This window comes from Magnolia sinica, chromosome 8 (genome assembly GCF_029962835.1).
Source record: "Magnolia sinica isolate HGM2019 chromosome 8, MsV1, whole genome shotgun sequence".
NCBI classification, from domain to species: Eukaryota; Viridiplantae; Streptophyta; class Magnoliopsida; order Magnoliales; family Magnoliaceae; genus Magnolia; species Magnolia sinica.
The window spans coordinates 11,197,478-11,269,566 of record NC_080580.1 but is presented as its reverse complement, the minus strand read 5'-3'; the positions used below and the strand labels follow the sequence as shown (position 1 = coordinate 11,269,566).

Sequence of the window (72,089 nt, the reverse complement as noted above, 5' to 3'; positions counted from 1 at the left end):
AGACAAGAAAATCGCGAAAGGAGGTGCGTGGTATGCACAAGTGGTCACTCCTAAACAAATATCTGTCCAAAATCAAATGCTCACTGTTAGCTCATGACGGACTCTTTAATAAAGACATATACACAACCTCAAAATCTGGACACTCAGAATACTCTTCTTTAATGCGCTCAAGGTCCGTAACTTCAATGTTTATGGAGTTGAGTAATGCGACTCGACAACTTAACGCGTCGGCAGGCTTATTCTCTACACCGGCCTTGTGCTTAAGCACAAAAGTGTACTCTTGAAGGAATTGAACCCACTTAGCGTGCCTGGGGCTTAATTTCTTTTGAGAGTTCAAGTATCTTAAGGCCTCGTGATTTGAGAACAAGACAAATTCTTGCGGTAACAGGTAATGTCGCCAATGGCGTAGTGATTGCACTACCGCGTAGAATTCCTTATCATAGGTGGAATATCTTTGCTTCGCCTCATTCAGTTTCTCACTTAAAAAGTGACTGGGTGCCCTTCCTGGCTAAGTACTCCTATGCCGACTCCTGACGCGTCACATGCGACTTCAAAAGCTTTTAAAAAATCTGGAAGTCGCGTGACTGGAGCTTCGGTCATCTTGACCTTTATCTCCTTAAAGGCTTTCGAGGTGGCCTTTGTCCATTGAAACTCTCCCTTTTTTATGCAGTCCGTGATGGGAGCCACAATGGAATTGAAGCTTCGAATGAACCGCCTATAAAAAGTGGCTAAGCCATGAAAGCTGTGCACCTCATGAATATTGCGGGGTTTAGCCAAATTAACGATGGCCTTGACCTTCTCGGGATCCGCCGATACGCTCTCAGCTGACACAATAAAACCTAAGAAGATCACACTACTAGACAAGAACGCGCACTTCTTTAGGTTGGTTTACAACTTCTCGGCCTTAAGGATCCCACAAACCTGCCTCAAATGGTTGAGGTGTCGCTCCTTAGTCATGCTATAAATCAAGATATCATCAAAGTATACGACCAAGAACTTCCCCATGAAGGATCTCAACACTTGGGTCATCACACGCATGAAAGTGCTTGGGGTATTAGTTAACCCAAAAGGCATAACTAGCCACTCATATAGCCCATCCTTCGTCTTGAAGGCCGTCTTCCACTCATCACTAGGGCGTATACGGATTTGGTGATACCCACTTTTGAGGTCGATTTTTGAGAAGATAGTAGCATTAGCCATCATATCTAGCATGTCATCAAGATGCGGTATGAAAAATCGATACTTGATTGTGATTTTGTTGATGGCCCTACTATCAACACACATCCTCTATGTGCCATCCTTCTTAGGTGTAAGAAGGGCGGGCACGACACACGGACTCATGCTCTCTCGAATGAAACCCTTCTCTAGGAGTTCATCAATCTACCTCTTCAACTCAGCGTGCTCCTTCGGGTTCATTCTGTAATGTGGAAGGTTTGGTAGAGTTGTCACAGGGATCAAATCAATGGCATGTTGTATATCTCTCATAGGGGGAAGCTCATTCGGTAAATCATCAGGAAAAACATCACGAAAACCATGTACTACCTGAATGGCCTCAGTGGGTAACTCTACGCTAGTCTCTGGTACACTCTCCCTAGCCACAAGGGCGTATATCATCGAGTCCTCCTCCGCCTCTCGCTCAAAGTCTTTGGCATTCAAAATATGGAGCGGTTTGGACTTGGACTTCGACTCCTTCACTTCTTTTAGGCCGCTCACATCATTCTGTGTGGTGAACTCTTTTTCAGTTGTATTCTTGGGTGGCAGAGGATTTAGCTTGACCTTCTTGCCCTCAAACTAGAATGTACACATATTTGAATGACCAAATATGGTAACATCCCTGTCATAGAACCACGGCTTACCCAGAATGACATGACCCACATCCATAGGAACAACATCACACCAAATTGTGTTTTTATAAGATCCAAATTGAATAGGGACAAGACAGCGGTGCGAGACTGGAATGGATGTTTCATCAACCCAGGAGACTCTATAGGGCTGAGGATGGGCTTCCAGCTTCAAGCCCAAACGACTCACAGTGCTAGTCGATGCCACGTTAGCACAACTACCACTATCCACGATCATCTTACAGCTTTTTTTTTTTCCACATTTTGCATAAGTGTAGAAGATCGTGTTGCGGCGCCAGTCATCAGTGTTCTTGGCTTGAGCCAGGGCGTAACGCACAATTGCGAGGGTCACATACTCTTGTGCTCCCTCTTCCTCATCACTAGGGGTTCCGACTGGCTCATATTCCTGCTCCTCACTGTCACTTTCTGGGGGCACTACTTTTACTTGCCCATCAATAAAGAGTACTTTGGTGCCCTCTCTCGTGCCGCACTGGTGAGCAAAGTGACCAAACCCCTGACACCTAAAACACCTAGTGGCCCCACTTCCACGTGAACTAGACCCGACAATCTCTTTACCCTTATCATCTTTAGGTCTGGGCTGAACATTAGGGGAAGGTTTGTTTTGGAATCCCGTGTTAGCTCTAGCCCCAGAGGGGTTGACCTTAGTACCGGATTCGCAAAAGTCAAACCGCCTTCCCACAGATGCTTTAAGGTATTGCTCGACATATAACACTACTTGGTACAACTGTTCGATAGTGTCTATGTCTTTGGCGAGCAATTCTCTCCTAATGTCAGGACGGAAGCCCATTTTAAAACGAGCAAGGGTGAGTACGGGGTCCTCATCAACCTCACAGCGGGTCGAGTACTCTTCGAATTTCTCAATATAGTTAGCAACACTCATGGAACCCCGTCGAAGAGACTGCCACTCCTCAATCAATCGCATGCGATAAGAGAAAGGGATGTACTTCTCTTTTAGCGTTTCTTTCATTTCTCCCCAATGGACTATTGGGAGTTCCCTCGCTCTTTTTTTTTTCTTCGCTCAACCGTCGCTCAAAACCTCTTTGCTTGACCCACAAGCTTCATCTTGGCGAATCGGACTCGTCGAACATCCGACATATCATACCACTCAAAATAGTGGTCCATATCTGCCAACCAATCTAAAAAAGCTTTAGGGTCTAAGTGACCATCAAAAGTAGAGGCATCTATCCTAACTCCCTTTAGGAGTTGTGCATCTGGGTCATATTGATCATGATGTCCCTCACGGGTTGGGTGCACAGGTATGCGCCTATGACCAGCTCCTTGGCCGCCTCCATTCCTTGGTCTAACTTCCTGACCAATTGCTTGAGATTGGGCATCCTCCCCAGTGGTGGGGTTTGCCCTGGAGGAGGCCTCTATTTCTTCGAGGCATTTATCTATGTGTTGTTCCAAATGCTTATTCAAGGACTCAACTTGTTGGGCTAACTTAGCCACTGTTTCTTGTAGTTGCTCCATGTTTAGTGTGGGGTGCAAACCGAAACCACGACCCGTACGTGTGGGCATACACTGACTTGCTCAACCTAAGGACCTTCTATGACAACTATATACGTCTAAAAAACTAAATGACCCTACGAGACTCTATATGAAGGAGACTACACACAGTTACTAAAATTCAGCTATATATGATGGACTGAATGTATGAAGGACTCGAACAAACTAAACCCTAAATATGTGGTGAATTCCCCTACAAGAATCCTAGGCTCTGATACCAAATTTGATGCAGGACGTGAATTTAAATATGATATGCAAGATTTCAGGCTTAGATCACACCAATTCAGAAACAATCACAAAAATTCTACATCCCACATGAAAATCCAAACATTCAATTAAAGGGGAATCTATGCGGGTCCAAGCCGACACAGGCTAGGACTGGACCAATAAAAATTATAATGTTAAAGGGAAATAAAATCAACTACTCATGCATAAAAATCAGTCCCTAATCCAAGAGATTCCCTAATTTCAATTCAAGGAACCCTAAGGTGAAAAAAAGGGATAAATCAATTAGGGATCATTTAATCTAGGGTTAGGATTCATGAAAAAACGACTATGAGAAGATAAAAGAGGATAAAAACCTAAGCCAAAAGATGATCCCGCGTGTGGACAGCAACAATGGCCCAGATGGACGTGCGTGTGATCCCGGCCGCACGTGTGTGGGACCCACTATTTAGAAAAAGGCCACCTTAGCCCTGGTCGGCCAGGGATGGACTCCAAAACTCCCAAATCTTAGCTCGATCCGATGTACGATTTGTGCATGGTGCTCCGCCGAAGTTTCAGCTCGCCTGCGAGCCGAAATCTGGAAACCTGCTGTAATGAAGAAATCTGATGCAACAAAAGGGCAAATTCGAAGTACGGATGGTGAGGGAAAATGGAAAAAAAAGATGATGGAAGATGGGGGTGAATTAGGATCAATGTGGCTTCGCACCACGGTAGTTAGCCATTCGAAAAGGGAGGGCTTCGCACCCACTTTTGAATTTTTCCACAACTCACGAAGAGAGTAGAAAAATAAAGCAGGAATTTTTTATTAACTTTAATGAATCAAAAGAACTACAAGGGGTGCCTATTTATAAGGAAAATTCTATACCCCAAAACTCGCACCATATGCGCAACCTATTACTTGGCGATGAAGTAAACTAAAATAAAAACCAAACAGAAAAATCTAAAGCATTCACAATGTTCTAAATAATAACAATAAGCAAAACCTAAAATATGAAATCAATCCGACGAGTGTGCCACAATCATGAGATCCCATGATGGGCTTTTCTTGACTATCGGGCCCACTTTTCTGAACAAAAACTTGTCTTCTAGTTAGGAGGCCCTCCCTGGACGTCGCCATCGAGCCAGATTGATGGTGGGGTCCTCCTTCTGCGTACGTACGTACGTAGGGGTGGTGGTGTGCGGGCGTGCGTGTGCATGATGTCCTCATCAAAGTGGAACCCATGTGAAGTGGGGCCCACGAGGGGAGTTCGGCCGAGGCCCTAATCCATGGGATGTGGGGCCTGAGTTATGAGATAAAGGGATTGATTCGCCATGCTCTGTCAGTTTGAGCTTTTAGAGCAAGTGGTTAATTGTCCCGCATCAATTCATCTATCCAAAGATGACAAATATAGAGACCATAATGCAAAAAAAAGAGTATCACACATCTCTCTAATACCAACTAGTTTGTACTCTGTATTACACAAAATATAAACCAAACCCTAGGTCTAGATGGCAATGTACTTTTGCATGGAGCTATTCTCAAGCAAACCCTAATTTTTCAATGAAGCATTAGACCATAGTGCACCATTACCAACAACCAAAAGATTGTGAACTACATACTAGAGTCTAGAGAGAGCCTTTAACATTCTCATTTAACTCCTAGAGGCTTAACAAAGAATGAGAGTTTCATCCACAGATTGAGGATCAGAAATCCTCATCTCTGGTCTTCCTATACCAAAACCTGTCAACAAATGACGATCCAAGGATTTAGCCATAAGCAAGCTGAGGCCTTCCGCTACAATGCTGAAGAGAAGCGGGGATAGAGAATCACCCTACTGTAATCCTCTTGAACTTCTAAAAATGCCCACCGGGGATACAAAAGGGAAACCATAGCAGACTGTAAAGTAAAATATAAAAACTCTGCAATAAACAAGCCATGTCATCTCTGAATAGCTTAAAGATTGATCCCAAATAGCTCTAGCACCCTGGCAGTGAAGGAAGAGATGATCGACAGATTCCTCACATCTCTTGCACATGATGTACATATTGGCCATTGCAATATTCCTCTTTTTGAGATTGCCAATGGTAAGGATCTTATTGAGAGTGGCTATCCACGGATTCCGCATGAACGCTTGCCCCCGATGCGGAATAGGGGCTTTCCAAATTTTAGTGCATGGAAGGGCAGGTTGGTCAGATTCATTAAACTTCATGAAAACATATTTGGAAGAGAATTGCCCATTGGATGCCCACTTCCGATAATTGGCATCCTCACTTGATTTGTCAATGGTAACCTCATAGAAGATACACATAAGAGCGGCAAAATCTCTAGATCCATCCTCATTCAAATTACTTTGGAGAGCAATATTGCAAAACCTTGAAACCCCCCAAAACTTCATAGCATTCCTCCACTTTCAACTCCTTGTCCAGTGCAAGGAAGAATAGAGAGGGAAAAGAATCGGCTAGTGGCAATTCCCCAATCTACACATCCTTCCAAAACCTTATTCAAGAGCCTCTGCCCGCAACAAATCTACGGCCCTCTCCAATCAGCATGCCCACACTTCCTGGGATACACCTATTGGCTTGACCTGATCTTCGACCAATGGGACTAATTGCTCTCCAAACAAATGACCCAACAGGATTTATCACTCTATTGGGAAACCAGCCACTACCCCCTGCATGACCATATTTTCTGAGAATAACCTCTCCATAATGCCTGTCTCATCTCCAAAATTCCACCACCATTTTGCAAGGAGTGTCCAATATTTTTCCTTCAACCTCCCCATCACAGGGCCCTCTTCTTCGGTCTTTGAACCACCTCCCAAATTATGAGATGCTGGCCCACTTCAAGACCTTTTGGTGGGAAGTCTCTATGGATTTTATTGATCTTTTACCCTCCTCGGCTGGCATCTCAAAAACAGAGAGATAGTAAACCAGAATATAGGAAAGAGCTGCCTTAATAAGACATATTCTCTCTCCCAATGAAAGGGAATTTTTTTTTTTCCCCACCTAGCTAATCTTCTGACAATGCGTTCAATAACTGGATCTCAAAAAGATACTGCCTTGGCATTTCCCTCAATCAGGAGGCCAAGGTATTTCATGGGGACCTGAGAAGACTTGCAACGCAACCTCTTGGCAAAGAGGTTCGCCTCCCTTTCATCCATGGCCACCCTTGCAAGGACACTTTTACCCAAATTAATCCTCAGGCAACATCACTTCAAAGCAATGCAACACCCCTTTAACATCCTCATTTGACTCCTAGAGGCTTCACAAAGAATGAGAGTTTCATCCGCAAACTGAAGATCAGAAATCCCCATCGCCGGTCTTCCAACACCAAAACCTGGCAACAACTAACGATCCAAGGATTTAGCCATAAGCAAGCTTAGGCCTTCTGCTACAGTGGTGAAGTGAAGCGGGGATAGAGAATCACCTTGCTGTAATCCTCTTGAACTTCTAAAAACGCCCACCAAGGATCCATTGATTAAAATTGAAGAGGCGGAACTAATGCATTCTTTTATCAAAGACATCCATTTGCTTCCAAACCCCATTCTATTAAGAGCATGAAGGAGAAATTCACAACCTATGTGGCCATATGCCTTTTCCATATCCACCTTGCAAAGAATCCCCTTCTCCATGATACTCTTTCAAGAATCAATAGCTTCATTGGCTACCAAAATGCCAGCAAGGATCTTTCCTTCTTCTTCTTCTTCTTCTTTATGTTTTCACAAAAGTCCCTTGGAATGAGGAGATCACTGACCCAAAGATCTCCCTCAATCTCCTAGCGAGAGTCTTGGCAATAATCTTCTACACTCAGCCTATCAAACTTATAGGTCTAAGATCGCATTCTCAATTTTAGAATTAAGGTAATGAAACTAGAGTTTAGGCCCATGCTTAAAATGGAGTGCTAGTGGAATTCCTTCATAAAGCACATGATATCTTCTTTTATGATCTCCCAACACTCTTGGAAGAAGGCGAAGGAGAACCCATCTAGCCCGGGGCCTTATCTTTGTCTATTTTCCACACCACCTTTCAATAACAGTAACAGCGGCGATGGCTGTTACAATAAACAATCATGAAACTTCTGCTTACTTATCCACCTAAAGGATAAACAATCAAGCTTCAGCCAAGGTATTCAATAACAGTAACAGCGGCGATGGCTGTTACAATATGGGCCACAATGGCCGGCTTTATGGCTGTTTATGGCCCTCATAATGGTCATTACAGCCCTATAACGGTCTTTTTTTAAAAGAAAGAAAATGTATCGGCCCATTACGGGTCCATAATGGCTACTACGGCTTTTACAAGGCCATTACCAGCCTTTATTTATTTATTTTATTTTTATTATAAATTTTATAACAAGCGTTACTGCCCCGTACCCCATAATAGCTCCCACCATTACCCTTACATAATGAAAATACCATGGCTTTGGCCTCAAGAAATCTTCTTTAGATTATAGTCTTCAATAAAAGTCAACAATTGCCCCTATAACAATGGGTAAGTCCTCAAATAGGGAGTCTTGGACCTTGATCTTGTGAATATGATTTACCGGTCTTCTATCGTTTGACACCCTATGAAAGAATGCAATGTTTCCATCCCCTTTTTTGAGCCAAATAGCTCTCGATTTCTATCACTGACTTGCCTCCTCTCTAACTTGGGTCCTTACTCTTACCCGGGTGGTAGACTCCCAGGAGTTTCAACACCGGGTCAAGGGTTCGAGTACCCACCTGTGGTGAAGTCCCATGGCGTGCGTGTGTGGGGTGTATGTGCGTTTGTAAGCATGTGTGTGTGGGTGTGTGTGTGTTAAAAAATAAAAAATAAAAATTGCCTCCTCTCTTTAAAATCTCTTGATACTCAAATTTTAGTGGTTCTCTAAGAAACTCTCTATCATCTTCGACAGGGGTTCCTCCTTTCTCCTCTTATCATTCCTGAATGAGGCCTTGCTCCATGCCTTCAACTTCGACTTGACGAATTGGAGCTTCTTTAAGTCTCAAAACCAGTCCAATCCTCAGCCACGCATTTGCTCCACCACCTTGCAACCGTCTCCAAAAGCACATCCTGCCTCACCCATCAATTCTGGAAGTGGAATGGAGATGGACCCTAGGAAATTCTTGATGGTTTGAGGTAAACCGGATTATTGTCTGAAGCCAGCCTTGGAAGAGTCAATTGAAAACCCTTGGAAAATGTCTTTCCCACAGGGAGGACACAAGAAACCTGTCAAGCTTACACATGACAAGCCTTCCTTGGTTGCTCGACCAAGAAGTATCCCATGCAAAGAGGGAGATTGCTGAGACCATTGTTGTTCACAAATCTTGCGAATTTCCTCATATACATTGTGACTCTACTCTCCCCCCAGCTTCTCATAGCTGAACCAAATTGTATTGAAGTCCCCACCTACACATTAGGGGAGATTCCACCTATTGTGACTCGTAGCAAGATGAAACAGTCATAGTTAATTGCAACTCCACCTTATACGTAGATGTACAGTTTGTGATTTGGACCATCAATCTAGTGGGTCAAAGTGAGCAATCCACGGTTGAAAAATCAAACCCAACATGCGATCCTAGTCATTGACTTGTGGTCATCAGGCATGTGAAACTGAAAAAAAGTGCCGAAAGGTCCAGATAAAAAAGATGAGTTCTGTTAATCAAATGCTAGTATTACTCAGAGTGGTTTCCACACCAATGGGCCATTCATAGTAGGTCTGCCAGTTGGATGGTCCAGGTCCGTTGACTTTACAATGTACATTCATGTGAACTATAGAGTGGCAACAAACCATGACTGGCTCATTGCCCAATATAGAGATTCTCATCGTTCTAGTTGAGAAACTTTAGATAATGTAAATATGGAAAGTTGCACACCCTCCCTTGGAAAGGTTTGCACAGTAAGGGATGCGGATAAATTCCTAGCTATGCTACCCATGGTGCAACTCTAGCTACTACTGGATATCGATCTGCTCAGAACGTGGATCATTTTAGAATCAATGAGGGGTACAACTGTGGAGAAATTGACAGTACAAATGACTTCCTTCGAACATATACATACACGGATGGCCAGCCTTCCATTGCTGTGACTGGCCATTCAGCAGTTTTTAACCCAAAAACAAACACTATCCTTCCCTTGGGAAGAGAAACAGAACCCACACAGAACAAACTGAAAATCTCTTTAACTCACCGCCAGTCCAATGAAAAGCAACATACACTTCAGACTGACATTTTAATTTATACTTTCACATGCTAAACATAAAAGATCAAGCACAAACACAGAATACTGTGAATTGGCAAGAAAAAACAACCCAAAAATTGCAAAGTTACCACTTCCAGAATTCAGTTCAGATGAAAAACAGCAAGAGATGAGATCTTTGTTGTAGAAACAAACTAATATACAAGAGGAATGAACTTATACCGAACCTTACTCATGTAAGCGGTATAGCTTTCCCTGAAAGTCTTCACCATCAGATCCTCCTCGAATTTTGCCTTGCGGCTGTAATACGCCAAACAAATCCCAACAACAAACAACAAGCTAAGCGGGGCCCGCAGAGCAACAAAGTACACTGCAAATAGCAGCATTGTTGATGCGTAAATCGGGTGCCGGACCCACCGGTATGGCCCGAACTGCACAACTGAAGTCGGCACGACCACTTTCTCTGAGTATTTCGCGAGGTACAGCGTCGAATGGTACTTCATAAACTGGGCTACTGCAATCAAAACCCAGATGCCGAAATTCGCCCACCCGCCTGGTATGAGGTGCAGCTCGGGCCCCTCTGCTGCAGCCAGCCAGTGAGCAACCATGACGGCTGCTGCAAATAGCAGGCGGGCCGAATTGGGTAAGCTAATGTCCCATCTGGAGTCGTGTGGGCGGGGGTACAAATCACCATAGAGTCGCTTTCTGATGCTAGCATCGAAGAAGAAGAAGTAGTGGTAGGCGAAGAAGAAGACAACAGGCCATCCTTCTAGATACCCATTGAAATGGGCGGGTGGGACGAGGGTCAGCCATGTGATCGCCGATGTTACGATTGCAAGCTGTTCGACAACATTAGCTTTTTGCAGCGAGTGCTTTCGAAGGCAGTAGACACCGTAGATTGCAAGGACGACGGCGAAAATCCAAGGCCAGAAAAGCCACGTCCAGCTGAAATACATCCAGAAAAAGGGGTTTACGAGGAGATTGAGAGTCTTCTTGGTGGCTGCAATAGAGATGGAGAGGATTGCAGCCCATTTGCAGATGTCTAGAGGGGTGATTGGGAGGGAGAGATAGAAGGAGGGTTTAAAGAGGGTTTTGAGGGAAATAGGATTTGGAGGGTTGGGTTGGGAAGGGTCGGAATATGAGGAATTGAGAGCAGAGGAGAAAAGAGGGTTGATTCTTCTTGGTAATTTTTGTGTGGAACGCGACGTGGACGGAAGTTGTTTGTGGAAATGCCTGAGAGAGATTTTTGTAGTATTTGGGAATGAGAGAGAGGGTTTGAAAGAGGAGAGAGAGGGAGGGACTGTTGTCGAGTGGAGAAAGAGCGTTGTGATTCCCATCTTTTTGTTTTTTGAGCATGGAAAGCTAAGGTTTTGTCGTCCGTTCTGAGCAATCGAGATAAAAGAGGAGAATTGAAGGGTCGTGGACCCAAGCGTTTGATGACTAGATACTCGGGTTTTTTAGTCCTGACAACTGGACCCATATTTCGGTAATCTGGACCGTTGATCTGTTGCATCCACCATTTTTTTGGACAACGTCAAAAAATCTCCAAGATTGGCAGATCGTAGGATGTTTCTTTTCGTTGAATGTGGACTGCACTTTCTCTTCAACCGTCTGTTTAGAGACCACAAATGAAAAGGTTATCTTTCATCACATTAAGAGATTTTTGGGGCATTGTCAGTCATTGGTGGATGAAACAGATCAACGGTCTAGATTATCGAACCATGGGCCCCAATTTTCAGAGTTGTAAACTCACGGGTACTGTGCAAGGGCGCTGGTGGCGCACCGTGAACAATGCCACGAAAATCTCCTGAGACAATCACCATCATTAGATCGTTGGCCTACAAATAGACGGTTGAGAATAAATTGCAGGCCAGTCCACATTCAACTGAAAATGTTCCAAAATTGACGGTTAAAATTCTCCAATTGGGAGAATTTCCGGGATCTGGACTATCGACGGTAGGATCTGGATGATTGAAAGCTGAATACCATGAAACATGGCATATATTAGCCTCATCCAAGCCATCCAATTGATGGGTCCCATCACTGATGGGGGATGTTTATAAAGTGGCATTGATCCGACAATTCAAATCTGTGATTCGATTCTGGTAAATGGACGGTTGAAATTAAAAGTGTACGGAGCCCTCAGTCAACAATCAAATCTAAAGTAATCTGGAATTAGGATTCATACATGACTCCCGACACTGATTTTGAGTGGGTCCGGTGGTGTAGATGTACGCCACGTGTACTGCGTCCGTGTGGATGTGTAGGGATGGTCGTACTCCCTCAGGGTTGTTTTAGTTATTACGTTCCTAATGCCATCGGATGAACGGTTCTGATGATGGAGGGCGGTCTTCTTTTCCCTTGGGAACAAAGGATGGTACACTCCTACGTGACCTAAGCTGCTGACGTGGCCTATCATGGAATGGGCCATACCCTAATGTCTCTCCTGTCACATGATCCCATCCATCCAATGAAACTGGACAGCTACAACCAACCACATCTGTGCAATATCTGGGCTGTTCATTAAGTGGGCCCCACCATGCATGATATATGAAAAACTGCCTCAAATCCTAGGGTCGTGGGGCTCTTGGACACAGCCCAAGCCTGCCCCAATAAACTATCAGTATTATAATTCAGACCCAGGCCTTGCCCATGGGCCTAATTTTTCAATCTGACCCAGCCCATAGTGGGCCAAGCCCAACGGTCTTCGCAGTGTCCGCCCTGTGAAATCGCCAAATTCACGAAAATGTTAGTACTTTTGAATTGAAGAGATGCCTTCAATATTCACCATGTCCAATGCCACATGGTCAATCTAGATAAAGATGCTTCGAGATCTGGACCGTTGAACTATTCTTTACTTACCGTTGATGGGCCATACACCCAAAGTCACACCATTCTTATCATCCTAGCCATCTAGTAGAGGATCGTTGCCTATTGAACATTTGCAGAGATTTTTTCCTAACTTCCCACCACTCTTGAGTCCTCCGATCAATGGTTAGGATCACTTAATATGTGTGAGTTTTTGGGTTGTGTCCCATGTGCAGTCGGGTCCAATAAAATCAAAGGCTTGGATTGAGCTTTGATACCATGTAAGAAACGAGAATATGTCTGGGTGGTAGAACTGTTCAGATGATGCATAGAATGGTGAGTTCAATCAACCCGATTTGGAGCTAGCGTAGGGACAGACGGTGGTGATGCGTGCATTGACAAATGATGAGAATCAAAGGCTTCGATTGGGCTTTGACACCATGTAAGACACTAAAGACTGTATCATGGAAACTGTATTATTGTGTTTGTTTTGGTGAGAATCACATGAATATATAGAAAACGTGGGAAATCTATAAAAATCTGTGAAAAATCTTAATAGACATGTATAAATCCATCCATATAGTTTTTTAACACATGTACCCAATTTTCTAACACAATTCATGATATGAATATGCTTGGATGAGAATCAAAGGCATGGGTGACTGGGCTTTTATAACATGTAAGGCGTGAGAGACTTTACCGTAGAACTTGTATTATTGAGAATGACATGAATATATAAACGATGTGAAAACTTTATTATTATATTTGTTTTACTAAGAATGACATGAATATATAGAAGATGTGAGACATGTATACATATTTGTGAAAATCCTTAATGGATTTACATAAACCTATTCATATAGTTTTCTAACATATGTACCGAGTTTTCTAACACAATCCATAGTATGTATATGCTCGGATGATGACCCAAAAACAAGATCGATTCAATCATTAGTAAGCCACGCCATTAAAAGTAATGAAAACCCACTTGATTAAAAAACTTACTTAGCGTCGACCACCATATGACTGGACTTGACTATTTTTGGGTGTCTCATTTTCATTTTGAAGTGAACATGATGTAATGGTTAGATGCCATACACACACACACACACACCCTTCGAGGCTTCAAAGACAAGTTTGGATCCATAGACCAAGTCATTTATCCATTTTTGCTCAACACTATGTGACCATTCCCAAATGAATTGTAAAAGCAAACTACTCAAAACCTTTCAGTGAACTTAGGAAATTGTTTATTACCAATATAGCTTGATGATTTGTATATGATTATAGGTAATGTGGTGGACCAAACATACATATCAAATATGGATTGTTGTAATTTTCTTGACTGTTTATATGATACTGTTATTATGGACCTTACATGATGAAGGGCATGGATCACAACATGTGCCATGGTGGTGCATTGCTCTGTACCTTACTCCCTACTCCACATAGGCAGGTTAGTGGGTGGAGGCCAACTCTTAGATGGTTCTGGGCTACACTTCATTTGCCATGGTATATATAATACAAGAAGCAAAGACAATAGAGATAAGGAAGGTGATAGATTTGTATGTTCAAAGCTTGAGTTATGTGGTCAATTTCTTTAAATCCAAGTTATTGTTCTTTTTCTAAATATTCCAGCAAGTGTAGGAAAGAGAAATCACATGTTGCCTTCAGCATACAACTTTTAGATATTTCAACGCATGTGTATGCGTCTAAGTCTTGAGCTGATCTTTGAGGATTGAGCAATGAAACTTAAAAGAGCACTCTCAAGTGGACCCTTGTAGGGTGCAAGCATGCAATATATTAAGAGCTTGTTTGGATTCTTGGAATCCAAAAAGTAAATTTGAATAGAAAAATTTCACATTGAAGGAAATTTAGTGAGAGAAATATGTAGAAAGGAACCTTGAATAACTTATTTTCCTAGCATTTATAATTTTTATGAAAATGTGAAAAAGGCAACGGTAAAAAAGTAAGTGCTCTCTTTTAAAAGAGACTGGGTCCACTACACAGCTGTGTAGGTTAAGCTAAATCTATACTGGAGTTAGTTTCAAGAAACATTATAGAAATGGAAATCAATTTCTACAACTGCTTTTGTTTTTGCAAATGACAGAGCACACCGCAACATATATGAGGAAAATAATTTCTTTCCCACGGTAGAAAGAGAATTCCTCCAATCTAAACATGCCTTAAATGCTAATGAATATAGAAATAATATGAGTTCTAAATAAATTCCTTTGGACATGATGTCCTAGATTAACAAGGTTTTTATTAGGAAACTTGCATGATTGTTCTCGGAAGTTGCTTGTGTCTTTTCAGTTGTATTCACAACTCCCCACTACTGTCTGACCAATCAACACACTATATCAAGAGTTCTACCTTTTCATATGGGTAGTTATTTCATTTGCTCATCCTCTCATTCACTTGATTTGTGGATAATGGGTACACACACATTCTCATGCATTAAGATTTTATAATTCTTATCAACTTCCCGTTAAGTAAATTTAAAAAAAAAGGAAGAAGAAAAAAGAAGAAAAATATATGATACTCATATACCAAAAATCCTGATCATAACTGTACATCCATTTCTATTATTCCATCCTATCGTTTTCACTACTCCATATTCATCATTTCTTGGAAAACACTTACAAAGAGTCATTAGCATTCACCTCATTTCTAATATGAGAGATGTTCACATATATAGAACGTCGGGTTAACTCTTACACACGACACTTTTTCCCACTAATCATAGACCGTCGCAAAATGTGGGCCGCACCATTTCTCCCCAATTGATTGGATTTCAATCTTATGTTGTGGCTCACCTTTTGCATGGATTAAATGTTCTACACAAGTGACATGTTGGCATGAAAGAAAAGGAAGGTACAAGGTTGTATGTGAATATTTCTCCTCCAATATAGCTCAAGAATCCCAAGAAAAAAGACCACCACAACCTTCTATTCTTTCGTTGTAAACTCACCAAATACTAGAAAAAACACCCACATCGAAAGAAGTTGAATTGGGTGACCAAGAGACACAAGAAGAGGAAGAAGATGGAGGAGAAGATGGGTAAGGAGACATACAAAGCTCATTTGGAAATGCATGGTTGTTCAATGGATTTCTAATCACTAAGGGCACAACATCTTCTAGCAACCCTTGTGGGGTCCCAATGGGGCTGGCCACCTCCCCACATGGGTCTTGTTGTGGCACGATTGTCGTGGGGTCCACTTGTGGGCTTGGATGGGCTTGAGCTTGTTCGGGTGTGGTTAGGATTTTGGGCCTTTTGGTGGGGTGGAGGTCGTTGGAATAATCGCTTGGCCGGGTCAAGAGGAAGTGGGAGTAAGCGAAGTGGAGGTGGAGCCCTTCGTAGGTGACGATCAGGGTGTCTGGATCTTCAGTGGACTTCTCGACTTGCTTTTTCGCGCTGCACCTTGGGTTAGTGCACCTGTAATAACTCCTGCGAAATCAAAGTAAAGGAAATCAAACACTATCAATTTATATATATATGTTGACATATATGGAGAAATAAAAGGTTTGGTTGTCCATTCTGATTGTGATGGCGCATTGATTAGACAGATGGTATGTATGTATTCACGTTTAAAAGTTTATAATTAATTGTGGTGATTGGGAACTGCATAAGCATACATGGATGAATTAAACAAAATACATGCAATTATGCAACCAAGCCTAAACAAGAACAATATGAATTTTATGTGGAAAAACCCTTGCGGGAAAAAACTACGGCACAAAGTGATGAGCGGTGCACTATGAAAGCAGAATTATAAGAGTTAGAATCTTAACGATTCGAACAAGTCTTGAATCTCCTTCGTCGAACTCTAGCTATGCCCTTCAACCCTTATGAACGAAGTAGAAAGTCCTAATATACCTCATCTCCTCTCAAATCCTGATTATACTAGATATATATACTATTACAACCAGAATAAAAAACAAATTCCGCACTTACGCAACTTTACGCATGCTCGATGAGACCTTCGATGACATTCACACCCCATCAAGGATCTGTCGATGGCATCGAACTCTTTTGATGTCATCGAGTGGCAACAGTAAAACGTTTCAACAACCAACATTGATTTTTCGAATTTTCTCGATGGGATTGAGTATCTGTCGATGGCATCGATATCTATTCCATGGCATCGAGTGGTCATTCAATGGAAACAGACCCTTATTAGTAATAGATTTAAGACATCAACAAAAGTGGTCTCCACTGACGGAAAAAAAAAAATCTCAACTTTGTAACCTTTTCATTATCATCGTGCAAATACATAGTTAATAAGAAGTGAAGTAACAACCTATACATTTACTGGATGTAAGATCAAAGAATCAATGTCTAGAACCTTCGAATTTAAGAGACATTGGGGGGTATGGTCCACCCATTATGGGACTGCAAATGAATGGATTGGATAAACTAACCATGGATATGAGGGAATATGCCTTCAAAATGCATTCAACGAGTAAACTTCCTATTTCTTTCGTTCTTGTGACAAAGGGAGGTTGCAAGAAGAGATTCAAGAGAGTAATGCAAAATTAAAATATGGACAGTGATTTGATACTCTGGCTAAACGTGACACTTGATACACTTATACTCAACAATTGTACACACAGCATCCATTTTAAACGTGAAAGATACCTCGTTTCAACACTGAGGTCCAGCTATTGATCGGTAGTGGGGGTGGCTAACAGTGAAGTATCAACTGACAGTGGGTGTACTAACGAACTAACTATATATATATATATACATACACACACACTATGCGCTCGACCTCACCATAAGCTCCCATGAGGTCGAGCTGTGTGGGCCCCACCGTGATGCGTGTCGACCATCAACACCGTGCATTTGATGGGTCCCCTCTAAATTATGGGATATCCCAAAAATCAGCTGTATACGGAACTCAGGTGGGCCATACCATCTAAAATCATGTGAAGACACCGTTAAAATATATAAAAGCACTTGGTGGGGCCCACCTGAGTTTTGAATGCTGCTGAAACTTGGTCTGAACCCTCATCCAAGTGGGACACACATAATGGATGGGCTGGATTTGCAAACCACATCTCGGTGGGCCCAAAAAATGATTATGAATGTTTTAATGGTGCACGACCCCTCCCCACTTCTGTATGTGGTGTGGCCCACACAAGTTACGGATTGACTTGATTTTTGAGACCTAGGTCCACGATGGAATGGTGCATCTGACTGATGGGGTAGATGTTAGAAACGCATCACGGTGGGGCCCACACAGCTTGACCTCATGGGACGGACTCATGAGGTCGAGCGCACAGTACCTTTTCCCATATATATATATATATAAAGCATCCATTTTGAAGACTAAATTGTGAAACCTACTCTGGTAGGTCACAGTCCCAAAATCAGATTGATCAAACAATCCTAATGCCTGATTCATAAACACTTGTTTGTGAAAACACAATTATTGGATATCCTTCAGTTTCAGCCGTCATTTTTATGTCCACGAATTCAACAGTTTAATATGAATTACTTGTCCAATACAAATGAAAATTCTAAGCGAGCGTGTGTCATCGATCACATTCTGCCAGAGTATTAAAGATTTCACCCAAAAAAATTTACTGAGAAGAGACCAGGTAGTGTAATCTGCGGACTACTAAATAAATTAGTCAGCCAAGTGGGCCATCCAGATATTTGATCAAAAGATTCAGAACCGTTGAATAGGTTAATCCCACAATGAAAAGGCCACTGGGAAAGTATAAATTGCCACTACAAATGCTAGCTACATGGACATAAAAATTATAAAATTGTAAAGGTTTGACATTCTACCTAACTTTTTGAATTTTTAGTTTTCTATGGAAAAGAACAATCAACAATAGCTCATACATGATGGGCGAAAACTGCAAAAACTCTGAAAAAATAATTGGAATGGGTTGAATTACTCCAGCTCTTATTCTTAAAAATAAAGTCACAGTCCTTTTACTCTCTCACACACACACACACACACATATAGCACACTAGTTTGCATGCAACTTATGTGAACTTTTTTGAAAACTCATCATACATTATGTGACTCCAAAATTTGAATGGTTCACGTGAAGTAGCACCTCATGAAACCCCCAGGCCTAATTTTTATTTTAATCCAAAACTTTGGTAGGCCATGAAAAATGAAAACAATTTCCTCCCTTGATTTGCATTTCTCTTTGCTATGGTCCACTAGAATTTAGATCGGGGTAAAATTTTTTTCCTTAGGGTTTCATGGGATTCCGCATCACATGGACCCTTTTGATTAGACGCCCATGACACATGTGCAAAGGTGCACACGTGCGTAAGTGCGTAGGTAAGCATGATTCTCTCTCTCCCTCTCCCTCTCCCTCTCTCTCTATACATGAATGATCACCTACCCACCAATTCTCTTGAGCTCTCATGAGATTTTTTTCAGAACTCATCTCCCATGATATGAGCCCAAAATCTAAACTATGCAGGTGATGCAACACCTCGTGTAATTCTCAACGCCCAACTATATATTATCCTTATACAAAACTTTAGTGGAACCAGCTGATTTTTGGGCCCAAGGCCCAACAATAAGCGGTGCACCTAGGGGAAATAGTGGATGTCACACACACAACACAATGGGCCCCACAGTCATCTGTCTGTTGCAGGGGTTCCGGTCCGTGCTCCATTATCTAAATAAATAATTCATAATTGAAGGAAAGTGCTGAAAGTAGTATTATTAGAGAAAAGCAGATTAGGGGGCAGCAAAGGATCGGGTCAGCTTCTGAGGTGGGTTTGACCAAGACCAATGGGTAGTGGGTTGGACTCAGGTTAAGAAATGTGAGCCGTTTAAATAAATGGGTCAGGCTTGGGTTGAACCCTACCCAACCTGACCCACTCATATAGCTTATTAATGGGCTAGGCTGGTCCACCAAACCCTACGTCCCAAAGCCCATAAAAAATTAATAGACCGCGAGTATAGAAACTTACAAATGATGGATGTATGTTTGTATATATATTCTTAAGGGTCGACCCAACTTCATATATACATGTGTTTGTATCTTCCAAATAGGCCGTTTAAATCCTCGGTTAGGCAATACATGCATTTGACATGTGGACCGTTGATTTAATTCCTCTAAAGTGTCAACAGACGAATTAGAAAATTTTAGGTGGGGACATAGATTTAATTAGTTTTCAGGCCACAGCGGGTTCGACCTGGGCCCAACCATTTGTCAGGCTCCGCCAGGTCAAAACCCAGCCCATTGCGAGCGCGGATTAGCTGTTACCAAGGTGTTACCCTAACCGTGTGGGGCCCATCTCGATATAGTTTTTTCATATTCACTCTGTCCGTATATTTTTTAATATCATTTTAGGACGTAATAAAAAATATTAAGAATATTAAAGTCTTAAGTAGATCACACCACTAAAAACAGTGATGAGTAACCATTAAAACATTTTTGTGGGCCAAAATATTTTCGAATCAAACTCATTTTCGTAGTTTCCCTTAATCCAGTTTTTCTTGACATTATCAACAGGTTGGATGGGAAATAAAAATTACGAAAACCTTACGATTGGCCCTTTGGAATTTTTAATTGTGAGGGACTCAATCACCACTGTTTCCCGTCGTCTGGTTCCCATGAGATTTTGATCTTCTTAATTTTTGGAAAATTCTCCTAAAACAGTCAGAAGAAACGGATGGACGGCGTAGATATACAACACATCATCAAGGTGGGCCCCATGTCAAGGGTAGCACCTAACATCTAATCCGCTCCCGCCCATAGCCAACCACTCGGCTATGCGGTGCGGATTCCATTCAAAAGCTTTTTCACATGAACTTCCTGCGACGCAGGGCACACCGCGATGTTTGTGGAAATCCACCACGTCCATCCGTTTTTGCAGATCATGTTAGTAAATGGATAAAAAAATGATGCAAATCCAAACCTCAAGTAGGCCTCACGATAGGAAAACGTGAGCAGGTAAATTCCTACCGTTAAAACCTATCTATGGTGTTGTCCACCTGAAATTTATATCTGCTTCGGTTTTGGAACAATGCCTAAAATAATCTGTAAAAAACAGATGTACGGTATGGATATGAAATGCATTCATTGAGATGGCCCCCCACGGTCATGGTCTCACCCACATGGCTGGTTCCGGGGTCGTACCCAACTCGCTTCGTTTTTTCAGTCAACGAACCCAGTATTTATTTTTATCAATTATAAATATACTAGCGAGATTTTCTAAACGCGGGTGCAATAAAGCTCACGTACATGCCACATGGGTCTGCATGGCACGTAGGTCCAAGATCCAATCCATCCATCAAGTCGTAACCACTATATTGTTGCCCTAGCCCAAGAATCAGGTTAGTCCACTTATCAGGTGGGCCCATAAGCTTGCAAAAAATGTACGGCTCTGAAAAACTTGGTTGAAGTTTTCTAACCCATCCACCTGTTTCCAATAATGTGGTCTGCATGCCGAGCGGACCAGATTTATTTTTTGGAATACGGGTAGAAGGTCGGACCAACCTGATGGATGGATTGGATTTGGTGCCATGCTGGCAAATGCGTTGCATGTACATGAACTTTATTGCACACGCGTGTCGCTCTCTAGAGTACCATATTTTAATTAGGAGCTGGGCTCCTGTGAATGCCAAAGTACAAAGTTTCGACTGGTCCATTTATAAGGTGGGCCACACATTTACAAACGAATGGCCAATTAGAAATATAATAATGCGTGGTGCACTGAAATGCATTCACCGACAGACCACGGTACGATGTTCCGTGATCTCTGCAGGCATCGTACCCGGATCCAGACTGCATGCAGCTCCCGGCTGTATGTGTTATATCTATACCGTCCATCTGTTTCTACAGTTCATTTGAGTGAATGAAAGCAAATAAGAGGCAGATCTAAATCTCAAGTGGACCACACCACTAGAAACAGTGGGGAAATGATACCGGCCATTGAAACCTTCCTAGGGCCCACCATGATGTTTATTTTCCATCCAAACCCTTTATAAGGTGAATCCCAACCGGGTGAAATACAAATATCACGTTGATCCAAAAAATTTCTTGCCCTTAAAAGGTTTTTAACGGTGGACGTCAAATACCCACTTTTCTTATAATGTGGCTCACTTGAGATTTGGATCCGCCTAATTTTTTTGGCTCAAATAATCTGGATAAACGGATGAACTTCGTGGATATAACACATATCTCATGGTGGGCCACACAGAGCTTAGGGCTGCAGGCAATCCCGGCCCACATTATGACTTCGGTGGATCCCTTAACTGTTGGGCCCACCGTGATGTATTTTTATCATATCCGCGCCGTCCATCCTTTTCTCCCACTCATTTTAGGACATGAACCGAATAATGCAGAAGATCCAAACCTCAGGTGGACCACAAAACATGAAACAGTGATTATTGACCCTTAAAACTTCTTGTGGGCTGCAAAAGTTATGGATCAAGCTAATATTTGCGTGGTTCCTTCATCGGGATCTTTTGACCTCATCGACATGTTAGATTGAAATAAACATTCCTGTGGCCCCCAAGAAGTTTTTAATGGTGGGCATTCAATCACCGATGTTTCCTGTGGTGTGGTCCACCTGAGATTTGGATATACATGTAGAGTTTTGGGATCATGCACTAAAATGAGCAGGGAAATGGATGAATGGCATGGATATAAAACAAATACATCAAGGTGGGCCCCACAGTCAGGGATCCACTGAAGCCGTGTCCGGCCCCCTGTCGTCTCACCATTTAATTGAAAAGAGAGGGCAGTTAGCCTTGTACGCCCGCTTGCAAACAAAGATTTTTTTTTTTTTTTTACGACAATGCCCTCGAGATTCCTAAAAAGAGAAAAGCTTTAAAATACTCCGACAGGATGTGATGGATGATAAGCTGGCGCTAAAAGATCACCTAGATACAGCATCCGAGGCATAAAAAAAATCCAACGGCTATATTTCAATGATCAAGTGTCCACGAATCAGAGGTTAGTGTTATTCAAAAAGTATGATTTTGAGGCTATTACTTACCAACAGTGGCTTACACAAGTTAGTCAGTTTAATTGGAGCTCATGTAGGCCACATTTACAATTTCAGAGTGCCTGTGTATCAAGGGTCATGCAGAGCTGAGTATCATATGACTTCTCAAGAAGAGTACGCAGCTGACACTCAGGGGCATATTAGTCATTGGAAAATAAAACTGCAGAAAAGTCATCCAATGGCATTCTCAAGTGGTTAGTGCACTAATTTTCCTGGTACTTGCTGCTCAAGCTGCCACGTGTTCGAGATCCTAGATCAGATTGACCGCTATAGGTGGGACATGTGTGGCCCACCAAATAGCAGACTGATTTCTACTCATGAATTCCACACTGTGGGACCACATGCTGGGCGGATTAGATTAGTCGCACGTATGCCAAATCCGCACGTGTTAGCGAGTACCTTGACGGTATGCTACACTCGCCTTGCAGTTTTGCACTTATTGGACATTTCGAAGTTGAACAGCGGGGCATTTTCGCCATTTTATTAGAAATGTCGGCTGCAAAGGACAGTTGTTCCCACTCGACGTTGGATGTAACTTTGAGCTTTCTTGTATATTTTTAGAACATCCGAACCGTCCAAATGGTGGGCCAGTCGTTAAAGATCATGCAAATTGGAAATTAGACCAATCCAATAAGTGGGCCAACCTCTATAAATCAATTCCAACCATCACCTGTCCCTTGATTTCGACGCTGAAGCCTGCCTGATGAATGGACCATAGAGGTTCTTCCCACGTAATTTTCATATGCGGTCCACATATTCTACGGATCGGATGCTTGTATATGTGAAAGTTTACACATACAATCGGTGCATCATATCTCATTGAACTGTGAAATGACGAAAATGCCCCTCTAGCTCTACCAAGAAAGAGAGAAGATACCTTGGATTGGGGCTATTCTTGATAGATTTTTGCCCATATTTCCGCCACTTATAACCATCATCTGCCATTGAATTCCCACAGCTCTTGATTTTCAATGTGTACTTATTCTCCATCTTGCTCAATCTCTTCTCCATCATCGAAATTCTATATAAAAATATTAAAAAATAATAAAATAAAATAAAATAATCAAATTCAAATACCCAATTCTTGAAAAATAAAACAAAATCTCATACGTTGGTCGAGGACTGGTATGTTGTTCGTTGATATCCAGATTTCGATGTGTTGTGGATAATGCGCTCTCGATATCATCGATGGTGGGCCCGGAGAAGATCATGATTTGGTTCGTAACGGGTTTCGGTGAAAGACCCAGGTCGGGAATAGATTCGACGGTGTTAGGCAGAACGAAGAAGGGCGAATCGTCATCAAGAAGCTCTCTAACGAGCTCGTCTTCAGATCCGTCTGACCAATTCACAATCGATTCGTAGGTTCCGGTCATTGAGAAATTGGAAATTCAGTTTATATGAAGGAGGAGAAGAAGGGGAGGAGGAAAGAAAGTATGGTGAGGAAGGAGGAAAGAGAAAGGCTTTTGAAATAGAAGGAATGGAGAGGAGTTGGTAGATAGAGACAGAGAGGGGGTTATGTTTACCATTTTACCCCTTACGTTAAAATTGAGAGTCACGTACTTTTGTAGTTTTTCGGGTTATATGATACTCTGGCAACGTATTACTGTTCATATACAGGCACTTTTAAATTGTTCACGTGGCTATTGGAACCCACTGTCACCGGGGAAACGGATTGGCCACTCCCCCTGCCACCAGCCAATGGCCGGTGGTCAGTGCTCTTTCGGCCCCACCATGATGTATGTGTTTCATCCATGCCTTCCATCTATCTTTCTAGATCATTTCATGGTATTACAAAAAAAAATAATAGGTATATCCCAATCTCAAGTGGACCACATTACAGGAAACAGTGTTGAATGAAGGTCTATCATTAAAAACTTTTTAGGGTCCATAAAAGTATTGGATCAAGCTGATGTTTGTTTTTTCACTTCATCTGGGTCTTTATGACCTAATCAACAGATTGGATTTCAAAGCCTTAGGAGGATTTAAATGATGGATATCCAATAACTATTGTTTTGCTGTGGTGTGGTCCACCTGAGATTTATATCCCTCTCATTTTTGGGATATCCTAAAATTATATTTAAAAATGGATGAAATACATACATCATGGTGGGGTCCACGTAGCACCGACCACCAACCATGGGGCTGGTGTCAGGGGGAGTAGCCAATCCGTTTCCTGTCACCAGGGGCTCGTTTGGACAGACGCTCAAAAGGAGCATTTGAGGCACAAACCCGCTTTTGGGTTAAATTAGGGTTTTTAATTTGCGTTTGGATGTACTTTGCAAACCTTCCTTTTATTGTCCTAATATATAAAATAATAGGGCTGATAGTCCCGCAGGTTGGGTCGGGTTGGTGCTCAACCATAACCCAACCCAACCTCAGGTTAAGAACTTTCAACCCAAGTCCAACCAAAGCGGTTCGGTTGGGTTGGTCAGTAGATATATATTAATATTTTCGTTATTACATTAATCTATTATACTTCAATATACATCTTATTTTTTTGTATATATAATTTTGTTAATTATATATGTAGTTATTTATTATAAAGAACTTTATTTTTTCCAAACAAACAAGCTAAAATATTGGACTACTCCTTTAAAAGTCATGTTGTGTAGCACGCAATCCATTTGGGAGAGAGAATTTCGCAGTATTTTGTTAGCTTGAGTCATCGGAAATGACTTGGACCAATGAGACCTGATGGCACTAGAATTTCATGTGCCTTCAACATAGATGATCCGCACTCAATTATAATTTATAAGTAACTTATATATCGATCGGGTTCGGATTGAGTCGGGCAACCCGAGACCTCAACCTGAGCCCAACCCAAGTTTAATCGGGTTGGTGTTTTTATAGCCCAAGCTTGATACTAAACCCGATATACATCCTGCCCGACCCCAACCCAATGTCGAGTTGGTCACGAGTCGGTCGGGTTAAACCCGCCCAACTTTCAGCCTTAGAAAATAAGCCTTCTTGATTTATGTAGTGTATATCCAGCTTGAAGTCCTTCTTCTAAGCCTCTTAAAGTTGGAGTAGACTAGGTGCGACTTTGACCTCACCCGACCCGGTGCAGCCCTAACCATAGTGCCAACCTTGATGTATGTAGTGTATATCCATGTCGTCCATCAGTTTTTTCAACGCGTTTTAGAGCACAAGGCTAAAAATGAAGTAGATCCAAATCTCAGTTGGACCACTATTGGAAACAGTGGTGATTAAAGACCCACCATAAAAAACTTCGTAGGGCACACTATAATGTTTATTTGCCATCCAACTTGTTGATAAGGTCACATAGACCTGAATGAAGGGGAAAAAATATCAGTTGGATCCAAAACTTGTGTCTCACAAGAAGTTTTTAATAGTCAATCACCATTTTTTCTTATGGTGTGGTCCACTTGAGATTTGGATTTACTTAATTTTTCTAGTCATGCTTTAGAATAATCTGGAAAACAGATGGACCAGCGTGGATATACAATATATACACCAAGGTGGGCCCCATGGTCAGGGCCGCACCATCTTGGGTAAGGCAGAAGCTGCACTTAATATGCTCCATTCATCCGTTTTACAACCTCATTTTAGTACGTGCGACCAATAACGATGCGGATTCAAAACTCTAGTGGGCCATTCGAAAGGAAAAATTGGGAGAGAAATGTCTGTTATTTAAATCTTCTAGGGCTCTGTTGTCAGAAGATGCCTTAAATCTTCTGATTTTTCTTTTCACCGCGCTGCTCGACCAGTTGAGGGGCTGGCTTAACTGGTCAAGGGTCCATTCGATCAGTCGAGGTCCACTAGACTCGAAGTCCAATGAGCTATGTATTTGGATCACTATGCTGCTCGACCAGTCGAGGGTCAGGCTCGACCGGTCGAAGGGTCCTTCGACTAGTCAAAGCCCTTACTCGACTAGTTGAAGGTTACGTACGTAGACTGCGTGCGGACTGTGTAAATTTGAGGCGATTTTCGGACTTTTTCAAAGTTGATGTGTTAGTAGAGTTTCCTAAACTATAAATAGGGGTCCCTAGGACCATTCTAAAGTATTCTAAGGCTTTCTAAAGGTTTTCTAAGAGTTTCTAAAAGGGTTTTAGGGTTATCAAAGGGTGTGGCAAGGGTGAGATTCGAGGTTGTTCGAATCGGGTAAGTCCTCTCTCTTTATAATTACTATTTTCATACTGGATTTCTGTCACTTTGTGCCGTGGTTTTTTCTTGCAAGGGTTTTTCATGTTAAATCTTTGTGTTCTCTTGTAATTGCTTGTTGCTCTTGGATTGCTATCCTAGATCTAAATTTGTGTGATTCCGCAGCACAAATCCCCAACAGGCTCCACATTGAGGTTTATATGCCATCTAAATGGTGTATAAGTTCATGCCTACTAAGATGAAATGAAAACATTAAAAACTTAGCCTCATACAGAACTTTTGTGGCTATCTAAATATTTCAATGGTGGTAATTGAATCCCCACTGTTTCATTTCGTGTGGCCTACTTGAATTTTGGATCAACTTAATTGTTGGTCGCATATACTAAAATGAGCTCACGAAATGAATTGACGGATAGATTTCTCACAAACATTGGTGGCCTCGTGTAGGAACTTATTAAGAAAGGCTTTTGCAAGAAACTTGGTGACTTTCCAAAAGTCAAAGTGGTCAAATGATCTTAATGTATGATTGGTGTACACTTATTTGTTGAAACAGGACTATCGGATTTTTATTTTAATCTTTAACTGTCCAGTAAATATCCACCAACCAAATACTTTTATAATTAAATAATCTTTAGTGTTTGGCTCATGTTACCGAAATCCCGGGAATAGAATTTGGATGGTTGAATTAATTATGTTGTTACTAGATTTTGGCTACCACATATGATCAGTGTTTAAATTATCGGCGATATTATCGAATTATCGTCGATAATTTCGGTATCGCTGGAGTTCTGACACCGGAACTCCCTTTTTTCGTTTCTCTTCCGAATATCGCCGATTTTTTGACAATTTTATCGATTTTTTGTGAAAAGTCCAGTTGTTAGCGAAAAATCAAGGGATAACTGTAACAAACAACCCATTTTCAACGATAAAGGGCCGATAACATTGGAGCATTGCGTAAATACGGAAAATATCCCAAAAAAAGGAAAAAAATCGGGAAACTTGCGGATTACCATACCTGTAGTCTGTAGAAGAGGAGGGCCAATCGTAGAAGAGGATGGGTGAACGGAAATTGCGGTGGGCCAATTGATTGATCGGTGTGCCGTAAGTGCCATCCAATCTCTAGTTTCCACTTTTTTTCTTCGAATACTCAAAAATTCAAAACCTAAAGATGATTTCGACGAAGAATCTGATGAAGATTAGGGGATTTGGAGAGACTTTCTTTCGGAATTTTAGGGTTTCGAGGGTTCTCTTCCGAAACCCTCTTTCGTTTCAAAAACAGCGCAATGGGTTTTTACGGGCGCGGATTGGCTATTTACAGGTTGGGTAGCGAGACTCTACTGAAGTGACGTCACCAAGTTCTATGGGCCCCACCATGATGTATGTTTTGCATCCACGTCGTCCATCCATCTGGAGAGATCATTTTAGCATAAGATCTAGAGAATGAGTCACATCCAAATCTCCAGTGGACCCCACCAAAGAAAATAGTGGGGAGAGTGACACCTCCATTAAAAACTTCTAAAGGCCACAAAAGTTTTCGATCAAGCCGATATTTGTGTTTTCCCTTCTTTAATGTTTTTGTTAACTTTTGAACAGGTTAGATTTCGATAAAACATCATGGTGGGCCTTGGGAAGGTTTCAACGGTGTACATCAATCTTCCTGCTGTTTTTTGTGGTGGGGTCCACTAAAGCTTTGGATCTGCCTCGTTCTCTAGGTAATGCCTTAAAATAATATCTCCAAATGAATGGACGTTGTGGATACAACACGTAAATCATAGTGGAGTCCACAGAACTTGGTGACGTGTAGCCAGTCTCGTTACTCAACCGATCAGTATCTAATCCGCGTCCGGGAAATCAGATTGCGCACTGGTTACTCGGTACGCTCTTATCTTACTGAGTAAAATCTGTTAGGCCCACCGTCAATGTATCTAGCCGATCCACGCCGTCCATCCGTTTTTCCATCTTATTTTAGGGGTTGAGACCAAAATTTAACCATACCCAAAGATCAAGTAGACCATACCATTGGAAACAGTTGGAATAATAACTTCCACCATTGAAACATTTCTTGGGCCCACAGTAATGTTTATTTCTCATCCAACCCGTTCATAATATAACACAGACATGGATGAAGAGAAAACACAAATACAAGCTTAATCCAATACTTCTGTGGCCTCCAAGAAATTTTCAACGGTAGATGTTCAATTCACTGTTTCCCATTGTGTGTTCCACTTGAAGTTTGGATATACTTAATTTTTAGGCTCAAGCCCAAAAATTATCTACTAAAATGGATGGACGGAGTGGATAAAATACATAAATCACGGTGGACCCCACAAAGTTCACTCAGTACGCTTAGCCTGAGAGTTCCTTGGTACGCAATCTGCTTCCTTTTAGCCTCGTGTGCGGGTGCCAACTTCTGTGGCGTCTGGATGTCACCAAGTTATGTGGACCCCACCACGATGTATGTGTTATATCCACATGGTCCATCCAATTAGCGAGATCATTTTAGGTAGTGAAACCAAAAATGAGGCAGATCCAAAGTTAGGGTGGACCACAATGCCAAGGCAGTGGGGACAATGATTCCTGCTGTTGAAACCTTCCTAGGCGCTATGGCCCACAGTGGTGATTATTTGTCATCCAAGTTATTCATAAGATCACACGGAGATGGATGAAGGTAAAATACAAAAATGACATGAATCCAAAACTTTTGTGACCCCTAATGATTTTTCAATGGTAGGCATGTTCAATTCACATAGTTTCATGTGGTGTGGTCCATTTGAGCATTGGATATGCTTCATCTTTGGGACCAAGCCTTAAAATTATCTTATAAAATGGATGGATGGGGTGGATAAAATACATAAATCACAATGGGCCCCACACAATTGACTTAGTACGATAAGCGTACTAATTTATATGGCACCACATGTCACTTATTTATATCGGTGGATTGATGGGTCGATGTTATGTGGGACCATCATAATAATAAATATTTTATCAATGTCGTCCATTTATTTTGATAGATAATTTTAAGGCATGAGTCCAAAATGAAACAGATCTACATGACTGCATCTAAGGTGGACCACACTAAGGGAAACAGTGGTGATTAAATGTCCACCATTAAAAACTTCATAGGGCCATTATAATGGTTTTTTTATTTTTATTTTTTTTGCCATCCAACCTCTTGATTAGGTCACATAGATCTTGATGAAGCGAAATCACGGTTTAGATTATATTAGAATTTGCCACGTGTACCATTTTCAAATGCTAGGTATCAAGTGTCATACATAGCCAGACTATCAAATATCACACTGATTGAATAATCTAATCCATCTTTGATTTGACATCTTTGAGTTCATTTGCTTTTACATGTCTTAATTATTGTATGCCAGTTGCATTTGTATTATATAAACTCATTTTGGTTACTATTTGAGTGATTTCTTACGACAACGCATGCCTTTTGGCCCCCATTAAATAGAAACTTCTAATTTAATGCATTCTTTTTGTAATTTTTTCATTCCTGAATATGTAAATATGTGTATTTAGGCATGTCCTGAAGTTTTACTAAAAAATTCCACCATTTTCTCCATGTTTCCCTCCTTTTCCCTGCATTTCCAGTTATCGGCAATATTATCGGCGATAACGATATTATATCTTTATCTCCAGCCAGCGAAACTTGTAATGATACCGACAATTCGAACACTGCATATGATTAATGTAGAACTACCGCATTAGATGGACCTGTAAAGAATGGGGAAGATATGAACAACAGGGATGTTAGTGGTCGGCTATGGACCATTTGATGCTTAAGTTAGGCTTGTAGGTGATAATCTTGATGGTGTAGATTAAGGTTTAGATCTCACATTCTTTCTCTCTTTTTTGGTTCATGACGGTTGTATTTATAGAGTTCCGGAGGTGGTTTTGAAACAGTTGTACATTAATATAATAATATATTCGAGAGTCCCTGTTATGATAGAAAATTACTTCCAAAGATGTCATTGAGCTTGCCTCTCTCTTCGTAATCTTCAGCTGAGATTAGGCCGGGTTCGCATCTTCTAGGTCTGGGGCGAGATCCTATCTGAGTTTCTCGTACCGCATTTGGCGATGGTCAACCTAGATAGCTTGGGGTGTTGGGGAGCTCAGGGCTCGAGCTCCTTCCCCATGAGTCCCTTACTTGCGTTGTTGACATTCTCGGTAAGGTGAGTCCTCTCTCGCTGAGCTCTGTCCCTGGACAACTTAGCTCGATGGCTCACCTCTAAGTCAGAGGAATTGCTCGTCCGCGCTGATGGCCTTTCTGCTTGGATTTCGGTCATCCCAGCTCGGAGGCACAACACTTGTAGATAACTATGGCTCTTCCCGTGTGAGAGATCAGCTCGATTTTTCCCACAATAGTTGCCCCCCACTTTCGAGCTCAGCCTGTATGAGCCCAAAAGTGAGATCTTAGCTTGGTTTGGATACGCGAGAATTTCATGTTCAAATTTTGAACAACCTAAACTCTTTGAATTTTGAACACAACTTAAATTTTTCGTCAATTAGCAGAGGCAGGAGCTGAAAGGTCGACAACACGCACAGAAGTAAAAAAAATGTGTTATTAATGGTGTGGAAAACTGAAAGACTCGTCATTATTACAAACGTCTGTTGAGGCACAAAAATATTCCAATCTCATCTCATGACTAGCAGGAGAATTCCATTGTGCAGATCCTTCCCAGGGTTGCATGCCCATAACAAGTATAGAAGCTTTGTGAAGCGTTGCTCCATGATAGAAGAGGTTGTGCACTCCACATTCTGATATAGAGGAATGGATGGGCATCATCTGATATAGAGGAATGGATAGGCATCATCTGATGTAGAAGAATAGATGGGCATCATCTGATATGGAGGGGTGCATAGGCGTCATTTAGCAAGAAGAAGGGATGGACGTTGTCTTATATGAAGGAAGAAGTGGGTGATCACCACTATTTAAGGAGAGGATGCATGTAGAAAAGAGGGGTGGACGTTGTCTTAGGAGAGAAGTGGTGGTGATCACCACTATTTAAGGAAGGGAGGAGCCTGGGAGGCTTATAAATATCCCCTCCCACTCCTCATTTGAAGGGGGATGGAAGTTAGGAGAGCACTGTGGAGCATTGTCTGCTCCTCTTCAAGAGAGTGAGAGAGGTTTTGCATCTACGCCACTTTTAGTGGAGAAAAGAAGGTCTATGCCACTTTTAGTGGAGAGAAGAGGGTTTGCACCACTATTTGTGGAAAACAGGTGTTGCGCGGTTGCGCGCAATCTCAAGAAAGAAGAAGAGTTGCGCCACTTCTCAAGGAGTGCTTATGCACTCTTGTTTGAAGTCAATGCTTCCTGCGCCACTTTACATGGAAGTTCTTGTCCTGAAGATAGGTTTTGCGGCACTATTTGTGGAAGTGTTGTGCAGTTGCATGCCACTTCAAGAGAGAGAGAAAGTGTTGCGCGCCATTTTGTATGAAAGGTTGTCCTGAGACGAGCCTTTTGCGCTACTCCTCATGGACTCGTGTCTTGAACAAGCATTTTGCGCCACTTCAAATGGAAACTTGTCTTGAAGTATGGCCTTTGTGCCACTTGATGTGGAACTTGTCCTGAAGCATGGCCTTTGCGCCACTTAATGTGGAACTTGTCTTGAGAGAGGGTTTTGGGAGCCCTTTGAGTGGGACTGTAACGCCCTGAAATTCGGGGGTCGAGCATAACTCAGCTCCCGAGTTTCAAAACATCACTTATGTAACATATTAAATGATGGATGTATGTTGTCTGTATGAGTGCATAAAACATGGAATAGATTAAGCCAAACTGCGAACATAATTCAGGGATAAGTGAAAGACGCAAGCGGAAGACTTAAAGAAATATATATGTAACACCCTGAAAATCGGGGGTCGTGCATACGCTCGACTCCTGAGTTCCCGGGGTCACTTATAATCAGTTTTCATTAATATGCGCTTAAATCAAGTTTAAATGCGCAGCCTAGAGTTACTTGGAACATGAAACACAACCACAACTAGTTTACTGAAATGAAAAGAGATAAATATATATATATATATATATATATATATATATACATGCCTAAAAGAATATATAAGGGTCGCCCAAGGCGTTGCCCAATAAAATCACAAAAATATCATATCCCAAAAGAATGAGGCTAAGTCTGTTACTCAGCGATCCGAAGACCCGTCTACTGGGCCGACGGAGACCCACTCATCATCTGGAAGTAAGGGATCTCGTCCTCCTCCTCGAGACTCACATCATCAGGCTCCACATAATCTGTATCTCCTGCATCTACGAGCGGGTCTTGTTGGTATTTTAAAACACCGTCCCAGAGTGGGAGTGAGTGATCAACTCAGTGGGTGCTATTAGTCTTAAGTTGTAACAATCATCAATTATAATAAGAATTTAATGAAAAGTAATCAATCATAAACATCTATCTAGTCTTGTTAATGCGCATGCATGCAGGATGATATGATGTATGCCCTCGCCACAACGCTCCCTCGAGTGACTCCATCTAACGATCCCGTATGACAACACTCCCTCAGTGCGATCTCGACTACCGAGTCGCCAACCTAGCTAATGCCATGCAATGATGATGCTAACCGGGTTCTTAGTTAAGTCCATTCATCCAGCAGATTTAGAAATCTGATACACCCCCCGTATCAAATGCCCTGAACTAGTTGCGAGGCTAAGACCCCCCAATGTGTGAGGCCGAGACTCTGCGATCCTTGACCCCGTCGGGTTTTCCCCATCCCCGACTTCAAGCACATGGGGGGTGCTGAATGTGGGGTCGCTCGCGGTCACTACGGGAAGGCGCGTCACCCCAGCGTAGGCCGATAGCTCGGACACAGTGTCCCATTCCACCATGCCCAGCTCACGAGACTATAGATCAATTTCAATTTAGTTATCGATGGGCTAAAACGGTTGCAGGGTGTTTCAGGTTCCATACAGGTGTGGGAAAACATGGTTAACAAATAGGGTTGGTCAGTAAGTAGGCTAGACCGCACGAGTTTAGGCTAGTACGGGACGAACGACATCGGGTATGAGCAACCCGTGTAGCCTAACTACTGTCGCCCACATGCACCCGCCCAAATCCATGGGTTTAACCTCAGGGCAGTCCTACCAACGGGACCACCTTCACTCTCCTCATATTCTTGACTAACCCAAGGATTTGATGATAATCTATAGCATGCCAACTAGCAGGGTTATCATCTAACATAAAATAATATCATATTTCATATTTTCTCAACATACAATCTAGATTTTCCTATCAAGCAAGCTACTAATATCATGAATCAAGAGTGCATGTGTTTTGTGTGGGTTAGTGAGGAAGCTAAGCACTTCCTATACTTAATAAAACCAAATTACACAAGAGTTAATGGATCATACATGCTATGAGGCAACATCATATGAGAACTAAACAAGACAAGTACATGCAATCATCCATTTAAACCAAATCATACGAAAGGCAACAACATTCCATAACCATTTCATGTGAATCGATAGGATCAAGGGTATGGTCTTCCCTAGGTTTGTCTAGATTCTTCAAATGCATCATCCAAGCAAGCAAAATCATTAAACTCATACTAAAATTGGTGCTAGGCCACCTATGAACAATAGTCCGCACCTTTGGATTGTTGGAGGCTTGGAAAACGACCTAGGAATGAGGGCTTTTGGGGTCGGACGACCGGAATCCCTAAAGCAACTATTCGCATGTTAGAGTTTCAAGCAAATCCTTCCTTAACTCAAGGGTTTCAAGAAAATGGATGAGGGGTTTTACCTAGACGATCAACGGAGTGAATGTGTAGTTATGGTGGAGGGTTCTTCCTTGAAGAAGAGGTGGGGAGGTGCAAGATTGAACTCCCTTGGGCCCCACCTTAGCTATGACCCACTTCCTCTCCCTTCTTCACTCTCCCTTCCTCTCTTCTTCCTTTCTTCCTCTCCCTTTTCTCTCTTCTCTCTTTCCTCTCTAGGGCAAATTCGTATGGAGAGAGGGGGTGCCCAAATAGGGCCTTTATATAATGCCAAGTTTGGTGTAAATGGCCCTAAGGGATGGGTTTTTACCATACTAGCCCTAGGGGGTATTTTTCTACCATTTTGGGGGCTATTACGGGGTGTAGGAGTTGACACCCACCGTTGGATAATTGACCCTAGCGATGATTTACATGTAGACACGAACGGCCTGTCATTTGGATGCGTCGATCGACGGGTATGATCAGAATTCAGTTCAACGGTCACCGACCATCGATCGGGGCCGCGACTATACGGATATGAGTAGAGAAATATCCTCACTCCACGTGTGAAGTTTAGTCGTAAACCGACGGTTCGAAATCCTCAACTTTGCATAAGAGTGGACGACTTAATTCACTTAAGTTCCAACTCCTTCCTTTAGGGTATTTGCACTTCTCATGCACTCGTCCTTCGGCTTAAGTTGAGTGGTTCTGGACAGTACCCCGGTTCGACTCCCGCGATGTGCGTCAAGCCCAGTAAGATGGACATTATTCTATAGTTTTGGAACTAGTGGCCCACCAACGAGCGGTCTAGAGTTTGTTTGGAGAATCGGGGCAGTTCTGGTGGCCCACTTGCCATGAAACTTATAGGATAGGTGCTTCATGGCCCGATGAAGGGCCATGCAAAATTTGAGAACGATCGGATATGGGGTTTGGTCGCACGGGTTCGATTCGTGATCAACGGTCACTGTGCTATGATCGGGACCCAAATTTTGTGGGCGAGCATAGACAAATACATTAAACCTTTACCGTAAATTTGGAAGAAATCCGACAGCTAATACACCTGGAATCCCCGCTTCATTGACAAGTGCCAGATTTCCATAATGGCCTTGGGTGAGTTGCATTTGGCAAGTGCTGCGAGAACGGCTTGGATAATTCAGTTCTGGGTGTCCACTGGGTTCGTGGCCCGCGATGGACCACAAGCCCAGTGAGATCTATGGTTTTCTAAATTTTTATAATTTTCTGACCTTCCCATGTTGCGGTATAGCCCGCACGAGCTGCTAGCAAGTGTAAATGGCCATTTGGCTTGATGGCCTGCACTTGGCCCAATCAAACCCGACTGGTCTACTCTAATGGGCTAATCCTAACTTAATTTAGTTGTAGCACCAAACCATGAGTAGTTTAAACGAACAGTCCTGCGGCAAATCATACGTGGACGCCTCAGTACACTGTTCTGGTTGGGTGGGACGTTACACTATACCTGATGTTCAAGTGATCGGGCGGATTCATTGGCTTTCTACGGCTGATTAATCGGACTTGTGCGGTTCTTTACTGGTACACCCTTGTATAAACTAACATTGAGTGTTAATGGTCATTAAGTGATATTATAAGTTAATTAATAGAAAAATTTTCAAGGATTTTTTGAAAATCTAAAACAGTGAAAATCCGGGATGTTACAATATATGTGTACATGTGCAAGTCCCTGAGATACGTATATATGCCAAGTCATAATAACAAGTGTTGCTTTCAAAAAATACAAGTATCAAATGACATCATCTAGTACAATTACAATGAAAACCCAGAATCCCCGCACATCAGGACATGACTCACATGAACCCGCCTGAGAACTGCATAAACGAAAACGCGTCCTCATCATCCTCGTAATCCTGCTCTGCCTCAGGGGTCGCGTCAATATCTGCATCTAAGACAGGGTCTGGTTGGTGTTGAAACACCGTCCCAGAATGTGGGAGTGAGTGATCAACTTAGTGGAACTATACAGTAAAAGTTAACATGATCCACATCGGTTGTGAATCAGCGTCCGTCTTTAAAAAGGAAACAGCGGCTGTTCGTCTTTAAAAAGGAAACACCGTCACAACAGTCGGTCAGCAGGTCAGCGTCCGTCTTTAAAAAGGAAACAGCGGACGCTGATTCACAACAGGGCTTTGTGAGCAACATCAGGTGGGCCAATATCAGCGTGCATTTTGATGATCCACATCGTTCAATGTGATCAGGAGGTCAAACCGACCGCACACTGATCTACGGTCCGATTTTCGCAAAGCAATGCATGTACAGGGAGTCCAAACGCCGGTCGGACGGCTGAAGAACGGAGTTAGTGGGCCGCAGTATCGGAAGTAAAAATCCTCTCTTTCTGCATCGAAATTCGACTGCAAACCCAATGGACGACATGGATTTCTCAAACCAGCAGTACAGTGGGCCCCACCACGCATCAGCGCATGCTCTGTTGCTAACGTCCGTGAAAATCGGACGCCGCCCGGCTTTCTCGGGCCATTGTGCGTCCATGGTGGTGGTCGGATGCATGATCCAGACAGTCTAATCCTGTGCAGGGTCTAATCTAACCACACCCAAGAGGTTAGATCGTCAAAGTGGTTGGCCAAACCACACCAAACGCGGGTCAAACGCAAGCACTTCTTGCGTAAAATCAGAGCAACAACAGGATTTTCTTCGCCGCTTCCTGCTCGTGAACGGACGCCTTCCACGGACGCAATCACTATCCCAGACTTGCTATAAGGAGAGAGATCAGCAAGAGGAAGCGGAGGGGTTTTAGGGGGGTGCTTGGTTGGACGTGCATCACAAGGAAGAAGTAAAGTATTTGTTTTGTTTTTTTTTTTTTCTTTTCTTCTTCTTTTTGTTTATTTTTTGATTCAGCCAATCATGGTCGGCTAAACCTCTTAGCTAGGGCTAAGAGGTGAAGCTTGTAGAGTGATGGGAGATTGTATGTGTATGCTTTTTGTTTAGAATGAAGGGATTTTTGATTTAATTTTATTAGGGGAATATTTGTAGTTTTTAATGGCCTGTTGTGACTGAAATTACAATGGGTTTGCAATGGCTTTGAGTATTTCTTTTTCCTTATTCTGATTATGACGTCAGGAAGCCCTGTTGTTCGCCATCGTCTCCTGGGCATGGTTGGATGGCGGTATCCTTCCTAACCTTCATAATCATCTGATTGGTTGGTAATTAGTTTAATTCTGTTGTTGACTTTGTCTCCTGGGCATGGTTTGGTGATGAAATCCATTCTAATTCATATATCTTTCATCTCTTTAAAAATTATATCAGAGGAAGTTCAGTTTAAGTTCCATGATTTTTGAAGCAGGCATAAAGATTTCCCTGATCTCTACAAATGGATCCTCTGAATCCCTAGTTTCTTATCTCTGATTTCTCTCAAGTTTTAGATAATTATTCCACAATTATTTCTTAAATTCTATTTGATTTAGATTACATCTTAGTCTAGTTCTAGTTCTACTTAGTTTCAGATAACGTACAGGTATCAGTCCCTTGGGATTCGACCTCGGTCTTACCGAGTTTATTACTACATCACAACCCTATACTTGGGGAGTGAACAGTGTTGCATCCAAGCTGTCCAACCATTTTGAAAGCCCATTTTAAGGCTTGAGACAAAAAATAAGGCAGATCTAAGATTAGGTGGACCACACTATAGAAATCAGTGGGTTTGATGTCTACATTAAAACCCCTTTCAGGTCATTGTGACCTTATAATCAGATTGGATGGGAAATAAATGTTATTGTGGGCCTTGGGAATTTTAATGGTGAAAATCATTATCACCACTTATCTTTGGGTATGACCCATTTGATATGCATGACGCCCAATTTGTGTGGCCCATTTGATATACATATGGCCCATGTGATGTGGCCCACTTGTCATATTATGGCCCATTGTTGAGGCCACCTTGATGTTTATGAGGCCGTTGTTGAGGCCTACCTTGATATGAATGTAAGGCCCATGTTATGAGGCCCGTTGTGATGTATTCAAGGCCCATGGGTTATGGCCCATTGCAATGTACATAAGACCCATTGGTGCGGCCCACTTGATCAATATAAGGCTCATGTGATGCGGCCCTTTTGATATATCTAAGGCCCATGGGTCGAGGCCCAATGGGATGTCTTTAAGGTCCATTGTAATGTGTGATTCCCATGGTTTGTGGAACGATGTTTTATGGCGGGCCATGCCTTGGGAGCAATGTTGGTTTGACGTCTATATTGTAAGAATAATGTTGGTTAAATGTCCGTATTATAACTCTCCATAGGGCCCATTGATAGGCCCGTACTTGTTGCGTGTAAGCCATCTAGGCCCATCTTCATTGTAAGGACAGTTCATCACTTTATAACATACTTAGTATAGCTCCATGATTCATGCCATACACATCATATGTGTGCTTGATATGAGGAATGTTTGATCATAGCATTAGCCGTTGGGTTGAGACATTTACGGGACTCTTTATGAGACAGAGTGCCCCACATGATTGCGTGACATGCGCGAGATTGCTGTATGATTGTACAGTGTGACTCATGCATCTCGCATATATGTAACTTGATCATTGTATGCCCTAGCGACATCAGGGTCGTGGCTCCACAGACACATCGTGGATGACAGTATCGGATACCGAAAATACTTGGTTCTAGCACTGTGGACACTTAAGATGTCCTTGGGTGAAAGTCCCAGATACTTTTTGGTACCAGGAGATGCTCCAACATCTAAACTGAGTGGATACTCGAGCGCCCAAGTGCCGAATACCAGTAGGCAGCGTCTTTCACTGTGTCGTGGTCGATTGGAAGGGGGTGTGACCTTATCCGTCCGAGTGAGGGGGCTATAAGCTAGGCTGAGTTTGACCAGCTCGCAAATGAGTCTGTTGTCGATGAGCCAAGTATGTATTGGCAGACTACTGGTCAGGCGGATAGTGAGGTCTCTTCCACTCGCTAGACTGTGCGGCTAGGGAGGCGGCAGTCAGCGGGGAATGTACTAGACCCCGGTGATATCTCAGAGAGGAACTATACTGATATGTATACTTGATGAGGACTGACATGCTTGCTTTGCATTTCACATATGACATTTGGCTACATAGGCCTCGCATCGCATGGCCTTGGTATGACCGATAGCATTCATGCCTTGCATCATATAGCTTTGGTATAACTAATAGCATTCATGGACTTATCGCATATTTTTGCATTACTCTAATATTGTATACTTAGCGCTTGCCTTGCGCACACACTTACACACCTTCTAAGCTTTTGTAAGCTTATGCATGACTGTTGCTTGCAGGTGGCATTGGATCGCAGCAGCGCTGAGGCAGGAGCGCACATTAGATTGTTTTGGAGCTTTTGATCACTTTGTATTTCCCTTCCCGCATTGCACTTAAAGTTTTTGATATAGTTTTGTGACTTGGTTATGCTTGTGGTTATGCTCCATTACAAAAAAAAATTCATACCGAAAATCCTCCTTATAGGATCCCAGGATCGGAATCTAACATACGAGTGTCGGGATCCGAGAATGAGGTACTACGGAGGCTGTTAGCCCCGGATTCGGCGATCGGAAATTTTGTGAGCCCGGTTTTTGAGTTTGGGGTGTGACATTGATATTGATGTCATGCTATTTCTTTGCAGCTTTTCCCAGGTTACAATCCGGCCTGCTTGACCATCTTCTACAACATGTTAGGGTCGCTTGATCGCCACCTGCCGAGCAGCAAGACTACAGGAGGTTGGTCACTGCCAAGCTCTTGCGTTAGTTCGACCTTACTCCAGGTGGTAAGTCCATTAGCTCGGTAGCTTTATGTTTGGTCAGTAGTTCTCCTAGCTGAATCTTCATGCACCTTGACTTCTTCTTCTTCTTCTTCTTCTTCTTTTTTCCCCTTTTTGCTAAGATGTTTAATCGCGTCCTCAACCGTGAAAGAGGAGGGCTCTAGTTAGGGTTGAGCTGGATAGAATGAGAGCTGGATTTTGGTTAATCTGTTGACTTAGGGGGGAAAGCATTGGGGTTACTTTAAGCTGAAATGGTGAGAATACAATTTTGTCAATTCCCATATACGACTCCAATATGTTGTCACCGAATTTTGGCCAACAGATATGATTAATGTAGAACCGTGTCCTCTGATGGACCTGCAAATAATAGGAAAGATATGGATAATGAGGGGTACCGGTGGTCGATTATGGACCCTTCAATGCCTAAGTTAGGCCTGTAGGTGATAATCTCAACGATGTAAATTAGGGTTAATTTAGATCTTACCTTCCCCCCTTTTTCTGGTTTAGGCTGGTTGTATATATAGGTTTCGAAATAATGGTGCATCAATATGATATGCGGTAGAGCCCATGTTCTAATGAGAATTTGCCTCTGAAGATGTCGTCAAGCCTACCTCTCCTGGTATAATCTTTGGTTGAGATAAGGCCGGCGTCCTCCTCTTTCGAGTATGAGGCGAGATCCCCTTTGGGTTCCTCGTACCGCCTTCGACGGTGGTTGACTTAGTCAGCTCGGGGTGATGGGAAGTAAAGCTGTACACAAGTCGAGCTTGGCATAGCTTAGCTTGGCTCGTCCAGTAGCTAACCCCAACTTGAACTCGACTTGGTCCTCGAGTCTTTCTAGCTAGCTCGACTCAATTCAGTCAACAGCTCGAGCCAGTTCGAGCCGAGTTCGGGCATGTGCGACATTTTCTCAAACACAGAGAATGCATCTTCAATTTCTCAAAGAATGCAAAACAATAACAACTTTTTATTGGTATTTCATCAAACACTCGACTAGCAAAATCAAAATCAAGATATGAGGGTAATTTTATAATGTAAAGGCTTTTTTTTTTTTTTGTATCCATTCCTTCCTCGTCACCAGTTGTTCCCACGGAGAATGCATGCACCCTAAAACAACACTTCGTTGAGTCATTTCATCAAACACTCGGCGAGCAACATCAATATCAACATAATTGAGTCACCGCGCTGATTCGATTTGAGTCGATTCGAGTTGAGGTTTTATTCGAGTCGAGTCAAGCTCGAACTCGGCTCAAAAGTTTTTCGAGCTCCAAAAATGAGCTTAACTCGGTTCGAATCCAATTTCGAGCTGAGGTGAGTCGAGTTTTTCCGAGTTGAGTTGAGTGATCTGACTGAGATAACTCGACTCATGTACAACTCTACCACTGAGCTTGGGGCTCGAGCTCCTCCCCCATGTGTCCCTTTTTTGCATTATAGACATTCCTAGTGAGGCGAGTTTTCTCCTACTGAGATCTGTACCTGGACAACTCATCTCAACGGCTCACCTCTGAGTTAGAGGAACTGATCATCCTGTGATGATAGCATTTTTGCTCAAACTTCGGTCATCTCAAATTAGAGTCTATCTAGTTAAGAGGCATGGCATTTGTAGATAACTCTAGCTCTTCCTGTGTGATAGACCAACTTGATTTTTCCATAATAATTTGTATGAAATGTGATGTAATTTTTATGTGTATCATCAATCAGAGTGTCAAAAATTTTCTCCCTCTTCTTTTATTTTTTAATATTTTCATTCTTCCATGACATTAGGTAATTCTAAGGCTAGAGGGATTGATGCCAAAGACACTTACCAAATAAATGGCTACGTCACTGACGGTGGCCACGTAATGTCGTGGGATTTGAGGAACTACACATTAAGGTGTCCAGAGGACTACTAAATTGGTCCCAAATTTTTCGGGTAATTTTTTACCGTAGACTCGACCTTCCATTCACATTCTTTTTTTCGATCCGAACAAAACTTACCTTACCAAACTAGACCTTTACCCATATTGACAATCCAATCAAAATGAAAATACCCCTACCTTTTCAGTTACTTTTACCTGAAAATTAGGGATATTTTTATCCAAAATTCTATTTCTGTACCTGAAAAATCTACTTTGGTAACATAAGTTTTCAGCCGTTCAAAACAAAAAAGGCATAAAAAGTAAGCGTCTACCGTGCTAATTTTTTCTTTTCCAATCGTCATCACCACCCGCAAGGTAGAGCGGATTCATGAGGCCGCGGAAACATTGACTTTCATGATCGTGGGGCCCACCTTGATGTACGTGTTATATATCCACGCCGTACATCTGTTTTTCCCGCTCATTTTTACGGCATGAGCCCAAAAGTGAAGAGATCAAAATCTCAGGTGGACCACACCACATGAAACATTAGTGAGTGAATGCCCACAGTTAAAACTTTTTGTGGCCCACAAAAGTTTTGGATCATGCTAGGATTTGTGTTTTCCCTTCATCCAGGTCTGTTTGACCTTATCAACAGGTTGGATGAAAAATAAACATTGCGTTTGGTCCTAGGAAGTTTTTAGTGGTGGGCATTTAATAGCCACTGTTTCCTGTGGTGTGGTCCATATGAGACTTGAATCTGCTTCATTTTTGGATGCATGTTATATAATGATCTGAAAAAACGGATGGACGGCGTAGATATACAACACATACATCAAGGTGGGCCCCACAGTCACGCTTCACTGAAGTCCGTGTTTCCCCGGCCTCATGAATGCACTCTCCCAATCAATACCATGAAAGCGGCAGCCCCCACCATGTACATCACCTGGCACAAAACGGTGTCAGTTGATCATCATCTGGGCTTAGCCTCTGGAATCAATGGACAACCAATGATCTGACTTGACATAGAGTTGTAACCATTGTATGCGGATCAGCCTGATTTTTCACATAGGTGGTCTCCATGGTGGGGCCTACCCTTCTAATGGTTCAGATGCCCTACCCAACTGACACGCTGGCAGGATAGACGGTAGGGTACCACAAGCTGTGGTGCCCTTGATTGTAGGTGATCAATTCTCTTAGAAAAAGTGGTTAATGAAAAGAGCAAAATACCCTTACCTGATTTTGTATGTTTTCTAATATTGGATGTGATTATTATATGCTTTTGAATAGGTTATATCCACTTAAGGTGGACCAAAACCACCTGACCCACGATCTCATTTAACTAAAGCAAGGGTCAACTACTAAAGAGAACGAACTGATTTGGGCTCTTTTATTTGTTTGATGGTGTGGTTTGGATACATCTAATTGCATGTATTTAGAGGAATATTCTAAGGAATGAGTGACGTGGGGAGACGACAATCATAGCTAGAGCATGCATGCATATTTTTTTAAAGAAATGGTCCAGTGCTCTCAGAGCACCATAAGTTATGGTGCTCCTGGTTGTGTGGGGACACTTGTACAGTCCAAAAGACTGATCTGGGCCGTCCATTAGGTCTCCGATGTGGTGTGCGTAGGATGAAAGTGGATTGCGTCCTGCCCCCACCTTGACCATAATCCGTCTAGGCAGGGTTCCATGGGCCCACCATGATGTATGGATTTTATCCACACTGTCTATCCATTTTTCCATATCATTTCAGGGCTGGAGTCCAAAAATAAGGTGGATCCAATGTCTGAGTGGACCACAGTGGGAATTGAACATCTACCATTAAAAACTTCATGGGAGCCACATAAGTTTTGAATCAAGCTGATATTTCTATTTTCACTTCTTCTTGGTGTATATGACCTTATGAATAGCAGAATAGGTTGGATGGCAATAAAGAAACATCACGGTGGCCCCTGGAAAGGTTTCAAAGGGGGTGTCATTATCATCGCTGCGGCTGCATCCTACGGTGTGGCCCAAATGAACTATGGATCTGCCACATTTTGGTGCTCATATTCTAAAATGATCTAGAAAAATGGATAGACAATAAAACCCATCCATCACATTGGACCCTATAGAATCCTACTTGGACGGATTATTGTTCAAGTAGGACATCCAACCACTACAAGAAAAGGAGGCTTTAGCCTCGGTTGAAAAAATGGAGGCTAAATGTATTTTTTTACCTGCGGTTGCCAAGGAATTGAGGCTAAAAGTTCATTTTTCGCTTCAGTTGCTAAGGAACTAAGGCTAAAAGTCTACTTTTTAGCATTAGTTGCATAGTAAGCAAGGTGAAAGGTCTAATTTTTAGCCTCAGTTGCATAGTAACCAAGGCGAAAGGTTTACTTTTTAACCTCAGTTGTATATGAACCGAGGCAAAAGGTCTACTTTTTAGCCTCGGTTGCATGGGAACCGAGGCGAAAGTGCTACTTTTTAGCCTTAGTTGCTAGGGAACTGAGGCTAAAAGTCTACTTTTTAGCCTCAGTTGCATGGTAACCGAGGCGAAAGGTCTACTTTTTAGCCTCAGTTGCATAGGAGCCGAGGCAAAAGGTCTACTTTTTAGCCTTAGTTGCATAGGAACCGAGGTGAAATGGCTACTTTTTAGCCTCAGTTGCATAGGAACCGAGGCGAAAGGTCTACTTTTTAGCCTCAGTTGCATAGGAACCAAGGTGAAAAGTCTACTTTTTAGCCTCAGTTCCACAGGAACCGAGGCGAAAGGTCTACATTTTAGCCTCAATTCCACAGGAATCGAGGCGACCCAGTTGCATTGGAACCGAAGCCAAAGGTCTACATTTTTGCTTTAGTTACATAGTAACCGAGGCCAAAAGTCTACTTTTTAGCCTCTATTGCATAGGAACCGAGGCTAAAAGTCTACATTTAAGAATATTGAAAAAAATTGAGAATGAAAGAATTAATAATTTTTAAAATTTTTGACAATTGTGAAAAAATTGAGAATTTTGAAAAAAAATTGAGAGTTTTGAAAAAAATTTGAATTTTGAATTTTCTAAGAACTAAGAATTTTTTTAAAATTTGAGAACTTTTAAAAAATTAAGAATAAAAAAATGATAATTATGAAAAAGTATGATTTTTTTTTTCTTTAAAATTGAGATTTTTTTAAAAATTCAGAATTTTGAAAATTTTTGAAAAAAAAATAAGAATTTTGAATTTGAGAATTTCAAAAGAAATTGGAAAATATTAAAAAATTGAGAAATTTCAAATAATTGAAAATTCTGAAAAAAATTAAGAATTTCTAAAACTATTAAGAATTGATTTTTTATTATTTTTTTTATTTTTTGATAATTTTGAAAAAACTGAGAATTTTAAATTTTTTGATAAATTTCAACAAATTTATAATCTTGAAAAAATTTAGAATTAAAAAAAATAAAATAAGAATCTTGATTTTTTTCTTTTTGAGAATTTTTGTAAAATTGACAAAATTAAGAATTAATTTTAGTGCAAGAACCCAAAAATGAAATAGATCCAAATCTCATTTTTGGGCCCTACAAATGAACAGACCTGATTTCCGCATTGCCTGCCACGTGTACCGTAGAGAGACAAGTATACCATGTTCTGTTTCTTACGGATCCAGTATATCATCTCTGTGGCTTTTATTTATCTTGGAACTTGAAAGCTCGAAGTAGAGCTCTCTCTCAAAATCCCTAAGCTCCGAAAGGAAAACAGAGTGAAATCGCGTTTTACTTCTGCAATTCTATATGTCAAAATCCCCAAGCTCTGAAAGGAAAACAGATCGAAATCACGTTCAACTTCTGCAATTCGATCCTTTACAATGCCTAGAAACGTCAATTCTGTCCTCCACACCAGCAATCTCTTCGCCGATTTCAGGTACTAGTTCTCTCTTTTTTTCTACTGATTTCTCAACTGAAATCCTCTCGAAAATCAGAGATCGGGGCAGAAATCTCTCATTTTCGTGCGTTTTCTCCATTTGGCCATTCAAAATCCATTTTTTACATTTTTTGGTTAGATCTGAGGAGTTTTTTTTTTAATTTTTTTTAATTTTAATTTTAATCTTTTTTTTTTTTTTTTGCTGTTTTCACTGAAATCTTGCTCAGGAAGTGGAAAATCCTGTCGTTTCTAGCTCATTTGCTAGATTTGAGTAGTTTCTGCATTGCAATATCAGCGATTAGGGTTTGGTGTTCGATCTGAGAGCAAAACTTTGTTCTCTGCTGCGAAATCTGCTCATCCATTGCTGATTTCCGTGCAGGCTAGATAAACAAGGGGCATATACAACGATATCAGCTCCTCACCAAACCGAACCCTAGCTCTTCTCTATGTCTTCTCCAATATTTCTCTCGTCTTCGTCAGATCTACGACCCCTCTCTCTCTCTCTCTCTCTCCAATCATCAGATCCTCAAAAGACAATGAGCTCTTTCCCTTTTTTTCTTTTTTTTTTTTTCCACTTATGGATTTTTCTTCTTCTCAATTTTTAGTGCTTAATCTATTTTAATATGAATCCAGCTTATGTCTCTCGATTCTGAGAGATTTTGTTGGATTTTGATCCGATTCTTGCTGATAGATCTGCTTTCTTTTCGGATCTCATATCCTTAATTGCGGGTTGGCTACACCTACAACCCACACTTCCTAATGCTAGGGAATTCAACATGTCCAGGTAATATTGGAGAGGGTAGAGCATTTTGCTCAGTTAGTTTCTGTATACGAAGATCAAATATTTTAAAAAAGAGCTCGTATTCAACAGGTAATTAGCTTGTTCTGATTCTTATTCTTCTCATCTTTGTTTATCATTGTCTGACAAGCTTGAAACTGTCATGCTTCTTGTTTTTTGTTGGGGTTAGGTCCCACAACTTCCACGTTAAGCAAATCCGGGTCAGTGAGAATGTACTGTAATCCACATCTTGTCTGTTTTCTCATTCATAATCGGATCCTCCTTTTGGGTTTCCTTTCCAGCACTTCCAACTCTCAATTCTACTCTCCTTCCTTTCCCTACACACATCCATCTGCATTTCACCTCTTGTTTGAGAGTTTCCTTTTCCAGAAAAATGGAGTGATTTGAAACGAATTTCTTTCTTTGTGAAAACAAATTCAGGTGTAGGCACGGGTATTTCCATGTGGTGAACAATGACTACACTCACTGGGAGATGTATGCGATTGGCGGAAGTGCAAATCCCACCATCAACAGCCAGGGCAACTGTAACGCCCTGAAATTCGGGGGTCGAGCATAACTCAGCTCTCGAGTTTCAAAACATCACTTATGCAACATATTTAATGATGGATGTATGTTGTCTGTATGAGTACATAAACCATGGAATAGATTAAGCCAAACTGCAAACATAATTCAGGGATAAGTGAAAGACGCAAGCGGAAGACTTAAAGAAACATAAGTGTACATGTGTAAGTCCCTGAAATACGTATACATACCAGGTCATATTATAAATGTTGCTATAAAAAATACAAGCATTAAAAGACATTATCTGTTCCCAGAAGAAAATTCAGAATCCCCGCACATCAGGACATGGCTCACAAGAACCCACCTAAAAACTGCATGAAAGAAACTGCAGCCTCATCATCCTCGAACTCCTGCTCTGCCTCAGGGGTCGCATCAATATCTGCATCTAAGACAGAGTCTGGTGGGTGTTTAAACACCGTCCCAGAACGTGGGAGTGAGTGATCAACTCAATGGAACAATAAAGTAAAGGTTAATATGTTATCAATTCAATCAAGCAGTAATGATAAAGTAGAACAATCAAACATGTCCTAATTACTCTTGTTAGTACAAGGATGTATGTAGAATGATGCGTGCCCTTGCCTGTACACCCTCAGCGTCTTACGTTACGCATGACATCACCTCAAGTGCTCCACCTCTTCCAGGTACATGCAATGCGGTGCATGAACATGATTACCAAGCCGTTATTAGTCCTTTTCATACAGCAGGATTGGGAAGCTAAGGTACCTTCCTCATATCAATTTTCAAACAGTGATCCATTCTAGGGTCCTCAGTCCTAGACAATCTCATACGATCATATGGTTTTAGGTCGTTGCAAAGGGCTCGTCACCAATCAATGCACGCCTATCATACCTTCATTACTACAATAAGGCTATTCACCTCAATGTGGTATCCAGGTATGCTCGAGGTCACTACAAAGGGTTCGTCACCAATCAATGTAGGTCGACAGCACGAATATAGTGTCCCATACCACCATAATCGGCTTACGAGTTTGGTTGCTCACTGGTCACTACGGGGAGGCTCGTCACCCCAGCGTAGGCCGACAACTCGACCACGGTGTCCCATACCACCATGTCCGGCTCATGAGTCTTAGTGGATCCAGGTACAATGGTTAACGGGATTTCATCGGTAAGTTTGGTACCCTAGATTCATACAATAGCGTCCACACATGGTGAACATACATCGGACAATCGGGTTACTTGACGAACTCGACTAGCACGAGCGCATGTTGGGTTGAACGACATAGAGTACGCAAACACTCTGTGTGGCCAAACCACTGCCGACAGCTCTAATACGACTCGAGTTCGTCAAATCACGTCCTACGTAGCGAAAGCAACCTCAGCCACGAACTCAAGGCCGATTACCGATTTCCTGGACTATTCCATAGTCCCAACACATTCCATTATAACAGATATTCATATCAACAAGTTAAAATAGTAATGAAACAACAACTCAAATCATGTAGTATATGAGCATTTGCAGAATATCAACTTAACATGGATTGGAGCATAAGTGATACTTGAAATTAAACAACAAAGAATGTGACTCACATATAGGCAATTATACACACTAATAGGAGTGTTGAGGATCACTTCTCAACGCCCGCAATTAGGATAATATGTTATAATTTAGACCATTCAGACATTTCTACAAACACTTAGAATACATAGGTCAACATACATGACGTATGTTGGAATACACACATTTGGACAATTCCTTTTGCCAAGGAGTTGACACACATACATTAAGCATAAATTCACAACAAATAATTATGGCAAACACATGTTCATATTTTATACGTATACGGTACTTCCTACATATAATAGAATACACAAATCTCAATACAACACATGCATATCAGGAACGCAAAATAAACATAGCATTTGGCATGTGAAATCTCATCCATACAAGAATAAACCATTAGCTGGCATTGAAAGCCTTGAAAACCATAACCTATACGAATATAGTCTGCACCTTAAACCAGAAAAAACACACCGAACTGATTCAGACGATACGTCTTCGTCAACGGCGACAAGATAACCTAAGGCAAGAATAGAAATGAGCTACAATAACACATAAACTATTCTAAGTTCTAAAACAGATTAGGGTTAGGTTAACTTACCCAAAGATGAACTTAGAATCGCTGAAATAATGATTCAAAAGTAATGGTTTAAGGATGTAGAGTAACTGGAAAGAATCTAAGATGATTCACCAACTTCTCTCTCACTATCTCTCTCTTTTCCTCTCTCTTTCTTAGCTAGGGTTAGGAAATTCGTATGGAAAAGCGAGTGAGGGTTTTAAGGTCTATATATAGACCTAACATTGATGAAAATAACCCCAGGACCAAGGTATACTTAGGTTATAACCAAAACAAACCTCTCTCGATCCAACGGAACACTTCTGGTGGCCCTTTTTTCGCGTACGGTCAGACTTAAGCTCACTGACCATGGATCTAGGTCAGACTGAGTTTTCGTACCGATCGGCTTTACAGATCAGCCGTGGCGGACCACACTTAATTCAACGGTCACCGAATCTCGATCAGGTCCACAAGCACTATGACCTGCCTGGGCCATCTTCCCTTATCAGAGGGTGAAATTGGGTTAGAATCCAACGGTCAGATTGCTTAAAATCGTCGTGCAAGCGACACGACTCAGATTTCATAAAATCACATTTAATGTCTCACCGTTTTCACACTCTTCACTCCGGACTCAATTAAATCGACCCAGAACATCATCTGGACTTGATTTTTGAGGTGATGGCCAAGTCCAACATGGTGACCATAACTGCCTAAGATCATCGCCATCGGACTTTCGATGCGCGGTCCAGGTCCGATCCAAAGCTTCTAAAAATTCCCAGGAGCAACTGGATTTAGCGTTGAATCCCAGATTTCAGAGTAACATAGCGCTAACTATTCTACAGGTTTTGAGTCATGCAGATCAAATTTAAAGTGATTGATGCTAATTTCACAAGCAATCGAGTTTAGCACTAAGTAACCCACAAATAGCTTCTAAGGAAAATAGAGGTAGTACTCGGGTCTTGGCACAAAATTTTCCGGGTCATTACAGCAACAGATATCTTGCCCCAATTTTCCAGATCATTTCATATTGCGTACTGAGTTACTCACTAGGATTGCGTACTGAGTTACTCACTAGGATTTCACTGTGTTGAGTAAACTCTATTGGGCCCAGTGTGAATGTATGTGATTTATCCACGCTGTTCATCTGATTTTCCAGATCAATTCAGATGTTGAGCCCAAAATTGAAGCATATCCGAAGCTCAAGTTGATCACGGAACAATGGGAACAATTATTTCCACCATTGAAACCTTTGTAGGGCACAAATTGATGTTTATTTACCATCTAACCTATTCATAAGATCACATAGACATGGACGAGGGGTAATCCAAAACTTCTGTGGCCCTTAAGAAATTTTCAACTGTATACATTCAATTCACACTGTTTTCTGTGGTGTGGTCGACTTGAGTTTTGTATTTGCTTCATTTTTGTATTCAAGCCCTAAAATTATCTGATAAATTGGATGAACGGAGTGGATAAAATACATATATCACGGTGGGCTCCACAGAGTTTACTCAGTAGCCTTAGCTTACTTAGTTACTCAATGCAAAATCCGCTTCCGTTTCACATGGTAAAATTCAAATCATCAAGTGGGTCATGCAATAAAAAACAATCTACACCACTCAGAAGTCTGCAAGTTCATGTGTAGCCCACACAATAATTGGCTGACCTGATTTTTGGTACTTCTGATCATCGCACCTTTAGTCATACTCACACCATGTGGGCCCTAATATATTTAGTCAGACCCCACTACATTTACAAGGAAAAAAATATATAAAAGGGCATTTTGGTCATTTCACCCCCTGAAAAATGAATTGTTGACTTTTATTTTTTCAGAAAATAAAATAAAATTTATTTTCAAGTCTGTTCATTTCTATACCATTTAAGTTCAAATAGTGGAAAGTGGTTGTATGGAAATTAATTAGGGTGGGTGTAGATGTCGATTCTCTTTATTATAAAAGTCAATTTGAATTAGATATTGGCTTATAAGGATTTGATGATGACTACTAACTGAAAAAAAAAATGAAAGAGGTGCATATGAGAACTTCGGATTAAGACACTGCAACATAGATACAGTCATAAATCCAGCCCGTCCATCTTGCGGGCCCCACTGATGAAAGGTCACTATCCAAAAATCACACCAATCAGGCAGTTCATGCATCTTGTAATGGCTTTCAAAATGGACAATTAAAAAATAATTGACCCTTAATGTTGTAGCTAACGCATCGCATGCTTTCAAATTGAATTTTACGGATTATGCAATTGATGTGATTTTTTAAACCTTGCCTATGATCCTTTTCATGCAAGGTCATGTCTTCAAATTGAATTTTTAGGATTATCCAGTGCACCAACTTTATACATTAGGGGAGTTATTTGATACTCTGTTAGCTTGTGATGCTTGATATGCTGGCACTCAGAAATTATACACGTGGCGTATGTTGACTCAAAAGTAAATATTACTAAATATTTGTTCAAACTACTGTGTTTAGCTTACCATTGGGAATTTCAGATTTGTTGAACCATTCCAACCCCTGATTCAAGGACACTTTTTTGTTGGAATAAATGCTGAGGTGTTGAGAGATTTATGAAACGGCTCTACTCTTGCGCATGTGTGAAGCTTATTTTATTTAGGCTTGGGTACGTGTCTCTTTTGAAAAGTGTTTTTCATAAGGGTTGGGATTGTGTACTGCCACACTAGGATCTACTTAGAGATGGACGGTCTTGTTAGGGCTACATGGGGTCCACGTTATATATGTGTTTTATATAATACGCTGTCTGTCACGCCCCGAACTCGGAAACCGGGCTCACAAAATTCCCGATCGCCGAATCCGGCGCCGACAGCCTCCGTAGAACCCCATTTTCGGATCCCGGCACCCATTCACCAGGTTCCGATCCTGGAATACTACAAGGAGGATTTCAAGTCATCAGTCTGATTCATAATGAGCATAACAAAAGTATAACCCACAAACAATAACCACAAGAACACCACCACAAAATCCACTAAGATCAAAAACTTTTGAGTACAATGCGATAGAAAAGGAAAATACAATGTGATAAAAGAAACAAAACTCCAGAAGCTCGTCTGCACGGTCTAACTACGGCGAGACTATGGCTGCGACTGCGTCCTGGCGTCACCTGCACGCATCAATCGTGCATAAGCTTATGGAAAGCTTAGAGGGTGGTGTAAGTATGTGCGCAATATAAACGTGCTCAAAATGCAAGGTCAGAGTGATGCGGAAACATGGTGATGAGCACATGAATGCAATCAGCCGTACCAAGGCTATGCGGTGCAAGATATGAATGCTATCGGCCATACACGCCATGCGATGCGAGATGCAACTCAAGCATGCCAATTCTCAACATGTATCAGTACTGTTTTTTGGATAATCATCAGGGTTCAATACACTCCAAATGGCACTGCCGCTCTCCTAGCCGCATACCCAAATGAGCGTAAGAAACCTCACTATCCGCCCGACCAATAGTCGCCAATACCTATCCAAGCACGTCGATAGCGGACCCATTCGCGAGCTGGTCAAACTCTGCCGAGTATTGCCCCCTACCCTCGTGCGTGTAAGGCCACACCCCTTTCCAACCGACCACGACACAGTGGGAGACGCGGACTCCTGGTGTTCGGCCCTCGTGCGCTCATATATCCCCGCGGTCTCGCCAGTGGAGTCATCCTCGGGTACCATCGGGTTTCGGGATTTTCACCCAGGGACATCTATGGTGCCCGTATGCTAGAATCAAATATTTTCGGTCTCCAATCCTGCCATCCACGATGTATCTGTGGATTCAATGGCCCTGATGTAGCTATGGCATATTTTAACTATAATAACACAAAATCAAGTGCATGAGTCACATTATCGTCATGCAACAGTCTGTATGTACCATGCACTTATATGGGGCAACTCCGCCTATCAGGGAGCCCATAAGCAGTCCGCCCGAAGGCATATGCTATGATCGGTCACTCCTCACTTCAGGCATACATATGTTGCGAATGATAATGAACCATGGATCTATACTAAACATGCATATAGGGATGGGCTCTGCGTATCACAGAAATGGGCCTAGTCGGACTGCAGAGTATAAGTATGAACCTATCAGTGGCCTTAAGGAGTGTGACAATGCGGACATTTAACCAACATTGTCCTTACAATGTGGACGTCAAACCAACATTGTTCCCAAGGCTTAGCCCGCCATAAAGCACCATTACACAAACCATAGGAAATCACACATTGCAATGGACTAATATACATCTCATTGGGCCTCGACCCATAGTGCTCAGAGATACATCAAATGGGCCATCTTATATGGGCCTTATATAAGTCAAGTGGGCCGCATTAGTGGGCCTTATGTACATTGCAATGGGCCATAACCCATGAGCCTTTGAAAACTTCACAATGGGTCTCGTAACATGGCCCTTATATATATCAGAGTGGGCCTCGACATCGGGCCACCAATACGTTGAATGGGCCTAACCTCATGGGCCTTATATATATATCAAGGTGGGCCTCCCCAACGGCCAGAAATACATCAATATGGCTCCACCACATGGGCCTAGGGCCCACCATAATATTTATTTGAAATCCAACCTATTCATAAGGTCACTTGGACCTTGGGTAAGGCCCACTGAAATGTTCATTTGAAATCCAACTTATTCATAAGGTCACACGGGCAAGGGAGGAGGGGAACAACAATTTTCAGCTTGATCTGAAACTTCTGTGGACCCAGAAAGGGTTTCAATGGTAGAGTTCAATTCACACTGTTTCTTGTGATGTGGGCCGCCCGAGCGCTGGATTGGCCTGATTTTTGAGGGGGGGTCCATGTCAAATAGTGGCCCACCAAATGGACGGTGTGGATACAAAATATACATCATGGTGGGGCCCACGGATGGAGCCGTGGGTCCCTGCCTCTTGGCCGCCCGCCGGTGTAAAACGCAGCAGCGTCTTTTTTTTTTTTTTTTTTTTTAATATTTTGGGGCCCACCGAGATGTGATTCACAATCCAGCCCATCCATTGTGTGGGTCCCATCTAAATGACCGTACAGACCAAGTTTCAACGACATCCAAAACTCAGGTAGGCCCCACCAAGCGATTTTATATGTTTAGGCATGTCTTTACATGTTTTTAAATGGTGTGGTCCACATGAGTTTCGTATGAGCCTGATTTTTGGTATGGACGGCTGGTTCATGGAGACCCAGCAAATACACAGTGTCGATCATCGAAAGGAGGCAAGGTGGGGCCCACAGCTGGGGCCGTGAGCCCCAGCACGTCCGTCCGTCAGGCAGCCCAGCGCAGGCGCTGCCTGCGCGCTCTGCCAGTGGCCTTCTTCTCTTCTTTTTTTTTTTTGAAAAAGAGCGTTTTTGCGGTTTTTCCTAGGTGGGGCCCGCTTCAGTACGATCCACTCCATCCATTGGTCTCGGTGGCTTGATACCAACCCATAGAGTCCAATATTGAGCTTTTCCAGATGTACGGAGCCTTAGGGAGTAAACCGAAGGTAGGGACACTGTTTCCTATGGTACGGCCCGCCAGAAAATGGGATCAACTTCATTTTTCGGCTCAACGCCTAAAATGAGTTGAGGAACAACATGGACGGCTCGGATCTTACATATACATCAAGGTGGGGCCTGCATGAGTGGCCCACCACTCCTTTCTTCTCTTTTTTTTTTTTAAAAGGTTCATTGTTGCAACGTCCAGCGTCCAGGGACGCTGGACGGTTTGTATATATTCCCAAAAAAAATGTGGTGGGTCCCACGTGAATGTGGCCCACCAATATATATATATATATATATATACATTTAATGTTTACCTTATATTGTATATATATATAAGTACATATTATATTATATATTATATACATATATTATATAAAATATAACATACATATATATATATATATATATATATATATATATACATATAAAAAGATGCATTGGACCCATCCCAATAGTAGAGGGTGCGGATCATCACCTATAATAGAGTGGGCCACACCGTCTGATGTAGATGGACGGAGGAGATGTAACACCTATCGGTGGGATCCACACCATTACAAGGAAAGAATGAGAGAGATAAAGAGAGAGATACACGGTGAGATAGAGGAACCCCGCCACTATGGGCCCTCTTGATTAAATCACATACATCCAAATGGGTCCCACCAACAAGTGGGCCCTAAAATTTAAATTAATGGAAAAACACCCACCTTATCTTCCTTCTCCTAGCTCCCTTGGACTCCTTAGCTCCTTACCTTCACTTTTAATGGAGATTGATGAAGGATGAATGGTTGAGATTGGAGATGAGAGGGTGGGCCACACTTGAAGTTGAGAGAGGAGTGTTGGATGAGTGAAATTTCTCATGGGATTTGGAAAATTTGCTAGAGAATGAGAGGGAGAGATAGAAATAATGGGTGGAGGGATGGGTGGAGTGATGGTTGTAAGAAAGGAGTGATGAGAGGTATGGTTTAGTTTGAAATTGGTGGAGAAGAGGGATGGTTAAAGTTGAAAATGAGAAAAAGAGGAATGGTGAGGTGGAAAGATGGTGGACTTTTGAAAAAAGAGGGAATGGGTGAAGTACTTTGAGGCATGGTTGCATTTATGGTTAATTAGAGGGACTAATTGTGTAGAGATTCCCTCGAAATCCGCAACGCGCGGTGTTTCTTCGGAATAAACGCTGATCGGCATCTTCTTACCTGGGTATCGGTTCGGTGCGCAAGTCACGGCGTTGGAACCGCGGCGACGACGCGATCGTCAAGACATAAGTTTCAGATCGAGCCGACGTCGGTGCGCGGGACCTGGCTTAGGATCGTGCGCAAACACCGAATTCGGTGCGAAGGTTGCCGAAATTTGACCGGAAGGACCGCGGAAGCTAACAGAATGGTACGGATTAGGACACGGGTCTTACACTGTCCATCCATTAAAAAATAAATAAATTCATTTTAAGTGTTGAGTCCAAATATAAAGTAGATTGAAAGCTCAGGTAGACCGCATCATAAGAAATAGTAAGGATTGAATGCCTACCACTAAAAACCTCTTGAGGGCCATAGGAGTTTTAGATCAAGATGATATTATGTTTTCCCTTCATCCCGATTTATATGACCTTATGAGCAAGATGGATGACAAATAAACATTATGATGGGGCCTAAGAAGGTTTCAATTGCGGGGTCATTGTCACCATGGAAAATTCACCTTTGGTGTAATGGGATTACTCCGGTTACACATGCGGAAGCTTGGTGGAGCTATGGAATGGAGGCCATGTTCTAGAGGAGGGTTGCTCAGGACTAATTAAAAATTTCATCTTTTAAACTACAAATTACCTACTTAAGATAATATGAAAACTAAGCAAAGCAAAGCAATTAACTCAAAAGCTTTCAAGTCAATAGAGGGTCCAATCATATATACTATATATGATATGCCAATTAAACAACTAGTTTATAACATGATAGTGTATATGCACGTGTGAGTTGTGTTAAATATCAAGTCCTAGCATTCATCTAATTATGCATAAAAATAATTACACATTCAATCACATAAACATAATTAAACAAGTGCACAAATGACAATTCCAAACACAAGCGTGTATATTAGTTTGCTTTCTCTATTCCACTTATCGCGGACGCACTCAACCCATGAGTGTACTTGTTTCACCATCGGAGATTTTAAATCAAGTTAACATCTAATATTTACAATTCTACATAAGGAATGACTCCCGTAAAAGACTTTATGTGATTTTTTATAGGCTAGCCACAAACCTCGATCCTAAGGAAGAACCTGCTAATGTATACTCCCATCGAAGGCTTCCACAAGATACTTTAGTTGGTTTTCCGTACGCTAACTAACAATCATGGTCATAGTCTAAGGACCTACATTACTCCTGCCAAAGGCTCTCATAGAGACTAACACGTACACATCCCTGTTTGATAGCCTACACAAGGACTTAATTTATGCCCTACACAAGAGCAAATGTCTTATACAAGAACCTATGATTTAAGCTCTACACAAGAGCCAATATTCTAAATAAGAACCTAGGATTTAAGCCCTATACAAGAGTTAAGGTCCTACACAAGAACCTAGGATTTAAGCCCTACACAAGAGCCAAGGTCCTACACAAGAACGTAGGATTTAGGCCTAACATAAGAGCCAAAGTCATAAATAAGAATTTAAGATTTAGGTCTTATACAATTGCTAATATCCTACACAAGAACCTAGTCGAATTTTGAGTTATAAACTCTTACATTCAATCCTACACAAGGAAAGGGAGTATACGAATATTTATAATTGACAACTTGTCAAATTAAGCCCATTTTATATCGTTTTCTTGGGTAGTTTAATCGATGCTCTTTCATGCTTCAATCAACTCCATTTTGCTTCCTCGATCATGATGTCGATACTTTGTTAAGACTTCAGTTCCACGATTAAACACCTTATATGTAGTGCTCTTCTAAGGTGACCAAGGTAATGAGAGAATGATTAAATCTCCTACAATTAATAAAAAATTATATTTCCTAGGGGATTCATTTAGATGAGTCTTCTAGAGGATTTAGACAATGGTATGCCTATAGAGGTTGTGTCTAATTTTTAAAAAATGGAGGATTCAAGCACATTTTCAAGGTGGAGGTCGAAATCCTCATTAAAGTGTTAATATCATAGAAGATGATTCAGAACTCTTTAGTTTAGAGGCTTAGGATGCGGGATATAATTACGAAATCACTTAAGTTTCTATTGCATCAAAAATCTATATAAATGCCCAAGAACAAAATGCCCTTTATAAGAAGTTCGTCTTTCAACGATCAGAAAATAGGCAGTTAACAGCTCTGTTGATGTCATTGAATAGTCTTCGATGCCATTGACGTGTACCTTTGATGCTATTAAGAAAATCAGAAAAAATAAGAATTCCTTGCTGGACATGTTCGACTTATTTACTCGACATTATTGAGTAGTCTTCGATCCCATCGAAGTAAGTTTCTATGCCATTGAGAAAATCAGATAAAATGATGAATTCTTGCTAAACATATCTTATTTCCCTTCCATGCCATCGAGGGAATTTTCGATGCCATTGAAGACCTCTTAAGGCCTGCTCGATGGGATCGAGCACCACTCGAAGTCTGCTGTTTTGGATGTATATTTTCACAGCAGTTTCGTATCTTTTATAACATTACTTATCATGTTCTAATTAGGTTCTTAAGGCTAAAGGATAATCAACAATGTTTACCTATTAAGATAAGATCATCTAGAGGCTCAAGGGTTAGAGGCTTAAGGGTTGTTTTGGATTAATGGTTAAGGTCACCAAGGCACATCATTTACCTGTTCTTTACTCCTGATGCTCTTATATAGTCTTGTGTTTTCGATCTTCAGTTTCCAAAAGCTCAACCGACTACATGACACAAGGACCCACGTGTTTGAAAAATAAGATACACAAATCAGTGCACTAACAACTACTGCTTCCCATGGTGTGGTCCACTCAAGCCTTTGATATGCCTTCTTTTTAGGCTCATTTCCTAAAATGATCTTTTAAAATGTACGAATCACTAGGAAAAACATATATATCATGGTGGCCCCACATAGCCCTTAATAGGATCATTTGTCTCTAGCTAGGTTCTAGTGTGAGTAGTAACCAATCTACGTCTTGGTTATAAAAGGGAAACATATAGAGGAGAGGTGAGAGATTTTTTATACCGTTGAAGTTTAGAATAACATAAGTCTTATATATATATATAGGAGAAATTTTTGTGTTACTGCTCTATAAATATAAATATATTTTTAAACCACTTAAATCTTTATATGATCTTGCCTTTGACTTTTGAATTTTAATTTTATTTTTTTTAAATTCTTTTATTATTATTATTTTTTGCTTTTATGATTTTGCTTTCCTTGCATAAACTATATGTGAATGGTTTTCCACAATGATAAGATCATGAAATATTTTACATTTTCAAACCATCTACAAAAGTCCATCAATTTGATAACTCGATGATCAAATAATCTTAGTTTTTGGTCATGATCTAAATTGAGACCCTTAACTTGGATGGTATAATTGAAATTACTCGTGTGCCACATGGTCTACTTCTAAGTTTTTTAAGAGCTTGTGTATCATACAGTGTTGGAAATTATACAAATTAATGTATTTCTGTATAATGTGGAAATCGAAAATTGCAAAATAATCTGAAATCAGGACAGGCTGAAGCACGTCTGAAACGCTGTCCTTAAAGCGTTATTTGCCCCTACTCAAGTGAATTGAGTATGCTGATAGGTTACAGGCAAACAACTTCTAGGATACGACGAGCCTAGTGTGGGTCTGCGTTCAGCAAACACGAAGGCCCACCAAATGGAACTCAATTACACACTTTTTGGCAGTATTACAGTATAAAAGAAAAATCCTAAAAGAAGAAGAAAAGAAAAGAAAAAGTAGTTTCGACTTCTGCACAGGTCAGTTCAAATCTTCAGCCACTGGTTCAGTTGAACCGTCCTAAACCACACCGCTGGTCTGTTCTTCAAGCTAAGGTTTAAGTCTTGCTATGTTGCTGGAAACACTAGAATATATGAGTGGAGAGGGGCTGACTGTCTCAGTTCGTATGGGTTTGCTGGAGTGAGTTGAAATTGTTTGAAAACCCATCCGGGCTCTCCTTTTATAGGTTATGGTGGCTAGGGGGTTATGGTCCAGAGACTTAAATTTCATTAAGCCATTTCTAGCTATTGAAAAATTAGCCGTTTTATGGCCGTTTTCTGACTATTGTGCATGAGGCATGCATTAATCTGCTGCATGCTGACTGTTGTGAGACAACAGCTAGCCATTTTCTAGCTATTGGGCTAGCCATGCAGCAGTTACAGCTGGACCCTGCACTAATGGCTTAGCTGTTACAGTTTCTGCTGCAACAGCTCTTTTCAGTCCCTCTATTTATACTAAGAGATTTCTCTACCAGTCCTTTAGTCTCTCTACCAACCAGTCACCTGCCATAGCCACTTAGTCGCACCGCGACTCACACACGTCTCGCTCCGGTTCGCTCAAGGTTGCGAAGGAGCGACCCTCTGCGACACGATGCGGACGTGCGAAGTGCAAAGTGTGCCACTAGCGCCTCTACATCCACACTGCCTCACATGCCCACGTCCTCGCACCGAGCCCGTGACCAAGTCCGAGTCCGAGTCTGAGTCCGAGACCGAGCCTGTGCCTGTGCCTAAGCCCAAGCGTGAGCGCGCGCGCGAGTGTTCCAGTGCTACGCACTGGAATACGCAAGGTCCATAGTCGACGGACTAGGTAGGTAAATATACTCCACATCCTTCATATAAACCATAGATTTTTTCCTTCCCTTTTTCATGTGGGACTATGCCCAAAAACCCACAGAAAAGTATTTTTCAAAATAGCTTTTTTATATATTATATATTATTTTTATTATTGAAATATATTTTATTAAAATCAATGTTTTTTGCAACAATCCCCCCACTTGATTTTATAAAATTATTTTCTCGGTTAAATAATACTGCCAGAATAATTAGCTTATATGCATAAAGAAAGATATCTTTCGATTTTAATCTTTCCTTAGTCTAAGTATTTCAAAACTCTGTCGAAATGACCGGTAGGCGCATCTTTGAACCAATTATTCTTAGATAACAGAATTAGAAATACCACACACATATTCGTTATGTGTTTGTTAGAGTTTCCACAATCTTGCTCAACACAATTAATGGCCATGTGCTTATCCTAATTCGTGAACGATCCCGAGAGAAAACTCTTAACTCTCATGAGAGACGACACCATCTACGTTCATATAAGTGAAATCCTTCCAGTGTCTCCGTTATTATAAGATACTTGTCCTTATAGACTGGATTTCATTAAGAGTTCTAAGACTCAACCCTCTATCGTAACACTCAACACTTATCTATTATGGATGAGGTTTTATAATTTAGTGCTGAAAATTTTTCACATATTAGTGATTTGTTCTTACCCATTAAACCTAAAATTAGGGATTTTCTGACTTTAGGTTGGGTTACCATCACTGGTGGAACTTTGGTTGAAGAGTTTCAACCCCATCCCTCTAAATGTAGCTTTTACTACCTATCTCGGTAGAGGTTTAGTGAAAGGATCTGTCAGGTTATTGCTTGATTTCACATAAGAAATAGCAATGATTCCATCTCGAATCAATTGTCTAACATAATCATGTCGAAGACTAATATGTCTAGACTTACCATTATAAGTGCCGCTATAGGCTTTAGCTAATGTGGCTTCACTATCAAAATGTAATGACACAGCCGATATAGGCTTTACACAAAGAAATTTTTAATAGAAGATCCTTTAGCCGCTCAGCCTCTTTGCCTGTTGCAGCCAGGGCTATAAATTCAGACTCCATAGTCGAATGCGTTATGCAAGTCTGTTTCTTGGATCCCCAAGATACAACTGCACCTCCTAGGGTGAATACCTACCCTGTAGTAGACTTGTTATCCCTTGCACTCGATATCCAGCTCGTATCGGTGTATCCTTCCAATACGACAGGAAACTCTGAATAAAATAGTCCTAAGTCTTTGGTTGCTTTTAAGTAACCAAGGACTCTACTTATTGCATTCCAGTGTTCAGTACTGGGGTTACTAGTAAACCTACTGAGTTTACTCACAACATATGCGATATCAGGTCTAGTACATTGCATAGCATACATACGACTCCTTATAGCACTCACATATTCTAATTGTGCAAATGTTCTTTCAGTATTTTCTTTTAGCTTGATACTTGGATCAAATGGGGTCTTTGCATCTTTTATATTTAGATGGTTAAACTTATTTAGTATCTTCTCAATATAATGAGATTGACACAAAGCATAACCCCTACAATGTTTTTTAACTTTGATACCTAGAATGGTATCAATTTGTCAAAGATCCTTCATTTTAAATACGGAAGATAGAAACCTCTTTGTTTCAGTCACACCTTCTATTTCATTACTTATTATTAATATGTTATCAACATATAGATAAATAATAACGATATAACTACCATCTACTTTAGAATATATGCATTTGTCAGCTACATTATGCATGAAACCATGAGATAATATTTTGGAATCAAACTTCTCATGCCACTGTTTTGGTGCTTGTTTTAATCCATACAAAGATTTGACTAATCTACATACTTTGTTTTCATTTCCTGGTAGAACAAATCCTTCAGGTTGTTCCATGTATACCTCCTTGTTGAGGTCACCATTTAGAAATGCGGTCTTTACATCCATTTGTTGGATGTGAAGATGATGTATGGAAGCTAGCGCAAATAATATCCTAATGGATGTTATCCTAACTATAGGTGAGTATGTGTTAAAGTAATCTATCCTTTTTTTTTTGTCTAAAATTCTTGGCTACTAGTCGAGCTTTAAAGGTTTGGATAGTCTCATCAGTGTGATATTTCTTCCTAAATACCCACTTACAACCTATGGGTCTAGAACCTGGAGGTAAGTTTACTAGTTCCCATGTTTGGTTTGATAGTATGGATTCCATTTCATCGTTTATAGCTTCTTTCCAGAAAGCTGAGTCTCTAGAGGATATGACCTCTTTATATGTTTTAGGATCATCTTCTATAGTCATTACTATAGGTTTTTTCTTTATAACATTTTTTCTATCTCCTTCTACAAGATGGAAAATGACACGTTGTAAGTCTATATAGTCATCTCCTAGACTCTTCTCTATTCTTGTCCTTTGATTCCTACGAAGTTCAATAGGAGCTTCCACTATCTGTGGAGCTATGCTATCTGGTTTTTTATTAAGAGTTTGGATTTCATTATCCTTTGACTCCAAGGATAGTAAGTTTTCAAAGAACTCAACATCTCTTGATTCTATTATTGTATTAGACTCTGTCTAGAAGTCTATAAGCTTTACTATTTTGTGCATACCATACGAATGCGTACTTAATAGCTCTTGGTCATAACTTAGTTCCTTTTGGATCAAGGGTTCTGCAATATGCAAGATACCCCCATACTTTTAGATATCCTATGTTAGGTTTTCTACCTCTCCATGTTTCATATGGAGATATTTTATATTTTTTAGATGAAATTCTGTTTATTATATGGCACGCTGCAAGCAGTGCCTCACCCCATAGACTAAGTGACAACTTTGCTCTTATCAGCATTGAGTTGACCATCTCTATTAACATTTTATTCTTCCTTTCTGCTATTCCGTTTTGTTGAGGTGTGTATGACGCTGTACATTGATGTATAAGTCCATGTTCTTCACAGAAGTGATCGAATTCATTGGAGAAGTATTCTCCCCCTCTATCGCTACGGAAAATTTTTATCTTCTTATTCAGTTGATTCTCTACTTTTGCTTTATATATTTTAAACATGTTTAATGCTTCATCTTTGCTCTTTAATAGGTACACATACACATACCTAGAGCAATCATCTATAAAGGTTATGAAGTACCGTTTACCTCCACGAGTAAGAATGCCGTGTAACTCACAGATATTACTGTGCACAAGATCCAATACTTGAGACGATCTTTCAACACTTGTAAAAGTTTTCTTTATTATTTTGGATCTTATGCACACTTCACATTTTTCGGTTTCATTATCTGTGTATGAGATTAAACCATTCTTAGCTATGAACTTCAAGGTACTATACTATATATGGGCTAGTCTATTATGCCACAGTCTAGCGGATTCAACCATATACACAGAAGTGCTACTTTCATTCAGAGAAAACTTAACCATTTCGTTACAAGCATATCCCTTTCTGACAAAATTTTCATTTTTGGACAGAATCAGTTTACCTGACTCATACACCACCCGTATGCCTAGTTTTCCTAGAAGATCCCTAGAAACTAAGTTTCGCCTCATGTCTGGGACGTGCAGTACATTAGTTAGAATCAATTTTTTTCCAGAGGTGAATATTAGTTCGACAGTTCCTTTACCGACGACCTTCGATCGGACTTCATTACCCATTTCGACTTCTTGACCATCGGTCAATTCCTCATAGGTTTTGAAAGCTGATTTGTTGTAGCACACATGTACAGTAGCGGCAGTATCATACCACCAACTCGGAACTTTGCCTTGGATGGTATTCACCTCAGTGATTATAGCCACGATATCGCCTTCTTCTACTGTGTTTGCCTCTTTTTTAGATTTGCGATAGCGGCATACTCGAGCATAGTGCTCGGTTTTTCCACAGACATGACATGGGCCCTTGAACTTTCCGTTCTTCTTTTCGGTGTTCTTCTTGAATTTTCCTTTATTAGGTTTCAGGGAATCGTCCTTCTCGGGATGTTTGTTATTAGTGTTTTCTACAGCATGTACCTTGGACGAGATATTCCCGTTATTATTCTTTTTATCGCGGTTGCGGGATTCTTCCTCAATCCTGAGGTGTTTCTGGATTTATTCCAGTGTGTAGTCTCCGGTTTTATGCAGCAACTTCTTTCTATAGTCTTTTCACATCGGTAGCAATTTGACGATTATAGCCCCGACTTAGAATGATTCAGGAAGATCGATTTTTATCGCTTTAATTTTGTTTACTATTAGCTGCAGTTCTTGGATTTGAGGCAGCAGCGGTTTATTATCTACCATGCTGAAGTCAAAATACCTGGCGATGAGAAACTTGTTAGTACCTTCTTCTTCAGCCTTGTATTTGAATTCCAGAGCGGCCCAGATCTCCTTTACTGATGACGTTTGTTAGTACAGATCGTACAGGCGGTCGGAGAGAGCGTTCAGAATGTGTCCTCGACACAAGAGTTCGTCTTTTGCTCTTTTGGTGCGGGCAGTTACTTGTTCAGGTGTGTCTTTGTCAGATGCTTCAGGTAGTGCTTGTAAATTTGGATCTAATATATAATAGATCTTCAGTGCTGTCAGGAGAAATTTCAGCTTGTCTTGCCATCTTGTAAAATTGGTTCCATCGAACCGATCAAGACGTATCAAGTCCTGATTCATCAACTTGATGGATGAAACACTGTCGGCTTCCGTCAAATAAAAATAACGCTTTAAGATTGTTGGAAATTATACAGATTAATGTATTTCTGTATAATGTGGAAACCGAAAATTGTAAAATAATCTGAAATCAGGATAGGCTGAAGCACGTCTGAAACGCTGTCCTTAAAGCGTTATTTGCCCCTACTTAAGTGAATTGAGTATGCTAATAGGTTACAGGCAAACAGCTTTTAGGATACGACGAGCCTAGTGTGGGTCTGCGTTCAGCAAACACGAAGGCCCACCAAATGGAACTCAATTACGCACTTTTTGGCAGTATTATAGTATAAAAGAAAAATCCCAGAAGAAGAAGAAAAGAAAAGAAAAAGTAGTTTCGATTTCTGCACAGGTCAGTTCAAATCTTCAGCCACTGGTTCAGTTGAACCGTCCTAGACCACACTGCTGGTCTGTTCTTCAAGCTAAGGTTTAAGCCTTACTATGTTGCTGGAAACACTAGAATATATGAGTGGAGGGGGGCTGACTGTCTCAGTTCGTATGGGTTTACTGGAGTGAGTTGAGATTGTTTGGAAACCCATCCAGGCTCTCCTTTTATAGGATATGGTGGCTAGGGGGTTATGGTCCAGAGACTTAAATTTCATTAAGCCATTTCTGGCTGTTGGAAAACTAGTCGTTTTATGGCTGTTTTCTGACTATTGTGCATGAGGCATGCATTAATCTGCTGCATGCTGACTGTTGTGAGACAACAGCTAGCCGTTTTCTAGCTGTTGGGCTAGCCATGCAGCAGTTACAGCTGGACCTTTCACAAATGACTCAGCTGTTACAGTTTCTGCTGCAACAACTCTTTTCAGTCCCTCTATTTATACTGAGAGATTTCTCTCCCGGTCCTTTAGTATCTCTACTAACCAGTCACCCGCCATAGCTACTTAGTCGTACCATGACTCGCACACGTCTCGCTCTCTACTAACCAGTCATTCACCATAGCCACTTAGTCGTACCATGACTCGCACACGTCTCGCTCTCTACTAACCAGTCGCTCTCTACTAACCAGTCATCCACCATAGCCACTTAGTCGCACCGAGCCTGTGACCGTGACCGAGTCCGAGTCTGAGCGCGAGCGTTCCAGTGCTACGCACTGGAACACGCACACAGTGGAACACGCAAGGTCCATAGTCCACGGACTAGGTAGGTAAATATTATAATACTCCATATCCTTTATATAAACCACAGAATTTTCTTTTCCTTTTTCCATGTGAGACTATTCCCAAAAACCCACGGAAAAGTGTTTTTCAAAACAGCTTTTTTATATATTATATATTATTTTTATTATTGAAATATATTTTATTAAAATCAATATTTTTTGCAACATACAGCACACCATACTAGAGTATCAAATGTACATTTCTTTAAACATTATCATTAATATTCATGTATCTAACCCAACTGGGACTTGTTTAATTCTTTTTCATTTGAGGGTCCTGTCTTTCTTAGAGTAAGTGCATGTTCTTGTCTCTCAATCAAATGGAAAATGAAATTAAATGTCCAAAAATATCTATGTTGGCGTCTCCATTCTAGGAATGGACAGCCAATATCTGCCCTTTAAATTGCTGTCCACACCATTTCTTACTTAAAAATAACTTTTTTTTTTTTTTTTTCCTTTTAAGAGTGGGCTGGAAACTTGGAATTGAACCTGTATCCTCAACGTTGTGACTCAGATCACCGTCTGATTGAGCTAGAGGTCCACCCAACAACTGCCATTAAAGATGGGAATTCTCACTAATAGTTATGAACAAAGAAACAAGCCTCAATACTTGAGGGTATTTCAGTCATTTAAGAATGACCAAATCCATACATCTTTATAAAGATGATGTATTGAAAATATGTACATCCATCGAGGCCGTCAAAAATGTGGGCTCTACTTTGGGTGGGGCATGTCTGCAATATCACATTGGTTGGACAATCCAAACCATCAAGTAATGGACATTTGTTTGTAGGTTTTGGACCAATATTTTATAATTTCGTTTAAGCTGTCTGTCGATTGACATTGATCAGACGGTTAGGATCATCTGCTTAGTGGGATTTCTATGTATGGCCCAGCTAAAGTCGGCCCACAGATTTGGATAATTTAGATCGAGATACACGTATGACGCGGGTACTGGGGCGGTGGATGTTTGTAGGCGTATGGAATTTCATGTTCTTTAGCTCCTTATTTTCTCTTTTCCATCCATGAGTCGGTGTCATGACTCATGGTCACGAGAGAAGCCGATGCGATGAAACGGTACAGCGAGAAGAACTGAATATGGTATAACCATCTCTCTGCAGCACATGTGGCATGGTGTTGTATAAATATAGACCGTCCATTTAGATTCCCTTATGGTGGATGGAATGATTCCAAAGTCCAAACACGCGTCCATCTAGATTCCCTTTGAAGTGGTAGTTGTTAACAGAAGCAAATAACGGTCAACATCTGGTGGTGGAAGTGAGTATAACTGATGGATGGAATTGCTTAGCATGTCTGACTTTTTAGATGCAGACCGTCCTTGATAGGTATCACTAGATGGACGGTTCTGATTGATGCATCACCCTGCCATGTGTGCTGTGCAGAGAGGCCCCGTTTGCCAGGGATGCCACGGGCCGACTGTGATGTTTGTGTGAAATCGTACTCAAACGTCGGTGAAAAAAATGGAAACCAGATTGCGAGGGTAAATGCCACCTTTTAACCAGCGACTTTTCTTCCTAGAATTACATCCCAGTCTACACCTTTTATGTACGGACAGAATAATTGAGAGCGAAAATTCTAGGGGTGTACATGGAGCCGAACCGACTCGAACTCGGCTCGGCTCAGCGACCGAGGCAGCATGTCCGGCTTGGCCCGTTTGCAATTGGACAAGTTCGAGCCAATTTCGAGCTTTCGAACCAAGTTCGCGCCTAGTGGACAACTACAAATAGACGGTCCAAGTGTCCTAATGCAAGTAGGAGCATAACAGGAATCATGATTTTAGATTTCTACTAAGGATTTTTTTAGGGAAGGATGGATTGTTACTTCCCATCATAAGGAGCTTGGCCAAGAGTGTGACGGCGACGACAATGAGAACCATCCGCATCGTAACCATGTCGAGAAATGAGGTGGATTTGGGGACGCGGACAATGAAATCGTCCTTTCTAGAGTTTTGCTTCTTGCCAGTCTTCCGAATCTTCTCCAATTCTGCTATTTTTCTCTTCAGGGTTTCAGAAGGAGGGTTTTGGGATGAAGAAAAGGAGGTCGTGTGTAAGGCCTTATGGTACGATCTCCAGATCGTATAGATGCCCACAAACATCTCTCTCTCTCTCTCTCACGCATATGAAGAAGAAATGGGGAAAAATGGTGACTGATGGAAGAGCTGTGAGCTCTGGGAAGAGCACGAGAGGCCGTGCGGCACATGTGCCTACTTACACACATGTGAGTCACATGTGATTAGGACGTGGATTGCATCCTATCGTGATGTATGTGCTGTGTGGGTTAGGGTTTTTTGAGAGGGTTTTTTTTTTTTTTGAAAGGGGAGGAGCAGCTGTAAAAAACGGGATGAGAGTTAGGGTTTTGATTTTTAAAGGGTATATATACCCTGCACCGAGTCGAACCGAGTTGGGGCAAGCTCGAGCTCAGCTTGAATTCATTTTCGAGCTGTAAAAAACAGCTCGACTTGAATCGAACTCAGTTTCGAGTCGAGTCGATTTGAGCTTTTTCGAGCCGAGTCGAGCGAGCTAATCGAGCTAGCTCGGTTTGTGTGCATCACTAGAAAATACCTCAACTTTTCAAAGCTATTGCTTTGAAAGGTTTAAACTGGGAATGTAAGTTTGAGATGGTTCAGAAAAGACACTAGGTAAATGGTGGCATATACAGTGGTCAATTTCTCTTGGATTGCAGACTGAGTTACTCAGTAGGCTCTTATCATACTGAGTACACTATGTTGGGCTCACTGTGAATGTATCTGGTCTATCCATGCTGTTCATACGTTTTTCCATTTGATTTTAGGGGTTGAGCCCAAAATTTAAGCATACCCAAAGATCATGTGGACCATACCATAGGAAACAGTTGGAATAATGATTTCCACCGTTGAAACCTTTCTAGGGTCCACAGTGAGGTTTATTTCTCATCCAACATGTTCATAAGATCACACAGACATGGATGAAGGGAAATAACAAATACAAACTTGATCCAAAACTTCTGTGGCCCTCAAGAAATTTTCATCGGTAGATGTTCAATTCACACTATTTTCTGTGGCGTGGTCCACTTGAGATTTATATATACTTCATTTTTAGGCTCAGGACCTAAAATTATATGGTAAAATGGATGGACGGAGTGGATAAAATACATAAATCACAGTGAACCCCATAGAGTTTACTCACAGGCAATCTGCTTTTGAAAAAATGAGGCAAATCCAAAACTCAAGTGAGCCACACCACAGGAAAGAGTGGGAGTTGAGAGTATACAATTGAAACATTCGTGCGGCTACATAAGTTTTGGACCATGCTATCAGTTTTGTGTTACCATGAATGACATTATGACTGGTTTGGATGGCAGTTTTCAACAGTTTTTTTCCTATATATGTAACCCACTCAAGTTTTAGATTTGCTTTATTTTTGGGTTGATGTCCTAACATGAGCTTGCAACCTGGATAGACGGAGAGGATTTATCACAAACATTACGATAGGCCCCACATAGCTTCGGAGGTTTCAGGCAGTCTGATCTATGCCAGCTATTCCCGCAGTGTACGACTATATATGCATCCCGTGTACTTGGCATAACGGGACTGAAATCTAGGGTTAAAATGACGAGCGGCAACTATGAAAAGGTCCAGTAACAGTCATTTAGGACAGTTTAATCATTCTGATTCTTATGCTATATAACTTGGGCCCAGTAAATTTGGACGGATTACGTTACCGTATGTGTACATATGTGGCTATGTAAATGCATAGGGGTAGTTATACTGTGCAAAAGTACAGATATTATTCACGTTATGGGATCTTGAACACTTATTGGTACTAACCTTGCACCGAAGTCGGCAGGCTACTGTTAGAAATGAGACCACGAAGATCATGTTTGAAAATTATTACAAGCCCATCTATGATAGCAGCTAGCTATCTAAATGATTCTTGCGCTAGCCATGTTTGAAAATTAATTGTTGTTAAGCCCATCTTTGATAGCAGCCAACTGTCCAATCAAATCTGCAACATCATGCTTGTATCAATTTTAGTATAAGCAAGGAAATACTCAAAAACATGGTTTATACTGATGTGGTGAGATTTGATTGGGCCATATATTAGAGATGAGGCCAAGTCAAGTATGAACTTAACAACTTTCAAATATGCTTGTTGTTGGCCCTATTTCTGACAACAACACATGGCCCACGTTAAGTTACCATGGACCTCTATGGAGGTGTTGGGTCACCATGCAATCCGCATCCACACACTTCATAAGAGTATGGGGCATGGATTTAAAAGTGATCTGCTTAGCAGGGGTATACCCGGTGACCTGGCGTGGTAGGGTTTTATTGGGTTATATGTTGTTGTCAAAGATGAAGAATATAATGCATGTTTGAAAGTTGTTTGGTGATCTGGTAAAATTTTATTATGTTGGGTCTTTAGAAATATCCTTGGTGAGCTGGTCACCAATTATAAGATTGTGAATGTTCGATCATTTGTGGAATTTTTGCCCGTGATCAATCACATTCTTGTCCAATTTTCAGCTTGAAAATTTATTCAGGGATAATTTTAAGCTTTTTCTACGAATATTATAAGAAAAATCTCATAAAAAAATATTTATTCAAAGTCATTAAATTAGCATAAAATTCAAATAGATATTAATATATCAAAACCTTTAAAGGCTTGTAATGATTCGAGGAAGCAAAATTAATCATGGAAAATGGTGTTTTCTGGAAACATTGTTTTTGGAAAACAATGAGAAAAGTCATTTTCCTTAATATATATATATATATATATATATAAATTCCTTCACTTTTAAATATATCATTTTGAAAAGAAAAAAAATATCAAAAATTTATTTAAAGATGGAAGGTAACACATGAATACACTTAAGGTGGATTGTGGCACTTGTGTCACATTGTCATATGTGCCATATTAGCATGTGGAGATGCTTAAAGATGGATGGGGGCCGACAAATGTCACATGTGACACATTGATATGTGTGGCGTATGTAGAGTGTTTAAAGATGAATGGTAGCACATGTGGTTTATTCGCACATGTGTGGTGCTTGAAGAAGGGTGTCACATGTTGCACATATGATAGATTGGGGCATATGTGACACGATTAGATTTAGACACTTGATGATGGTGGTTTTATGTGTTGCATGTGTAGCATATTAGTACCCATGTGGCGATTTAAGATGTATTATGACACATGTGGGGCGCTTGAATTGGCATTTATATATGTGGAGTATATAAAGGTGGTCAATGGCGCATGTCGCATTCGCTGCATATTGGTATGTGTCACGTGTGCATATGAAGTGCTTAAAGATTAATAACAGCCATATGACACATTTAGGGCATTTGAAGATGCATCTAGATCATGTTACATATGATGCATTAGGATTTGTGGCACTTGAAACATATATCACTAAAAAATAGGCAATGGCGTATGCTCTACATGTGACACAAGGGCACATATGTGACACTTTAAGATGGTGGTGGTATATGCTATATATGCAGCACATAGACACATTCGAGTTACTTGAAGATAAACATCTAATGACACAATTGGCACATGCTGTACATTTGGCCCATTTTGACACATGGTGGCACGTGCAAGAACTTAGAAGATGGGTGGCGGCACATGCAACTATTATATGGGGTACTTTATAAAAAAGGAAGTCATTTTTCTCAATATTTTAAAAATGACATTTAGGTAAGAAAA

General features: G+C 41.2%; 3 protein-coding genes across 4 annotated transcripts; 1 reads left to right on the top strand and 2 right to left on the bottom strand.

The window, feature by feature from the left end:
• Positions 1-9,751: 9,751 nt before the first annotated feature.
• On the bottom strand, positions 9,752-11,126 carry LOC131252865 (uncharacterized). The gene has a single exon (XM_058253620.1). The coding sequence runs from the start codon at positions 11,084-11,086 to the stop codon at positions 9,944-9,946; it is 1,143 nt and encodes a 380-aa protein (XP_058109603.1). The 5' UTR covers positions 11,087-11,126; the 3' UTR covers positions 9,752-9,943.
• A 3,993-nt stretch (positions 11,127-15,119) lies between these two features.
• Positions 15,120-24,029, bottom strand: LOC131252864 (probable WRKY transcription factor 49). Its single transcript, XM_058253619.1, has 3 exons — positions 23,668-24,029; positions 23,435-23,578; positions 15,120-16,008 (listed from the first exon to the last, which is right to left on the bottom strand). Exons 1-3 carry the CDS (start codon positions 23,928-23,930, stop codon positions 15,528-15,530), a joined length of 888 nt encoding a protein of 295 aa, XP_058109602.1. The 5' UTR covers positions 23,931-24,029; the 3' UTR covers positions 15,120-15,527.
• A 21,598-nt stretch (positions 24,030-45,627) lies between these two features.
• Positions 45,628-47,201, top strand: LOC131253867 (uncharacterized). 2 transcript variants are annotated; one of them, XM_058254994.1, is made up of 3 exons: positions 45,628-45,878; positions 46,663-46,749; positions 46,847-47,083. In XM_058254994.1, exons 1-3 carry the CDS (start codon positions 45,749-45,751, stop codon positions 47,062-47,064), a joined length of 435 nt encoding a protein of 144 aa, XP_058110977.1. In that variant the 5' UTR covers positions 45,628-45,748; the 3' UTR covers positions 47,065-47,083. The 2 variants fall into 2 exon arrangements, 1 of the variants encoding a protein (XP_058110977.1); XR_009175318.1 differs by lacking the exon at positions 46,847-47,083 and adding an exon at positions 47,098-47,201 and having other exon boundaries at positions 45,632-45,878.
• Positions 47,202-72,089: the final 24,888 nt, after the last annotated feature.

Excerpts from the sequence above, each read along its gene's own strand:
- LOC131252865 (XM_058253620.1), bottom strand. The coding sequence starts at position 11,086 with ATGGGAATCACAACGCTCTTTCTCCACTCGACAACAGTCCCTCCCTCT.
- LOC131252864 (XM_058253619.1), bottom strand. The coding sequence starts at position 23,930 with ATGACCGGAACCTACGAATCGATTGTGAATTGGTCAGACGGATCTGAA. Across the intron at positions 23,579-23,667 it reads CATACCAGTCCTCGACCAAC|AATTTCGATGATGGAGAAGA; the intron begins GTATGAGATTTT and ends ATTTTTATATAG. Across the intron at positions 16,009-23,434 it reads AAGAATAGCCCCAATCCAAG|GAGTTATTACAGGTGCACTA; the intron begins GTATCTTCTCTC and ends TTGATTTCGCAG.
- LOC131253867 (XM_058254994.1), top strand. The coding sequence starts at position 45,749 with ATGTCAAAATCCCCAAGCTCTGAAAGGAAAACAGATCGAAATCACGTT. Across the intron at positions 45,879-46,662 it reads AATCTCTTCGCCGATTTCAG|GTAATATTGGAGAGGGTAGA; the intron begins GTACTAGTTCTC and ends CAACATGTCCAG. Across the intron at positions 46,750-46,846 it reads AAAGAGCTCGTATTCAACAG|GTCCCACAACTTCCACGTTA; the intron begins GTAATTAGCTTG and ends TGTTGGGGTTAG.